Source organism: Poecile atricapillus, chromosome 1, assembly GCF_030490865.1.
Source record: "Poecile atricapillus isolate bPoeAtr1 chromosome 1, bPoeAtr1.hap1, whole genome shotgun sequence".
Lineage (NCBI taxonomy): Eukaryota > Metazoa > Chordata > Aves > Passeriformes > Paridae > Poecile > Poecile atricapillus.
The window spans coordinates 110,642,995-110,713,536 of record NC_081249.1 but is presented as its reverse complement, the minus strand read 5'-3'; the positions used below and the strand labels follow the sequence as shown (position 1 = coordinate 110,713,536).

The window sequence follows — 70,542 nt, the reverse complement described above, 5'->3', positions numbered from 1 at the left end:
ACTGTGCACCTGGGACAGGACAATCCTTGTTGTGTGTATAGCCTGGGGAATGAGAGGCTGGAGAGCAGTGCCACAGAAAGGGCCCTGGGGGTCCTGGTTGATGATAAATTTGATCTCAGTCAGCAGTGCCCTGGAGCCAGGAGGGGCATCCCTGTCCTGGGGGGCACCAGGCCGAGCATCGCCAGCCGAACAAGGGAGGGGATTGTCCTGCTCTGCTCTGGGCTGGGGGGGGGCTCACCTCCAGTCCTGGGGGCAGCTTTGGGTGCCACAATACAAAAAAGACATGGAACCATTGGAGAGTGTCCAAAGGAGGCCACGAGGATGGTGAGGGGAGTGGAGGGGAAGCCTTAAGAGGAGTAGCTGAGGTCACTTGGTCTGTTCAGCCTGGTGAAGAGGAGATTGAGGGGAGAGCTCATTGCTGTCTTCAACACTCTCATGAAGGGAAGCAGAGGGGCAGGCACTGATCTCTTCACTCCGTGACCAGTGACAGGACCCAAGGCAATGGGATGAAGATGAGTCAGGGGAGGTTCAGGTTGAATATCAGGAAAATGTTTTTCACCCAGAGGGTGGCTGGGCACTGAACAGGCTCCCCAGGGCACCAGCCTGACAGAGTTCAAGAAGTGTTTGGACAATGCTCTCAGGCACATGGTGTGATTCCTGGAGTGTCCTGCCTAGGGCCAGGAGTTGGATTTGAGGAGCCGGATGGGTCCCTTCCAACCCAGCATTTCTATGACTCTTTGATTCTGTGATTCTATGAAGCTCTGATTCCGGCACTGTCCCCACTCACGACACCCAGCCTCTGCCCTCTGACTCTGGCTCCTATCTGCCCCCTCTTCACTTGGTTTCTTTGGACCAACACACACAGGTACACCCCATTCCCCTGCCTCATCCCAGTCCCTGGTGTGTTTTGCTGGTGTGAGCTTGCCCTGCAGCACTGTAGCTTCTTGGGAGCTCCTGTGTGAGAGGTGGGGCTGGGGATCACTGGGACCAGCCAGAGAGGACACGAGGGACCCTCCTACAGCACAAAACATTCACTCACAGGTGAATTTGTGGCACTCAGCCCCGGCTCTGAGAGTGACTGGCTTAGAATTTGAGCATGACTGCTGCAGAAGTAGTCTCTGCTCACCAGGTGTAATCCACCTCAACCCAAGCAAAAAACTGCTGCTGTGCAGGACGAGCAGCTGGCGTGCTGCAAGAACCTGGGCACCACACCTGAGCCCTCTGGGATGCCCCTGCACAGCAGGGGAAGGCTGTGTCCCTGGAGCCGGGAGCTGGAGCACTGTCAGCTCCAGCCCTGGCTCCACCGGCAGCGGGAGGGGTGGGAGGGTGTGTGTGCAGCTGCAGCATTGGGCAAGACATGCTAATGGGAAACAGAAACAATTCAAACTGCCTGCTGGTGGGAGAAACACTAACAACATTATGGCTTGGAGCTTGTAACAGTCCTGCTAGTGAAACAACTGCTGGTGAAATTACGGGTTTTTTCCCTTTTTTTCATTAGGACGCAGAAGTTTTCCAGCTCGTTATAGCAGGGCCAGCAATATTCTTCAGTGTCAACAGAGGCCTGGGTGAGCCAACATTTTTTCTGCTAAGGAAGAAGAGCAGTAAGTTGTATCCCATTCCAATGTGCTAGTGACTGGGAGCACTTCATGTCTCCTCAGGCCATGGGCAGGGGTGTCCCTGGCAGGGCACCAGCGGCTCTCAGGGATGTGCTGCCCCTTTCCCTGCAGATGCCTGCAAGGCAAGCACATTTCAAATGTCACCCTTTAGAGAGGGAAGCTGTGAGGAGTCCTTTTTTTTCCTCTGGGAGGTGGCAGAGCACATTCTGGATAATCATTTCATGCTGCTTGGGAGTGGTGCATAGTTTGGTTTCTCTTTGGTTGTGTTAATTGTGTGGTAAGGTGCCTAGAGCCTTCTATTGGCATCTTTATTTATTTAAATACAAATGAAGAAGGCATTAAATCAATTGTTCTTTTTTCTTCTCTCTCTCTTGCCTTATCATTGTTTCTATCACGAACTCTTAGCTGTACTGGGCTTTTGCTTTTTCAGCTGATTCAATGAGATCACTAAGTGAGAGTCCCGGGCTGAATTTCCTGCAGACTCAGGGAGGCTGCCCTGAGGAAACACACCTTACATCGCTGGCTTTCCCCTACTGCTATTTCACAAACATTACAGGGCACTTCCTAACTTTACTTGCTGGCCAAGGCTCCGGTCTGTGACCCCTTACATGCTCTAACCATCCTGCAATGCAAAAGTAAAGAAAAAAGCTGCTCAGTATGGCAACAACTGAGACTAGAATGCATTTCTCTTACTCCTTCAGCTACTCTGCCTTTCATCTGGATGGGGCAAATTACATGACTAGATCTACCCCTTCACTGCTTTAACCTCTAGCTCCTATAGCTAGGAGCAGAACCCAGTGTTTCTGGATTTGATAATTCTCCTGCTATTTAGCAAGTAGTTTGTAACCAAATGGTAAACTATGAGTTGAGGCCCTCTCTTCTCGCCAAACTCCATAAAATTTAATTACTCCTGGAGTTCAAGTGGTGGCATGTTTTGTGAGAGATCTGGAGGCCTAGTATGCAGCTTTCAGATAGACATTGTAATTGAGCTTCTGATTTTTTCCCCTCCATTTTTGTTCCCAACAATTTACTAAATTCACACATTGAAACTTTGCTGGAAAACTATTGTGTATGTTAGCAATCTGCTCATCACGGTCTGCCAGAGATCAAAACACGTGTATGCCGATTTGAGGGCATTTGTTATGAGTATGGAGTGGTGAAATCAGAGTGTGAGGTCCTGAGGTGTCTGCCTCTCTCGTTACATGGCAGGAGCAGGATGAAGGCAGCCTTGGCCCTTCCCAGAGATCCAATTCAGTCTGCACCACGCAGAGGTCAGAGCAAGGGACTCTCTTCATTAGGGACTGAGCTCCCTCTGCTTGGAGTCTTGTTTGCTTTTAAACTTTGACTCTTCTTTGTCTCTGGCCAAATCTACTGCAGAGGGATGCTGGCCTCATTGCTTGCCCTAAATTCTGTTGTACTTACCTCATTAGTCTCCTAATGACAAGCTGACAAATGCCTTTGCTTGATTTACTGGCAGTGTTACAGGTGTGTGGAACACTTGTCAGTACCTTGCTACTACATGCCTGATTTTTCAAATGGCTGGGTGTGCTAGCTTCCTTTACAAGCTGTCTCTGCACACTTACCTGGTATAATTCCCCTGCCATGGGTTTATCACCTTCCTGCACCCAAAGCTTCCAGAGCTATGACCTAAGATTTCATAGAATGGTTTTGTTTGGAAGAGACTTTCAAGATCATCCATTTCCAAACCCACCTGCCACGGGCAGGGACACCTTCCACTACACCAGATTGCTCAGAGCCCCATCCAACCTAGCCTTGAGCACTTCCAGGGATGACATATCCACAGCTGCTTCGGACAATTTGTTTCAGTGCCTCACTCCACACATCCAAGAAAATAAATCAGACCCTACCTGCAGGTTTGGATGTAACTGGCCTTCTGGTAAGAAGTGAACAGTGAAAGTGCAGCAGCTCTCTAGCTGTTTGTGGGTATTTAAGGGTGTGCTGGATCAAGGAGGGTCCAGCACCCACCCTGGGACAGGCAGCGGGGTAGAGGTGCCCCTGCTCAAGCCCTTCCCAGGAGCTCCCAGCTGCGGCAGCCCAGGGGTGCAGGTTTGCACCCCACCTTTTAACCCTCATTTCTCGTTCGTTTTAAAGCAGGCAGGGACATTTTCACCGATCAAACGCCAGGAAACAGAGCTGGCCACCACCTGCACGGGCACATTACTGAGATCAAACCGAGGCTTTGGAGCGAGGGAGAGCGGCAGGTGAGAGGGCTCCTGGCCTGGCACAGCGATGGACTGGCAACTGCTGGGGAAGGGAAGAGCACCAACATTCCGCACACACATTTCTCCACCAGTTGGGCAGAGCTCTCCTGCTCTTCTCCTGGCTGTGTTGCTAGGAGAGGAGCGCTCTGCCCTCCTCATGGCTATGAATAGCTCTCGCTTGTTTATCCAGCCCAGCTCCGCCTGCTGGTTACAACCACAGCCGGCACCACCTCACGGCATGACACCACCGGGAAACAATGCGCTGCCAGGGAACAGCCCCCTCCGGCTCGGGCCGCTCCGGGATACCTCTGCTGCAGCGCCCCGCAGCCGCCCTCCTCCTACCGCGCTCCTCCTGCATCCTCTGCCTCCAGCAGAACGGGACAAACCCCGCCCGACCGGGCACTGTCACCCCCAGAGAGCAACAGGACCTGGAAATCAGGGCATCGCCTCGGAAATCTGGCTTGAAAACTCTCTCTCACACACACATGATCACTTCAGGGTCCTTTTCTGCTATTCCAGTGTCTGAGCCTTTCACGAGCTGCAGAAGTTACTCTTCTTTTTTAAGTGAAGGCTGATCTTCTTGCATAAGCCCATGAACCGAAGACCAGGGACTTCAAGAAAAGTAACAGATGGCTTGAAAATTCACAATAATGGGATTCCTGATATTTTCTTGAGAATATTTTGTCTGAGGTCTGACTAGGAATGAAACATCTCTAGCAGTCTTATAGGTGGTCTGTATTGAGAAGGGGAAATGGGGTTGGGCAAAAGACTGGAGCACTGCAAATTGTGACCACTTCAGGACATTTACTCCGAGGGAGAGAGGGACAGGCAGCAAACAGGAGCAGTCTACACATTATGAGACTGAATGTGTGTGCACAGGCCACCACAGAAAGCCATGCAAGCTCAGGGCAGCAGAGCCAACACAAAACTGTAGTTTTGGAACAGCCTGGGCAATCAATGAGAAGAAAAGTGCTGGGCAAGGCAGAGCAGCATAGATCAGAAGAGATAAGGATGGTTGCTGCACAGGTAGAGGTGAACCACCTCTTCCTTTTCAGCACTGTGAGCTTCCACATGTACCTATTTCCTTGGACATCTCGTCTTTCTCCACCTGGAAATTTGGTTGGGATGAAATCTCAGTACTGCATATGCTTATTCAGAATTTCCACATGCCCATCAGGCCTTTCAGATAGTTGGACTGCTGAACATCCAGAAATTCAGGATAGGCTGACTGCACACTGGGGAGTGTGAACTGTATAGCATTCACACACTATGTCTAATGAATCCAAAAATTGTCAGACCTGCTGTGCAGAGGATCTGCATATGTACAGTTTGCCCAGCGTGCTCTGAAGGTGTCTGTTCTACCCTGTACTCACAGAACATCTACACCGTGCAGGTGTTTGTATTCCTACTTGGAAAACAGGACAAACACAAGGGATTTTTTACACATTCTTGATGTATTTGTAGAAGAGGGAACAGCTTCAGTGCAGCAGGCAAGGAAAGTTAGGTATATTCCCTGTGTCTGGGGGTCAGACTCTCCTATCCCATGCTGTTTGTTTTACAGCAGTCACCTATACAGAGCCGAGGTTGGGGTCCTGTTATTTTTAAGACATTGTACATGCACACAGTGAAAAGGGGTTGTTTTTCCTTCTGCTCCCCAATTCTTCCACCATGATCTAAACTTACAGAAATACAAGAAAGGGACATCACAAGTCTTACTTGAGAGATGAGCCAAATAAAGGGAAGCTCCTAGTCTCCTAAAGCAGGACCCAGGTGAAGTTTAGACACCTGAATGCAAAATGTGATCCTGCAAATCCTTGATTAGCTCGTTCCATGTGCTGGGGATGCCCAGACCCCTCACACCTACCAGGTTTGAGAATGAGGCCCCATGGCTCTGCTCTGCACCTACCTGGGAAAGGCTCCCACCTGACAAGGCTAGGCACAACAGCAGCAGTAGGAGAGGCCAGACATGAAATTCCTCTTGCCTAGGGGAGCATAACTCCAGGATGGGCTCTCTGTGAGCCCCCAGAAAGGATGACCCTTCTTTTTAATGTGCAGTGTCCAAACAGGTTAAAGCCCCCACGGAGGATATATGGAAGATGCAGCCTGCAGTTCCTTCTCTCCCACAGACCTTTTCAGTCTGCATATTCCATGGATGTGCTCCAGCTCCCAAGGTGCTGGCTGTTTTGGAGAGGGCATTATGATTTTCCTAAAAGCCTTGTAGCTTCCCTGGGTGCACACACACACCCAGGAGAGGAAGCATCTGCAGGAATCAACAACCGGGCTGCTTGAGCTTTCAGCAGAGAGAAGGGGGAAACCCATGCTCCAGTCTGCCCTTGGGTGGCCACTTCTAACTTTTTACCTCATGTCTCTTTGACAAAAAAATTCATAAGCAGGAGCTGGGCAAAGGGACCCGCGTTTTCCTTCGTACGTGGAGTGCCACGAGATCAATGAGATTAAACATGTGCTTACATGCTGTCCTGAATTGCGGCCATGAGGAGAGCAATGGGAAAGTAAACAGAAGGGAAACGTTATGGAAATGAAGGAAGAGGGAAAATCCACCCTGCCAAGAGCAGCAGCTCTCAGCAGTAAAGAGAAGATATGGTCTCACCCAGAGCTGGTTAGGCGTTAGGAAATCCAGGGACTGGAATGGAAGACCAAGCCATCTTCATCAAAGTTGAAAAGCGACTGGAAAGAGTGAGATTTGGAGCAGTGGAGAAAGGCTATCTACTGGGTGCAGCCATTCCTAGAGAAGGTAAGCTTAGCTTGTTTCACCCCATTAGCAGATACTTGAAACGATCAGGCTTCAACCTGTGACAAGACAGGGAGGCTTTTCTCTCTTTAAAGACCCCAAAACCTGGAGATGGATGTCGGGCTCTGCAGGACCCTGTGCACCAGCGGGCACAGCTGCTGCCCTGCATCCCGGTGTGGAGACTGAGACATGAAGCTGGACATGATGACTACCCTGTCCAAAATCTGGCTTTGCTTCCAACAGGCTGAGTGTGGCAGTCATCCTCTCTGGAGGACCTGCGGTGCCAGCTCCCAGCCTGTTTGGGAGGTTCACTGACACCGTGGCCAAAGCTTTGGTGTGAGTGCGCCCCACCAAGTCTCAAGTGCCTGACTGCAAGTGGTTGATTTGGCTTTCCTGCAGGTCAGACTCCAGACTCTGCATTCTTCCACCTTTTTATATTCTTCACAGAGCCTCCGAACCCTTCACCCAGATCTCTTGGAGCTATCCTGCTCTTCCAGCTGGGAAATTCGTAGGTGTGTCTGATTTTCCAGCCTTCTCTCCTGGCTTTGCTCTTCCCCTTCTCCTCAGTCAACCTTGGTTGTAGTCTTCCTTCACCACTTGACCTCTATCTCTCTTTCCTGGGAAGAACCTCATTTGCCTCTGTCCTAGTATCCAAGCTACAAATTAGACCTGGTTAAAATTTCTTTCAGCAAAACTGTGACTTGAATAAAACTTTCTTGAGTTTTGGGGGAATGGTAGGAGCTCTTGTTTTTGGGAAGTGGCTTTTCTGTTGAGCACTGGAGTTGAAAAATGTGCATTCTCCCTTCTGTTACAGGTTTGGAAGATGACCTAGAGTAGGTCACATCATCTACCCAAATGTTTTACCACTTGTTAAATTTAGATAAAAATAGTTGTCTGGGTTAGTAAATATTCTTTGAGATCATTGGACAACAAAAGCTGTCCAACTGGTGATTATTAAGATTATTATAATTACTTTTATTAAATGAAACCAGCTGATTCTTGTGCAACACTCTTCTGGGCTCCACAGACCTTTACTGTTGAGACTCGGAGGAAAAAAAAAAAAAAATCTTTTGTTATCCCTGGGCAGGGATGTGTTTTTTGAGATTTGAGTTCTGTGGTTTTGTTACGAAACTTATGACAGTCGGTCATGTGGTTTGCTTTCTGGGCCGGCTGAACCCTGCTGAACCCGTACGAGAGGCAGCAGAGTTTAATGATTCACAGGGGCTATGTTTTGGTTTGGCTGTGGCTGAACGGAGGCCGTGCAAACCTGCATGGCCAGGGAACCCTCTCGGCTGAAGTCACTGAAAAAACTTGGCTCAAATCTCCGTAAGCCTGGACCCAACATGGCCCCGCCGTTGGGCCAGGCCCTTTTTGGATGTCTTGGGTTCTAAGAGCTGGCCATGCCTTGTGGCACCTCAGTTTTCACTGGAAAACTGGGCTCTCCCTCTTTTCACAGTAATGGGTGGCTGCAAAAATTTTTGGGAGTCCAGGAGGGCTTGGTTTTTTGTGATTTTTTTTTTTTCCCCCCTCGCCTTTCTCCCCTTGCCTCCCACCACCTCGGTGTTGCGGGACGCAATTGACCCCGAGGCTCTCTCTTGGCGCTGGGTCTCCGCCGTTCGGCGTGCCCGGTTGTTTGCACGACCTTGGCAGGGAGGAAGCGGGGCGAATTCCCTGTGGGCTCCTCGGGGAGCCGGAGCACCGGGAGCCATGGCTGGTGGCGGCGCTGGCGAGGGTGGGACGCGGCGGACCCGTGCTCTTTACTCGGTGTGTTTAGCGCTGCCTTTCCTGCCGGAGGGAGCCCGGGATGCCCCGATCCCTCCCGGCCAGGGGGAAAGCCATGCCATGTTGGCGGGGAGGCGGCGGGCGCCCTTCTCCCTGCCCCGCGCCTGTCACCGGAGTTGGAGTTCGCATGGAGGAGGCCGGCGGAGGAGGAGGGAGGCGGGAGGCGGGAGGAGGAGGAGGAGGAGGAGGGAGGGGGCCGCCTTGTTTGTGGCTTGTCAGCAGCCGCTGGAGACAAGCCTCCATGTGTGAAAGCCGCTTGGCATGAATGCCTGGGCCGTACCAAGCGCCGCGGCGCCCGCGGGGGGAGGCGGCCCCGCCGCCCCGCCGCCCCGCGCAGACAAAAGGCCCGGCACGGCTTCCCCGTGAGTTGCCCCGATGCTGCCGTAGCGCCCGCCCGGCACCGCAGCGCCCGCTCCCCGCCGCCCCCGCCATGCCGCCCCGCGCCCTGGCCGCCTGAGACAGGTAAGCGCCGGCCGCGGGCTCCGAGCCGGCGCCGCCGCCCCCGGGGCCGCTCCCCGCCCGCCGCCGCCGCCGCTCCCCCGGCCGCGTGTGCCGCAGGCAGCCCCGGGCCGCTGCCCGCCGCCCCCGGCTCGGCGGAGGAAAGTTTTGCGGTGGCCGTGGCCGCGGCGCCGTGCCTCAGTTTCCTCCCCGTCTCGGTTCGTCCCCGCCGGCGGGGCGAGGGGAGGGACCGCGCCGGCCGGGGGGGGATCCCGGGACCGGGCGCGGAAGGGACAAAAAGCGCCTTCCACCTGTTGGCTTCTGTCCCGGCGGCTTTTGTGGGGGTGGCGGGCCGGGGGGAGAGCCCGGGGCGGCCGCCGGCCCCGCTGCCCCGCGCCGGGGAGAAGCCCCGCGGGGGAGGGTGGAAAGCCGGGGTCTTTTGTCAGCCGTCCATCCCGCTGCCTCCGGAGGCAGGCGGATCGCCGCGGGGATGGGAGATGTTTTTTTCCCCCTCCTGGATGTCGGGAGATTAGATGAGATGTATTTACAGTTGCCGTTTATCAGCAAGTAAATATCGAGCTCGGCGTGAGAGCAGCAATGTGAAGGCTGCTTGCTTGCTCTCTTGCCGGAGGTTTTGTAGCTGTTATCCTACTGTTGGTGAGGTGATAATGTGCAAGAGCCAAAAAAAAAAAAAAAAAAAAAAAAAAAAAAAAAAAAAAAAGCGAAGGGGAGAGAATCCCTGCTCCTCACACCCGGGCTTATCGCAGTATCGGTACTGGCTTTGGTTAAATTTGGAGGGCTATTTTTTTTTCCTTGTGGCATAACACACGGAAAGCCTCCTGAAATGCTAGGTGCATCCTCACAAGGTCTTTTAAGTTTGTCGTGTGTCATTATTCAGGTTTCATTGATTCTAGTTGTTTTGTTAAAAAATAACCTACAAGATCCTGAGCTGCACGAATGTTCGTCATCCTAATGTCCTGGCACAACCTATGCGAGGCAGGAGCTGGAAGAGGGGGAGAGAGTGAGGATATGTGCTTTCCCAGTCGAGGCTGGGAGGAGAGCATCATGTGTTGAAGAATATGAGCAGGAATGGGAGATGGGGGAGGGAGTCTAAATTGTCCTGAGACCCTATTCAATCCAGCAAGGAAGATGGAGGATCTTGCTGCTGCAAAAAAATGTACGGCAGAAATCTCAGCCAGCTTCTCTCTGACTTGTTACCTCCCTTCAATAAATAAATAAATAAGCAGAAAAAGAATCAAAGCAAAACCCTGTGATTTGCTGTAACGTTTTCCATGATACCTTTATCCCACATGCCTTACAGTCAGTCCAGTGATGGAGGTATGTGAGAAGCAGGGAGAGAGACTCTGAGGTTTATCGTCACAGGAGGGGGAGAAGTATCAGATCATGTTTGAAAGGAGACTTGTCAGGCAATGAGGAAGGGAGGAAAAATGCCTGTTCTAGGCAGCTGGACCTGGGGAGAAGAAGGAGGTGCCTCCAGCACCTATGGTTCTGAAGCTGGGTGGAAAATCTGTGGAGAGGGGATGTAGACAGATGGGGGAGCGGGGAGGAAGCATGTCTGAGGAAGACCTTGGACCGTCTCCTTGGAGGGCTTTTAAAGAGGGGAAATTTTGAACTGAATCAGGGCATGAGCAAGGTTAAAGCACAGCTAAGCTAAGTGTGAGGTAGCAGGACTTTCCAGTATGGAATGTTGAGGTTGAGACAGAGGTTGAGTTTTCTGACTTGGCAGAGTTTGGGGCATCTGATGAAGGGAAGAGATTTTTGTAGCTGGAGTGGTTGTGACTTGGGCAAGAATTGCATTTGAGAGAATGAGGAGAGAGCATGTGCCTTGCCTTTTCCATAGGTGGCTTCCCTGGTAGAGGGGCCTTCTGTTAAAATATCTTTGTAAATTTCTGTTAATTTTGCTGGAATGTGACAATAGCAAGGCAAAAGTCATCTGTCCCTTGTGAAAAGAAGTGTGGGGAAGAAATAAACTTTTATTGCTTTATCGATGTTTCCATGCACCCAGCACATCCACATGCATGGAAACAACAAGTTTGTGCAAACACACCTGCCTGTGTCGCACATCCTTCCTCTTGAGGGGCAATGTGCATGCGTTGTGAGCATGGTTCCTGCACAGACATGGCCCAACTCTTGTGTTTTCCTCAGTTTACAGGATAGCTTATTCCCTCAGCCTGGTAGCAGTAGTATATGACAGCCGACTTTGCGATAGCACCAACTGCATGTGAGGTGGCTGAGACTTAAAACCAGTGTGTGACATGCTTTAGCTTTTCCATTCATGGCAGCATTCCCATGATGGAGCGGGGATGTACTGCAGGCATCTCGCATGCACAAATAAAATGTTACTCACGTGCAGAGGACAGGTCTCAGGTCAGATGCACCCCAAGTCACACTCTTTGGGAAGAAGCTGAAGCAGCACCAGCTTGTTGCAGGGAGAGCTCACAGGCTGCTCCCACACACGCAGATCACACGTGTGCACGCTCCACCTTTCCTCTCCAGGATCACCTGTTTGAATTCCAGCTGGTCTAGCAGCAGAGGGAAGTTTTGCACCCTCCTGGATGGCGATTTGATGGCCTTTCCGTTCCAGCTTGGCGCTGGACGGACTTGAGCCACAAAAGCTTAACAACAGGGAACACTAATGAGCCCCTGCTTGGCATGCTGAGAAGAAAGGCTAAGGGCTGAGTGGGCATAAAAACAGTGGCATGGAGCCCCTTGGCCAGAGTCTGAGCCTCGGCATGAAGGCTGGGGAGGGAGCAGAGTCTCTGGCCTCGGGAACAAGACGGCAGCGCTGCAGCAAAGGCAGGAGAGGAGACCATGTTGGGGGGAGGAGAGCAGGCTGCTGTTTCCACATCATCTGAAAACTCAACCTGCTGTCAGGACAGAAGGAAGGCTTGTGCATATTTTATGTCACTTTTCTCCTTCTAGGACAAGCTGCTGATCTGATCAGCTATGCACTTTAAAATCCTTGACGCGCCAATCAGCAAGTATGACTCGAGGCCAATAACCAGCCTTGGCCTCCTGCCTTCGCTCCTTTGTGGACATCCCATGCCGCCCTTCCCCGGAGAACGTGTGCACAATTAAACCCTGCACGGCGTTCCTCAACTACGGCATGGGATGTGACGAGCTGCATGGAGACGGGGACAGAAAATGGCAACGTGTCAGGGCTGGGGGGGGTGGAGGCGGGGAGGGGAGTTGGCCATTTCTTATGCTGTTTGCTGATGTCTAGAAGGAGACTAAATGGGCAGATCGGTTTTCCTTTGAACTGGTGGTGTGCCATTCCAGTCAGCTGCTCTTGCTTCAGAGGTAGCTCACGAGTTGGTGGGGCTGGCAATAAACCAAATGTATTTCACTCCTTGAGCCTGAATTTTGTTGGGGGCTGTCAGACAAGAGATTTCTCCCCAGCAGTTAGTTATTCAGTGCTGCATCTGCATGGCAGAGCCACTTGAGCCACTGCCATTGCTCCTGCACCACTGGTGCTCCCTGCCCCATGCCAAAGGGCTCAGGCAGCCCAGGCACCGTAGTTTTGACGACAGTCTCTCACACCCAGACATGTAACTCCTGTGTCCCGTAAGCCAACTCACTGCCCTAAAGATCATTTTGGGACACGTGGGGAAGCGAGTATTTTTTCTGTGTGATGCAGCGTTGTGACCCTAACAGAGTTAGCATCAGCCCTGCTTTATCCTTCACTTATCCCATGTGAGAAATGGCCATTGGATGTGGAGGTCTCATGGAACTTGAGATCCTGGCACTGATCTGATGGGCAGCCTTGGGCAAATTGCCTTAAAGCTGGCGTGGAGCTTCCTGCTGCAATCTGTGGGCTGGGGTAGTGCTTGCCCAGCACCCCAAAGTGGTGTGTGTGCCTGTGCAGCCACCACGGCGGGCTCGCGCACCAACCCATGGACAAAGCGTGTGGTTTTGCACCGAGCGTGACTCATGCGACGATAAATTCTACTCGAAGTATGCACACACTCGGCGCTCTGTTGGACAGTGAATTCTGTTTTGTCCTTCCAGCAGAAAACAGTGCAACTTGCCAGTGACATGGACTGGACATGTATTCCCATAACAACAATATTATAAACATATGGTAAACCTGGTGTAACAACTGCTGCCCGTGTCTCCACGCAAACAAGGAGCCGGTTAACAAAATCTTGAGGCTGTCTGAGGCTGTATCTCCCCAGACTGTGATCTCACCAGCTTTCCCAAGCTAACCTCAACCTGGTCACTGCTTGGATTGTAAACTTGGGATGGGTGGGGGGGTGAGAGCAGTTAGCAGGAATGGCTATTGGTGATTCAGTCCACTTCCCTGTGACTCAGAACTGAACCATCCCTCGGTAGGATATTTGGGGATAGTACTCTTCAGATGTTGAACATCGGTCTAGTTCTTAGAAGTTCTGCAGTACCCAGGCTTGCTTGCTTGCAGCTGGGTTTTTCTCAGCATCTTTTGTGAAAACAAAACCCTAAAAACTACTTCTGGCTATTAAAGACGCCATGGTAATTTTTGCCAAAAGAAGAAGGGGGAGTGGTCTTAGCCCTGGGCACTTTGCCAGATTCGAGCTCAGGAAATTGCAGTCTATCTAGGTAAAACTCCCTATAGTTTAAATGAAAAAAAGTATTCATCTCTTACTGTCTTAAAGGGTAAGCACTGTGTTCTCTGGAGCCTTAAACAGACAGTACATTCTGGCTGGAGAGGTGGTTACAGTTGCTTGCTGGGAGAAGAATTTTTTATGCAAAAACTGGGGCCTTTTTTGCATTTTTGGGATGCTTCTAATTGCAAAATGCTGTATACATTTTGAGTTATTGCAAAGCTTGAATGAATATGTGGCTCAACATACAAATGCAAGGAAATATGCTGGTGTGGTGTTTGCACAGGGAGCAGACACAGCCAGCAAATACACACACATCTTTTCTGTGGCAGAAAAATAAGGACCAGTTTTTCAGTCTTGCGCGTGTGCATCTGGGGGCTGGATTTTGTATGTTTAGCAGCAATTGCTTTTGTAAGCTGCTGCTAAGGCACGTAACTGGCTGTGTGCAATTGCAGTAATGGAATGTGAAAATGCAACTACACACAGACCTGTAATCTTGCATGCAAAATACTGCTGGTCTAGTTCTCCAGGTACCAAAAAATGGTCTGAGATTGTACTTGCCTTTCCATTTAACTGTGTTCACCTACATTTTTCAGGTGACAGCTGTGTGTATGGAGTGCTGAATGATTATCCTTTCTATTTTTGCTCCAAGAAGAATGAAATTAAATCTTTACTAGTGATCATGGCAGTGCACATGTCGTGATAAGTCCAGGATGGAGGTGGCTGGGGGGTTGCAATGAAGATTCCACAACGCTTTGAAATCCTGGGGAAATGCATGGGCGAAGGAGAGCAGAGTGAGCTCCTGTTCCCCCTATAGATGAGGAGTATTCAGCTGCTGAGTTTGGCAGTGCTGTCAGGATCTGACCTTACCTTCTACTAAATCCAGTACTTTCAGGGCCCCCAAAACAGAATGTGCTTTTGGGCACAAGTGGATGCAAGGCTGAATATCCATGCTGGGAAGGGTGTCCTTGGATATTCCAGCCCAGGACCCCCAAAGTTTGAAGCAGGTCTCCTCCTCCTCACTCAGTGTTGTGTCTCAGCCCTGCCCCAGCGAGATGCAGGCAGCTGGTGGGGGGGTCACAGGAGAACAGCTCACTTTCTCTGCACTTCACTCTCCAGCTTCTCTGGTGACAGTGATAACAAAGGACTGCTCAGCATTCGGTGATATGGATCTCTCTCAGCATGCTAAACTTGAGTCCTGCAGGCTTCTCACTCCCCTCGAGGCTTGGGTGTCACTGCAGCCTCCCAGCCTGGGGTGGCCTGGGACAGTACCCCTGGGGACTGACAGCTGAACTTTGTCCACGAGTTCTGGAAGCATGGATTTCTTCTTACCCAAACCCGTGATTTTATTTTCAGGTTATTTCTTGCCATCCTGGGTCCTTGACTGCAATCACTTCCATTTTGCATGCTGCTCTTTGTAATTGAATCTATCGATGTATATTTAATCCACTTGGCACCGTGGTTGGTAACTAGGCACTGCTTCCCAGCCTTCTGTCGCTTGTTTTCACAATTACCGTCTGAAGTTGGGGTGGGTGCCTGTCGCTCAGCTCTTTGCCCAATTGCTAGACTGCCTGGGAAGACCTGTGCTTGACAGTCAGGTCCACAGCTGGTACAGCTCCTGTCCTTCCATCTGGACCTCAGCCAGGTGTGTAGGACTTGGGTCATGGAAGCTAAGCCTGTTGGGTTTAATTCTCTTCTCTGCCACTGATTTGCTTTGTGTGATCACGGGCAAGTCCTTTAACCTCAGATGGCCTCAGCTGGGTTATCTACTTCAGAAAGGTGTTGTAATGCTTAATTATTGCCAGCTCTTCAGAAACCCCTGGTGGGAAAAAATGCATTTTATTCAGAAATATCGCTGACCTTCCTGGCCTTTCTAAGCCACCTTGGTGGTGCTAGGAGATACTATTTTTCCAACCTCAATAATGTTTCTTCAATTTTTCATCTGTACATTCACCCACTCTCTCAGCTGCATGTAAAAATGCCAAGCTGTCTGAAGTCATGGAAATATTTTTATAAACTTGACAGCCACGGCAAACATTCCTTCTTGGCAATAAACAAACAAGGTACACAACCTGCCATTAACATCAATTTATAGCAGAGAGACCTTCGTCACTCATTGATGAGGGAATCGTAGACAATTCTTGTGCTAGCAAGCCATAAAGTAGTGTTGTCTGAGATTAGGAAAATGCTGGATCCTTTGGGTTCCTGTGTGCAGGGAGTAACTGGGAGGCTCTGTTTGCCCAAGTGCGTGCGGGAGTTCAAGCAGGCACCGGGTATTTGGTTTATTCAAGGCTCTTACAAACTATGTTTGGCTTGGGTGTACGTGTGCTTGGGGGCTTGGTGTTCGTTTGTAGGCACAAAAAGCCTGTTTTCCATAGTGGCAGCTGAAACACAAAGGTGGTACAAATTGAACTGGATAAATTTTAGACACCTAAAAAAAAAAGCTGCAAGCAGAACACATCAGTCGGCTTTGCAGGAGCAGAGCCCCCGTCACACAGCCTCCTGTGGACCCTCCTTCCATTTTCCTTGCAGCTGGCTGTGGGCTGGGAGGGTTGGCAAGTACCTGGACTCACACTGCAACACCTCCCTGGGGACAGTTCCCCACGTAAGCACACTGACAGTGCTCGTTTTGGTGTGTTCTAGATCAATTTACTCTGAATATGTCTAAACACAGATCTCCAGAGATGTTGGTGATGCTAGCAAAAAAAAAAAAAAGCAGGTACCCCTCTTTTTCTTACTTTACTTTGGGTTGTGTCTTACTTTTCTAGCAGGTCCTCTTCCTACCATCTTTGAGTAGTGGATTCTCTGTGGTGTGCTCAGGAGAAGAAAGTCTAGACTGTTCTTCACCTATGTCTTTGATGGAAGACTCAAAGTAGGGAGCCAAGCTTCTTTCTTACCACCTCACTCATTCAGTGCCTCTGTGCCGTAGTTCCTCCCCTCTTCAAATGAGGATGACAAGTCTTCACTCTGCTTCCACAAAACCTTTGAAAACTAAGGAGAAAAACATGCAGGGCATTTGTCTTCCCTCTCCAGGAAATCATAAATCCCTCCCCTCACCCCTCACCCCTCTCCCTTCTCCTTTCTACCTTTTTCCCTCTCTCCTCTCTCCCCTTTTCCTCTCATTTTAAGAGTTGTTATTATTATATTCTGTCCCTTTAGGTCTCCTCTACTTCCACTGCTCTTGCAATCTGTCTCTCTCTGCTGTTTCCATATCCCCTTCTATTTGCAGCTCTCTTCCTTCTGTTCATGTCATTTTCTTCTCTCACCCTGTATCTTCTACCCTCCCCCACTATTCATGCGCCGCACACTCCTATCGCTTCCCTCTGGTTTATCCTCCAAATTCCTCTCTTATGTGTGTCTCCACCGCGGACCCCTTTTTGTTGTTGCCGGCTGCGTGTCCCTGCGGCCTGGCTGCCTGGGAGCTGCCGGTGGGGCTGGCTGGCCAGGCCTGGGGGAGCAGGACAGGGCTGGGATCAGCTGGCCAAGCCCCTGCTGCAGCTGTGGCCAGCCAGGCGGGGTGGGGGTTGCCCTCTGAGGGAGCAAGGTGAGACTCCCTCCATGTGTGTGCCGCCGGCTCTGGATGGAGCTGCCTCGGGTCTTGTTCTGAGCTGCAGCACGGCTGTCACTTTAATGTCTGAGGACTTTGTTGCTGCCTGGAAGCTTGATGAAGTCTGTAGTCTCAAATGTTGTCTCCTGATGTCACCTTACCTCCTTGGACGTGACCTTGTGACTTACTCTGGTCTTGACCCGTTGTCCTGTTCCCATTCCCCTGACCTTCCCCTGGCTCTAGACGCTCTGTCCTGAAACACATGGATTGTGTTGTGCCTGGCTGCCTGTTGACATCTCTGGTTGCTGAGAGGATGGCTGTCCCACGTGTCACTTCCAGCTGAGTTCAGGGCCCTGTGCTCTGCCAGGGAAAGCCATGATGCAGGAGGGAGAGGATGAGCACCAAAGGTCTGGGAAGCCCTGTGCATCTTCATGGAGAGCTGCACTGAGCCCACAAACCAGTACCCAGCAGGTCAAGACAACAGTGCTGTGTTCCTGGGAGACCTGTGCTCAGTGTCATGCTGTTGCAACAGGACAGGAACAGCAGGGTCACTGTGGTAGGGAGATCCCCTCTCCCATCTGCCTGAGAGAGCCACTTGATCCCAGGAGGAGGCTGTCCCACTATCTGATGTGGGATAGAGTTTCCTCCAAGTCAGCCAGGGTGGTTGCGGTGTATTTAACCACCTCTCTTCAGGGACAGGGTTTTGGCTGCAAGGATCCAGAGGCAGCAATTGAACTGGTGGGTTTTTATATCCCCTCATGGACTCTGTTTTCTTCCCACATAGGGGACATGTGGCACAGAGAAGTCCCTTTCTCAGGACAGGGAGAGGTGGCTGCATCTAGGCTGATGGGAGACATGGCCAAATCAGGGTTCATGAGCTGTTCCTGACAGCAAGGCACAAAGGGTCAGGCAGATGGCCACGTGCTGAAGTTCATCCATTGTCCTACAAGGACAGGCCATGGTGACTTCTTGGCCTCCAGTGGAGTTTAGCTCTACTCCTGGGTAGCACATTTCCCCCTGCCAGGTATCACTCAGTCCCAGGCTCATTAAAGTCATGAGCCTCAGTTCTCCTGACCAGACTTTTCCTGATTTCTCCCTTCTGTCTCTGCAGCACTCCAACCTTTCCTTAGTGTGCTGGAGGATCTCCCTCATGCTCCATGCAAGGTGTTGTGCGCTTTTTCCCGTTTTTCCCACAGCCTTTTTTCTCCCTCTCCATACCTGCTTCACCTGTTTTACCTGCTTTTTCCCTCCTGGTCTGCCTCTGGGCTAGGTCTCTCTCCAGACTCTGTCTAAAACCCTCTGCCTCATTTGCCTTTCCATCTGGTTTCCTTGTCTCCCTGGTCATGCCCTGAGCTGTCAGAAGCCAGGGGAGGAGGACCACTGCAAGAGCAGGGCAAAGACTGGAGGGTGTGCAGGAGAGCAGAGCAAGGCAGATCCCTAAACCAGAGTCCATCATTTGCTGGTGTCTTTGGCCTCTCCCAGGTATGTGCTCTTAGATGCACGGCAGAAGTCCCTTTTTCCCAGAAGTGTGATTTTCCCATTGCTTCTACTTCACTATTGGCAAGCTCCTGAAAGGTTAATGAAGTCATTCACTGCAAAAGGAAAAAGCACATCTTCCCATGTTTTGCATAAATTAATCTTGGAGATTATGGAGCAGCCGGTGCACAGGGCACAGGATATGCAGCTATGTCCTTGAATCTTGTCACCCAAAATGCAGCTCTGGGAGTATCACATAGGTGATACTGTGCACTCCAGTTCTTGATATCAGCTGAGGCTAAAATGTAGGTAAAAAGCTGTGGCCTTCTCAGTCATCTTTATTCATGTTTCATTGTGTTTAACAGGGACTGGAGAGGAGGTACCCAGGAATGCCCACAAGCCCTTCCTCCCATTGCGGTGGATCCTTGTTTCCCACAGATCCTCTTTAGAAAATGCCCTGTATCAGGTTTCATTCCCCCTGGATTTTTTTTTTTTTTCCTGCTTGAGAAGTATGCAGAAAATCATTCAATTGGTTTTGAACCACATGAGTGGGAGGTGGATCCAACCTCAGAAGATAAGTGTTCTGACCTTTAATGCACTCAGATAACTGAAAATAATAACAAATAAATACATCTTGTTTCTAAGGCTCAGACTTAGGGATATGTCCCTGCCTTATTCAACAGGAGCCTGAGCTCCTGGAAGGGCTGAGGTTATGAACCTGGTAGATGCCTGCAGTAAGCAGCAGCCCCTTTGCTCTCATTTTGTTAAAGGAGTTGGAACCAGTCCAGATATTCAGGATGTGAGGGGACAGGGTCAACATCCCCACACTCCTGCCATCTTGCTGCTGGGACCCTGCATGTTTTCCCATGGCTAATGTGCTGGGAGAATGAGAATTTGTTTATTTCTTGCCTCTGTGTGTTTCTTTGCACATTTTGCCTCTTTATTTTTAAATATAGGGTTGACCATTTAGGGCCACGCAGGTCTGGCCACCTACTCTGCACGTATGCAGACCCTGCATGGGATTTACTCAGAAAAAAAAAGTGCTAAAACCTCCAAATCAGTGAGTGTTTGAAAAAAAAGGGAACCTGTCTAGAAGGAGGACATGCTGAACTGTGGCTTGCAGCGAGCTCCCCAGGTCTGGGTCTTAGGTCACTGACTCAGACTTCCATCATCTCTGCAGATGCCCCTGGGGAGGTCCATCTGAGACAGCCTCTCTCTGCAGGCCGCTGGTGACAGTAAATATTTGTACACTGCATGCTGAAGTGCTGATATGGGGCTGGAGTCCCATTGTGCAGTGTGCTGTCCAGGCCCTGGAAAGAGACAGTCCCTGTCCTGAAGGACTTCCTGCAATCCCAAATTAGAGCATTCATGGTGCTTTCTGTAGTGGCTGTGGCTTGATGTTCCTTTGGCAGGATATTGCTTCCCTCCTCTGTGACATGAGGAGATTGTTTGCTTGGTTTCTGCCATCCAAGCCACCAGCAGCTGTAGAGATGCCTGTATGCAGACCGTGGGGAGGATGTTGGGAGGTTTCTGGCACTCTGTCAGTGTAAAACACCTTATTTATTAGAGTCTAATGCCCGTTTGGGATGTACTTCTGATCTAAAGCTCCTGAATTCCTCCCTTTTAAAGCTAAAGAAGCCATTCAGAGGCCCCCTGGGCCCAATGTGTGCTTCTGCTGAAGACTGCCCTGATCATATATCTACCACTGTCTTGCCCAGACTTTGGGTTCAGTGATTTTGTTTTCATTAGAAGATCTCCTCCAACTCACCTCTTCCTGCAGGGAGGGGTTCCAGCAGATACCCAACTAAATTTGATATTCAGTGGGCTGAGCACGTTTCCATACCCTACTGCAGTGCATGGAAACGTGCATTTTCAACATGCAACCTGAGACGTGCCTGGATGTTTGCATTTGTGTTGTGTGGACGCTTGCATTCATGTCTGCCAGTGTATTTGGGCTGGAGGAGGTAGCAGCGAAGCCTCTGGCAGCTGGGAAGAAAGGAATGAAAGGCTTGCTAGAGGAGGGAGGAGAGAGTTTGGTAGCTGAGATGAGGATTGGGTAACAACTGGAGGGGGAGATCAGATTTAGGATCCACGTTGCTCACTTAAGAAAATAGGAGAAGAAGCAGTACATTGTTTATTGGGGATTGTGTTATTCCTGTGCATTATTTATTAGTCTTCTGCTAATGGTACTGCATAAAGAAGTGGCACTTCTACAGAAATTTCACAGACAGCTGGAGGATCAGTTCCAGGAGGTATTGTAACCAGGTCAGGTTGGTGTAGGGAATCCTGCTGGGCTCAGTTTTGACAGGCTTTGGAAAAGAGAAGATTGTTCAGGAGGCATTTGGAGGGGAGAAGGGGGGGGGTGTCTGTGACTCACCAGGGAACAATGATCGCTGTGAGGATAAAGGGGCAGGCTGGAAGAAGACCTGGAGACAATGGTGAATTCCTGGGTTCAGCGGCTTCAGGATTCCAGCCTGAAGTACAAGAAAGCGTGAGAAAATGAAGTGTTTAGGAGGAAGCTTTAGGAGTAATAAAGGCGGCTGGTGAGAGAAAGCCAGAAGTGAGGAGGAAGCAATGCTGCACCTTGAAGTGGGTCCTGTAAGGCTTGATTTTGAGGCAGGAGTTGGAAGAATAGATGTTCAGTGACTGTGACAGAACCCTTCCTGAGTTACCTGTAGTGTCTGTTAGCACAGACCTGCTGGTTTGCAGCCTCTGCAGACACGATAGGCAAAGCAGAGGTGTTGAGGTACCCAGGTTTGTGAAGTTTGTAGTGCAGACAGATAGTGCAGGGTGCCCTCAGCCGGTTCTTGGATATTGGACCTTCCTTTCATTTGCAAGATGTCAGGTCACTTGGAGAGGTGGGACTGGTGTTTGGATAGGTGGCATTCTTCTTTCGTTAAGCCATGAATCTGAAATCAGCCATTAATGGAGGAGGAAATCATGCCACTGGTGCAAACTGTCTTTGGGTGAGAAGCTAACTCACAGTCCCCAGAAATACCTAGACAAAATGTAAAGGCTTTATTTTTAGGGTTTGTTTTACCCCACCACTTTCAACCATTGGGTGGGGAACACCCTCTTTACTGCTTGTGACTTGTCTCCATGAGCCAAGAGCAGGTCTAAATGGAAGTTGCCTTGGTGACACTTCAACCTGAAAATCTCAGTGCTGAGCTGGTGCAGAATTTTGGGGCTGGGGGGAGGAGGAGAAACTGCAACATTAACACAGCTTCATGGGTTGTCCTTTATTTTTCTGACTGCAGTATGTGACTGTTGGCATGTTTTAGAGTTGTTTTGGATTTTTTTTTCACAGTTGTTGTCTTAACACTGAACTGCACCCTACAGCAAACCTCCTTATTGTGCACAGCTATCCTGGGGGTGTGGGGAGTGCTAAGTGCCCTGAGAACTGTAACAATAACTGTGTGAGAGTGGCCTGGAGGTTTGGAATTAACCAGGCCATGATGGGACATGACTCTGTTAATCCACTGTGTCGATCAGAATAGAAGGTGACTTGGGCCAACCAACTGAAATGCCTTCAGAGAGTGTTTCTCCACCATGGGAGAACGTGTGATCATCTGAGATCTGGGACTTGAGTTCTAGAAGGGATTATCCATTGGGAAAGGACAGTCCATTTTGAAAGTGGAGTGCTGATGAGTCCAGGAATGATAAAATCACCCTTGGACTTTTTTTGTGTGCGTGTGTGAACTCCTAGAAGTCATCTATGTTGGTATAAATGAGATCATTTGGCCTAATTAGTTCCAAGCTTAATTAGCAGTAATTATCCCAACATGGGAGTAATACTCGAGTAGGAAGTACTGAGTCCTCGATTAGATAGATCTCTAATTGGTGTTACAATATTGTAATTAAAGCATGCTTGTACGCCTCTGCCTCTGCAAGTGATTTGTTTTATGTCTGATTAAGCAGGGAGTCCGGCAGCCTCAAGGAGGCCAGGACATCACCACTGATTGAAACAGTGTATTATTCTTTGTTATAGGGAAGAAATGATGAATCACATGTACTAGGAAACACTGTGGGCCAAATTAGTCCTTTGAGTAATTGCTACTGGAGTTAGGGAAATTACAACAGGGGTAAATTTGGCCTCAAGTGTATCAGCTCTATCTGTGTATCACACAGTTAAACAAATACTCATTTGAATGTGCAGTCTGGCAATTACACCATCAGACAAATGCAAGTGAGTTAATCTGCATTTGCGATCGCTGGATTGCAGGGGTGAGTTTGGCTGCTGGGTGATGGTTATTAGGTGGCACATTCATCCCGGATTTTGTGGGAGGTGGTGCCGTACATCCCAGGATGCAGCTGGCATAGTTTCAGATGGCCACTGCTGGCTGCAGTGTCCTCTCCTTGTCGAGGTGAGACCTGGGAGGTACCACTAGGGCCATCAGGAGCAACTGGAGGAGATGGACAGATAAAAAGAGTCCTCTTTCAGCAGTGTTACCTTCAGTCTGGCTGGTCTGATCCTCCCTAGCAGAAGACCCTTCAGAATATCAGGTAAACATGTTTTTGAAGAAGTTTAAAATTAAGAGAGTGAAATGGGAACTTTCTGAAATTAGTCAGCATCAAAACACGAAAGCTTCCTATGTCTTTTTAAGAAACCACCTCCTTAGGAGTTGGCAAGTGTGCTGCTTTATTACTTATCTGTTCGCTACATGAGTGGGTGACTGTACTTCCTGATTTGGTTCTCCAACATAGAGAGATCATCAGCATAGGTCTGTAGAGGACAGTAACTCCTCGCCTACAGAAAGTAACAAATAGGAATGCATGTATCCTCTGGCTGTCACAAAGGATTTCTAAGCATATTCGAGTCATATCCGAAGTAACATGTCATCTTATTTCCATTTTACAGCTGCAGAAACTGAGGCACAGATCAGTCATTTCTCTTGCTGCAGCTCATGCACCTGGTGTATATGGCAGCACCAGGAAAACAGGGCAGGTCTCATCACCTTCTGCTTCACCCACAAAAACATCTTTCTTTTCCAGGAGGGAGAGTCCTCCCAGAAAGAAGGAGATGACACGAGCAAATAAAGTACACAGAATTCTGTTAAAGCAATATTAGGGATAAGACTTTAAGCACCCCATACACGGGAATTCAAAGCAAGGGTTTCCATAGCAGCGTTGCTTGGCCATATTGTATATACACTGTTTTGCATTGTGCTGGTGATGTCAAAGGCATATTCTAATATCTGTGTGTGCAATATGTCTGAATCAGAGTTGCTATGAAACTTAAGGGTGAATTACACCATGGAGGCATATTCTTGTGTGGTGTTGGGAGGAAATAACAGAACTAGGTTTTGCTAGGATTTTTCTCCAGAGAAAATTCTTCTTAGAAAATTGCTGATTTGCCAGAATTGTTGCTATTTTCAGGAAAAGTTGACTCCAATTTTGTGTTTCATCGTGTAAAAAAAAAAAATGGAGAAAAATTTTAAAGCTGTCAAAATGAAACATTTCAAGAAGGTAAAATGAAACCTTGTATTTAGTTCATTTAATCATATTTTCTAGGTAGAAATTTTGAAAACTACTTTTGCGGTGGTTTTTTTTTCGTTTTTTGTTTTTTTTTTTTCCTCCCCCATTTGATCAGATGTAGAACAGTTATTTGAAATTTCTGAAAATCTTGAAGGAATAAAAAACTTGTTCTTTCACAGCACATAGTCCTGAGCTGTCCTGGGAGTGGCAGGTGACCAGGGAGTGACTGCATCCCCCAGCACCGTGTGTGGCTGCCCGGTTGTGTGTTGCAATGGGAGCTGTGGGAGAGGTTTCCCACTGAATACCTCTCTGACTACCTGCTAAAGGCACGTAGCAAAAAATGCCCGCTCAGAAAACTGCTCCAGTCTTTCACCAGGCTCAACTGTCTCCAAAAACCCCAGTATCACCTGGATATCATAAGGTTAAGCCTTCGGAGTGTTTTGGGTGGGAGCCACTATTTGTCACATCGTTAGAGCTCCGTTCAGCAGATGATTGGATCTCTGGGGGGATCGGCTCCCTGCCCCACACTGGGGATAATGGGGCCTGTCCTAGCACTGACAAAGGGCACAGCTCTTCCCTGTGCTCCTCACCCATGCTCTGAAGCTCTCCTGGGGAGCAGTAGGGATGTTGCACCCTGGGCTGGGAAGGAGTGATTGCACTCGTGGAAAAGCCCTGTGAGTTATTTTGGCATCACTCTTCCTGCTGGCAGCAATGTTTCCTCACTGCCAGCATTCCCAAATGTTGGTGTAGCCTGTATGCCAACGTCTCCTTTCTCCCTGCCCCCTCATGTTGCAATTGCTAATTTCTGTGCCTGTGCCTGAAGAGCTGTAGTTTAGACTTGCTTTCCCGTGCATTGAAGCCATTCTTGTTTAGGGAAGAAACTGCAAAAGGGGTGTGGGAGAGAGGGGGAAAAAAGAGATCTGGGATTTTTTCCCTATGTGGCAGTGACGAATGCTGGGTATTAGAGAGACAAGCTGACAAACATCTGAATGAGTGGAAGAGACTTCTAACCCAAAGGGAGGAGTTGTGGTTTAGGTTAAAGCCACAAAGGAAGTGAAGGAGGTTACCACTTTCCTGTCTGTGGGCAGGAGGTTCTCCTTGTGCTCGTTTGAAGGCTTAGCTCTAGCTCATTCTTCCCTAGGAACATGTTCATCTGTGTTCTTCTTGAAAGGCATTCGAGCTGGCGTCTGATCTTGGGAGTGACAAACATCCCCTTTATACTCAGAAATCAGCAGGAGCTGGGAGTTAAAGATCTGGGAATCACAGTCTAATTTATGGAGCCAGATACTCTAAAGCCTCTTGTTAAGCCATGTGTCTTTGGTGCTAGATCATGTAGTGTTTTTCGCTGTGTTTCTTCCTCTTGCCGATTCCACTTGGATTTTTTGTTGTAAATATCTGTATGTACCTCTGGTGCTTGTTGGCTTCCCACAGGCCTCACTTCTCTCATGTTCCTGGATGATTGGCAAATTGTGTTGCCATCCTGCCTGGATCCAGCAGTCTAGCATGCTGATACAGGACAGATTCTGAATGTCATTGGATTCCAGCATGGCCTGTGATCAGGATTTTCCTTGATTTTCTGTGCTTGCTTTTCTTTTAACAGTGCAGAGGCTTTAGCTGTATGCTAAAGTTTGTTGTCTCAGCTCTGCAGCTTCACTCTTCATCTAAGAGAAGAGAGTGAGTGGTTAACCCTGGTGTGCTGCAGAAGGCATGCCAGGAGGGAGATGAAAGAATACAGAATTGCTCTTACAAGAGCGTGAGCCTTCTCCTGAGTCAGAGGAGCACGGGCATGTGAGCCGGCTATCTTAATCCAAGCTATCAACTGGTGACTGCACAGTTAGAACCACTGTCAGTGACAGTGACTTTAGTATGTGCTGCCACTGCCTTCTGATTACTGTGCACTGCTGTACATGAAAAGAGCATCTGAAGGGTGCTCCCCGAAGAGCTGTTTTGTGGTCTCTAACCTTCCATTAACAGCTCACCTTAGACCCTAACCCTGGCCTTGGGATGCAGCAGAGTTATTTCATTTACCAGGTGTGAAAATCATATTTTGCCATGTGAGGATGATTGCTCTCTCAGGTGTATTACAGCAACTGGGGTTTCTCTTTTTTTGTTTGTTTGGGTTTTTTAATGCTTTGTTAAAACTACAAGATATCATTAAAGATTTATTCGTGGCAAATGTGTCCTTTTTTGCAGAGTGTTTCCTTTTAGAGACCTTCACGGTATTGATTTCAAGTAGATTTTCCTCCTCTGTTTTAAAACGCTTCCTTTGCCTATGGATTTTCAGCATTACTCACTGGAGCTGTGTGCAGTCCATTCCCCCAGACTATGCTATCAAGCCAGAGTCCCTTACTGCTGCTCTTCAGGGACTACTTCTGAAGCTGGAAAGACCATTCATTTGCTGTGTTCACTCAGTCCTGAGCACCTCTCTGGCATTACATCCTTATTACTGCAGGATGTGCATTGTCATCTAACTGAGCCATGGGTGTGCTTTCACCGTGTGCCAGTGGATCCTACACCTGATCTGGCAAGAGATTTGAGCTGGCCCTTCCTTGGACTGAGTGGTGTTTGTTGGATGTATTAGATGCAAATGGAAAACAAGCTGTACGATGGGGAGATGAAGAAACCAGAGTGGTAAAGAAGTTGATTTTGTAAGGTTGTATGGTTTTGGTGTCAGCATTTTGTTTCTCAAACTCATCCTTGTGGCCACTAGAGTGGAGAACAGGTATTTCTTTTTGGAGAGGGCAGAGGACTCAGCAGGGAGGCTGAGAGTGCTGTCACAGCACAGATCCTAGAGGAGCAAGGTACCACTGCCCTTTCAAGGAGTGGGCTGGCGTCCACCAGCTATTTCTGTGCTCCAGAAGGAGGCCCTGGGTTCCATGCTCTGCTTCTGGCTGAAACATCTCAGTGACAGCCAGCTCATGGTCTGAGTTCAGCCATCTTTTGGTGGGTTGTACCTGTAAGATGTTGAAGACTTGGATTCAGACCTTAAAGTATCTGGCTTATGGAATTTGTCTTTGTTTACTGTAGTGTTATAGCCTTAGGGCCACAGAAAATGCAGCTTTATTGAAATCATAGGAGTTGCACTTGCTTATGGCAGCAGGGAGCTGGGGACATGTTTTTTTGGAATGTGTTGCCAGGAACATAAACCCTTTTCTTTGGGAGATGCTTTGTAAGGATGACTCAAGTAAATGCCTGGGAAACATTGTCCTAATAAAAACAAGGCATTGGAATGATCAGGTCTCAGAACAACTCTTATTTCATCCTCACATCTGTGACTTTCAGAAGCCACCATCCTAAGGCTCAGCCCTTCTTCCTCATTATCATCTTAGTTTTGAACACTACCAAGAGCAGGAGCACCCAGGGGACACTTCAGTCTCTGCACATGGAGGAAATACGGACTTGGAAGAGGAAGCCAGCATGCTTGCATAGGACGTGACACAACTTCAGCCTGCATGGGAACCAGGCAGGCTAAAGTTGTGTCACTGGACAGAGCAGCAGCAATCTGTTATTGGATTCTAAAGTGGAAGGTGCCCATGCTTCAGCATTTAAATATTTACAGGAGATTCTTGCTACACTCTTGGATGCTGGATGCTCATATAAAAGCAATTACCAAAAATACAAGTGATTTCTAACGACACTGCACACAGTATTACCTGCATTTCTTGCATGCTGGTTGGACTGCTGGCATTAATTTTGTCTCTATTTGACAGAGAGGGCAGGCAAAAGGTGCAGGTTGTGTGTAGGAACAGCCCATGTTGTAAGCAAGTCAAGGCACAGAGTGTGTCCCATCAGAGTTCCATTACCAAGACTGGTCTCTTGTGTAGCCCCTGCTCACTTGTTAAACGGATGCTCTGAAATAAAAGGATACAGATGGAAAGAAGCACGCTGTCCTAGGTGTCTCTCAGGACCTGTGAGGCAGGTACTGTCAGCAGATGTATTCCCGCTGGGGAATAGCCCGGTATGATTTAAAATAAGCTGGCAGATTTTGTGCTCAGATGGACTAGGAACATTCACACAGTCTGTTATTGCAGTTCAGCTGTGAGAGGCCAGCACCATTAGCAGAGAGGGACTAGCAAAATGTTTGGGCAGAAGTATGTCCAGTCATGACATCTGTCGGTAAAGTAGTCCACCATTTGCACCATAAAAGTGCATAAGTAAAAATGGAAAAAAAGAGTGAAGTGTTTGTATAGCTAAGCCAAAACTCTTGAGTGTCCTCTAATAATGAAGAGTCCTGGTTTTGTTGGTGTTGTCCTCTATCATCTAAGACCTTGCAGATCTGAAAGCTGGTGATTGCTGCAGAAGAAAGTCAGCACCATACTGATGATAAGCCAATGTCTAATCTAGAGAGCAAGGGAAGAAATCTGCTTGTTTTCTTGGAGGCATCTCTCTGTTTTATATAATTTTGGTACAACACCTGTAAATCAGTGGCTGGTACTTTTGAAATGTATTTCTTTCATCAAAAGCTGTTTGAAACAACAGGTTGCACCTATCCATTCAGTCTAAGCTCCCTTGACATTTTTAAATGACAGATAATGAAAACTGTCTTCATTATAGCTCAAGCAATTTCATCAGACTGTCACCAGCAAACAATGGCAAACTAAAGACTGAACAGCCCTCAACTCTACTCTTCTAGGTACCTGTACTAGACTACCTGGTGTCTTTTCAGCTTCTAGGAAATATAAGAGGTGATATGTCTGGTGGGAAGGGTTCTGCGTTGCGAGGCATTAGAGGTCGACAGGAACATATTAAAATCTGTCTGGGAGCCAGTGGTCAGATGGCATTAAAATGGAGCACAAATGTGAGAATGATCGTGGGTGAGAGACATAGCTTATCTAACTGAGCGCCGAATTCTGCACTGCCTTCAGTTTATGAATGGATTTGAAGCGTGGTGCCAAACAGACCATATTGCAGTTGTCTAATCCTTAGGTGACAGAGGCAGGCATGATTGTAGGCAGAACTGCATCCAAGAGGACTCATCAGAACAGCCCAGTCAGCCTGGCATTATTGCTACCTGATCTGTGGGAATCGGTCCAGGCCCTGGATCTGAACTGCCGCAGGGAAACCTGGTTGAAGGAGCAGCTGTTGAGGTATGGTACTGGCTTATCTTCCCCTGCCTGTCTCTCCCCAGCCAACATTGCTGCAGGCTTGCCTGGGCTGAGCATCAGTCACCCAGGTCTTCCCCCTCCTTGCCCAACCCCCCCCCCCCATTCCCCAAATTTATAGACTTAACCAAGCTACCCCCCACAGTTAGATTAGAGAGAGAGTGAGAGCAGGAGGGGCATTTCACAGTAAATCATCATTTCTACAAGATGGCCACAGTACGGAGAGGCTAGCACCAGGGAGTGAATTATAGGGGTACAGAGAAGAGAGAGGCTGTGGTAGAAAGAGGGTTGTTACTGGAGGACATAGGGAGGAAAATGACGGAGATAGAAGGTGTAGATAAATAGTTAGAAATTGCTGCAGTGGTGTGATTTGGAATGAAAATCAGTCACTACTTCAGTCACCGGTGGTGATCAGTTTAGGGAGCTGAGTGGTAAATTACAGGCAGGTTAGGACTCCAAGAACCTGTGACCCTGTGAAATGCTGGAGAGAGAAAAGTTGCAGTAACAGTGAGTAAGACTCAGATCTCATCTAACTGAGCATGAGTATCTCAAGGTGAAATAGCAGAAGGAGAGGAGGCGGGAATATTGATTTCTGCCTCGCAAAACAGACAACAACGCCCACTTTTTCATAGCAAGAATTTAACCATTCGCTTTAATGGGCCAGTCTGTGGTACAGTGGGGGCTTGGTTTCTTTGTGCACAGTCTAGAGGGAAATTCATGCTGAAGTTGTTTATATTTTTTTATAGCCTTGAAGGAGAGACATGAGCAAAATTTTACCCTCAAACAACTCTGTGCTGACTGTAAGGGCAGTGTGAGTGGCATCTGTCCATGTTGCTGGCCAGTTGTGCAGCAGGCGGGTACCCTAAGCAGCTGGATGCTGGAGGAGCAGTGCTGGAAGGCACAAAAAGCTCGTTATGCCAGGGGAGTTGTTGTATGTGTTGGTGACAGATGACTTCTTCTGTCTGTCTGAGGGCAGTTTTAGCCTCCTATTTATCCTGTGAGAAGGATGCTTCTCATGAGAGGTGCTTTTTTCATTTTGTCATGGCTTTCTCAGAAATGTTGCTTTGGGAATGAAATTTTGTCTGCTCGGTTTGACACCAAGAAGGTGCACATACGTGCCCCAGTGCTGTGGGCAGGCAACACAGAGAACGTGGCTGTGTAAGGGGGCTTGGTGGCTTGTACCAGGCTCAGCTGGTACAGGTGGCTGAAAGGAAGCAGATGAGTTTGGCAATTTTGTGAGCTGCTGCCATGTCTGTTCTTGTTGATGTCAAAGATGGCCATACACATACAAAGGAATTGTAAAGTTATGGCTGAAAATCTTAAAAGGCTCAAGGGTCAGGCAATTCCACAGACAAATTCTCCTGGCAGCACCACAGCACTCTGTGTGTGTTAGCAGTTCCCTGTAAAGGAATGTAAATGGGGACAGTGTGATGGAAGCAGTATTCCTGGGCAGTCATTGGTTCTGAAGTCTCCCCTGTGCCAAAATTCCCTACCTTTGTTTGGTATGAATTCATATTTTTCTTGTGTTGCATGAGCATATGCTTCCCCAGATTCTGTTTACCTGATTTCCCTTCTGAATCAGTATCTGTTCTCTCCTTCTTTTTCTTCTTGCTGTTTTTTTTTTTTTTTAACACAGGAGATAGAGCTGAGCATTTATCTCTATGGCTGCATGATATTTGCCTCATACCTGCTTACTGACTTGAGAAAAGACTTTCTAAATAGGACAAGAGTGTCCTGCAACTGGGATGTTTTAATACACAGGATTTGTTCAAACCAGAGTTTTTGATATGAGATACTGTCTTCAAGTGGGGCAGATCAACTATAAGTCTCTCTAGATAAACAGAGGAATATTTTAACCACAGGCACAGTCCCTTGTTCCAGCCCAAACCTGATTAAGGCTCAGATTGTTTGGGTGTTCATGTGAACAGGAAAACACAACATCAACTGTTTCTCTCTTTTCAGTGCCGACAGGAAAGCAAGAGCAGGGCCTTTCTTGCCCAGGTGAATTTGCCATCATCTGCACGCTGTTGCCTTGGGGTGATGTGCAGCCAGTGCTGGTCAGATCCATCAGCCAGTCTCGTTCCCAGCACAGCTCCATGCCCTGTGCAGCCAGCCAGGCAGTAGTCATTGCTGTAGGTGACTTACAGGTCGTTCATCACCAGCAGTGGGGACAGAGTGGAGTTTGCACATGTGTTTGTTTTGGGGGGATGTGGGTGACTGTATGTGGGTATTGACATTGGCATGAATAGAGAGGCATTTCTCTCCTCTGGGAGGCTGTGAAGTCTCACCCACGATGGGATGCAAAGGGACTGTTCGCCCAAAGTATGTTAAAAATGCTCTCTGGTGGTTTGCAGGACGGAAGCTCAGCAGAACTGAGGAGACTCGGGTTAATGTCTAATACTAAAAGAAACTGGACAAGAAAGAAAGCCACAACAATCTCTCCCCCTCCCCCAGGCCTGATTTCCTAATCTTTTAGGAATGATTTACAATAAATAAAAGACTTTCTGAAAGAAGGTTTTTTTTTTCCCAAGTTAACAATGGATGTTAAACTACCCCTCCCTGTGGTCCTTTCCCATTTCTTTCACACTGTCCAGCTTTAGACTTCATCTTGCAGCAAGATTCATGAAGGCAACTCCCCTGTGCCCATGCAGAGAGATCACGGCGGTATGCAAACCATAATCACCTGGATTCCTTACAGAAATGGGTTGTTTCCTTTCGAGAAGGCTCATTAGAGCATGCAGCAGTGTAAACCTCAAAGCTTGTAAGAAAATGGTTTCATAGAGACTGATCTCTCTTGTCCCACAGCTCCTCTGATCATTTACACGGGAGCACAAAAGAGGGCAAAAAACCTCCAAACCTAAAGCAAACAAACAAAGCATAACATCCTCCTAATGGTGTATGTTCTTAATTTCCAGCAGTGATGGTGTTTTACACCCACTTTGTGCAGGTGTACACGAATGCGGGTCGGGAAGCAATGTAGAGAGCAAAGCTCTTAAGGAGTTAGTAGAGCTTCCCTGCTGGAAGGTTATAATCGCACTGAAAGGGAAATCTTGCCTCGGCAGACAGCAAATGTGTGATGCAATTTCAGCACAGAGTTGCTGGAGATAGAATAGCCCATAAACTAAAAAAAAATTAAAAATAATAATAATAATTATAAAAAGTAATAATAAAGAAGAAATTGTAGGAAACACTTTGCATGGCCCAAATGGGCCAAGTCAAAGCTAATAGCAAGAGATTCCATGACTGCAGAAGCAGCCATGTACTAGCTACAGGGTGCATGGTGTGGACATCCTTTGCCTGCAAGGACAAGTGCCTGTCCCTGATCCTGGGTGTAGGGACTGTTGGCAGATTCTCCTTATTGCTGACAGCTTTCCTTGAGGCAAGTTTTTTTTAAAACATTATTGATTGAAAAGACTCAATGTACTGTTGTGTTTGAGGTGAAAGTGTTTCATGTGGAATGACTGTGTGTGTGGTTGGAGAAGGCTCCACTTCAGACAATGGTCAGGAGCAGGGTGTGACTTCAGAAAAGGGTAATGTCTCCAGCCTTCGCACGCTAAGGATCTGTGTCTCCATTTTGCCTTCTCTCAGTCCCATCTTCAAAAGTTCCTGTTTCTCAGATGTTTCCACCTCCTCCAGTTGTGCCAGTTCAGCTGCTTGTGGGGATGAAATCTACATCAGAGCTGGTCTGGTGTTAAGGTTTTGTTCTTGTTTGTAGGACTTTTAAAAATAAAAGTTGGATCGTTTAAACAGCTCACCTATGTGTGTGGCTACATAAACAGTTTGACTGGCACAAGTGAGTGGCAATAACTGAGAGAGCATGCCAGGATCCTCTAAAACTGGGTCTGCTGCAGATGGAACAGTGAAACAGAGCCACAGCCCTACACGCTCTCAATGTTATTTGCATGAGTAGCTCCATTGTGCTTCAGTGGGACTCTACTTACACATGTAAAATTAAGTGTTTGCAGGGCCAGGCCCTTGAAGAGAATAAAAGCTGCGATTGGGGTGTGCCATGCTCTGAACCATGTACAGAAAGTGTCATGCAAATGTATTTTGCTAGCTGGGCTATCTCGTCTGATCTGTCTGCTCCGCAGAACCAGGGCTCCTGTGGCAGCTTTCCTTAGGCTTGGTTTGCTCTAATAGAAGAGGGCCCTGCTTTTGAATAGACGGGCTGATCTCCTGCCCTCGCTGCAGACAGGGAGTTGTGAGGAAAGCGTATGCAGTGTGGTGAGAGCTGTAATGCTTCCAAGATGTTCTTGGATTTGCCGGAGTGCTCTAAAGCGCCGGGACAGCTGGTTTCTCTGGGGCACCTTTTATGAGCTTGGCAAAGGGAGGGCAAGGCCCCAATACAGGGGGCTGTTCTGGAGGCTGGTGGGGATGGTCCCACCATCTGGGGCTCTGCTACCTGAAATCCCGACTTACAACCTGTCTTCGAAGTTAGGATCATTTTGGAGCCTGTCGTTGTCAGTTCTCATGGTTAAACCCTTCAGGGACAGCCTTGGGAATTCACTGCTGTGGCAGATTCCCAAAGATGGTGGGTTGAAGTAGCAACTTAACTCTTGAGAGTGAAGCAAAGCACCTTGATCGCTGTTCTCCCGAGCCCCAAAGAGAGGAAGGAAGAGACTTAAAGCCGTTGGAGGGGAGAGGCTTGGTGTGGTTATTTGAGACCGCTGCCTGCAGAGTTGCACAGTCATTTATAACTGTTTGAAATGTGGGGGGATGGGGTCGGGGGGATGGGAGGGGAGTCGGAGGAACCACAGCATCTGCAAACTAGTAGCATTTTTTGCTTGTTTTCCCCGGTCTAAGTCCTAAAGGGACAAGGCAGCTAAATACTAGGTTGAGGAGGAAGGAGAACAAAAAAGGCAGTTTGCTAACTCCTCGTATTTTACCTCTGCTGTTCCATGTGTTGGGATTGAGGCACAGGGCAGGATTTTCAAAGGGTACCTTTGGAAAACAGAAGTTGGTGCCTAGCCTCCTTAGGCTCCTTAGAAAAATCCCAGCCTCTACTGCCCAGGGCAAACAACTTTCTTTTAAGCAAACCATGATGGGTTCCTGGCGTCGGTGAGAGTGGGAATGGATTTTCTGTCGGAAGCACTGTGAGGTACATTGTCTTCCTCACACCAAGCTGGGCTGCCTGGCCAGCGTGGTGGGATGCGTGAAGGACAGGAGGAATTGCAGGTGTTGCATTAAAAGAGACCCGTATCAACATAAAAACAGGCAAGGTTTAAACATCAGGTAAAGGAGCGTGTGGAACTGATGGCAGCAAAGGTGGCGGCTCAGTTTCACCGACACTTCAGCTGTAGAAGGCGCTGGCCGCGATCGCTGGAAAGATGCAGGTGGGGCTGGCGTCAGTGGGTGGAAAGACTTGTCAGAGACCAAAGATTTCCACCTTCGGGTCGTGGATCCTGGGAACTTGTAGCCCCAGGGACTTGTTTAGAAGAGATGTCAGCGGGCTGAAAGTCTGTCCAGCGGGAAATGCCTCGGGTCTCTGGTCCGCAAACCAGAAGGGAGTGAAACCCCACTGTTAAGAAGTACTATGGGCTAAGAGGTGATATTTAGCTACTGTTGCACTGCTCAGGAAGCTGTTAAGAGTTCTTTTAAAGTGATTGCAAGTGGGCAAGGACAAGGGGAGAAGAGAGGGACAAAAAGAGAAAACGGGATTGAGGGCTGAGCAAAGAGAGGAGGTGGTTTTATCTGCCAAGACCAACGCCCAGCGTGAATGTTGCGCTAAAAGGGTCTTCCTCCAAAGACTTGAGTTACTTATAAGTGGGAATTGGACAAAGAATGGGTCGTTTGAGGATAAAGGGGGAGGGAGGACACTACATTTCTGTTCACTGATGTTGTGTTGGCTAAACAGGTTATTCAGGCAGCGCGGATAAGCAAAACTGATCCGCTGACTTTCTCTGTTCGGCTGCATCTGTGTGCCACCGGTGGCTTGGAAACCTCTTCCTTACAGCCACGAGATCGCCCATTTTAAGAACATTTTGTGGAGGTGAAGGAGAAGGATTAGTGGATGTTGAAAGCCGTCTTTTCACAGAGTAAGTCTCAGACTGAAAAGGGCGGGGGATTGCTACAGATCTTCAAAACTCTTCATTGCCAGTTTGAAACCAAACTACATTGATGTCTAATCCCCCAAACACGGAGCATTTGTCCAGGATGGGGCCCTTGAGCATTTTTTAGGAGTTGATAGGTTGTGTCTGTTTGCCATTACTGCCTGGTCCCTCCCTGTTCAGTTCCAAGCTGCTGCTTATCCCGGCGCTTTCTCTCATCAGAAGAAAGCCCTCAGGTCGCTCGGCGGGTGGGCAGTCGGGGTGCTCAGCCCCCGGGAAGGAGAGACGCTCTTCTCCTCCACAAATTCCCCCTCGCTTTCATCCCGCCTTCCTCAGAAACGTGTGGAAGGGACATGTGCCAGCGGCCCGGGCCACCCCACGATGGTCCAGCGGCTCCCCCGGGCCGTGCCATCGGGCTTGCGGCGATTCCCCGTGACCACCTCGGGTCACCAGGGAGCGTAGAATCCCCCTGGCGGGGCGGACAGCGAGGCTGACGCGGGGGTACCACGGCCCCGGCAGCGGGGTGGGCCTGGGCAGGCCGGTGCCGAGGAGGGCGGGCAGGGCATCGGCTTGGGGCCGGGCGACGCCATCCCGTATCCCGCATCCCACATCCCGCATTCCCCTCAGGGGCCCCGCGCGCCGTTTCCGTTAAGGGGGTGCCGCCGTTGGGGGGGGGGGGGTGGGGGCCGCAGGGTGGGGGCGGGCCCCCCGCGCGCGTGCCGCCTCAGGGGGAGCGCGAGGGCCCCTCCCCGGCCCCACCGGGGGCGCCTCCCCTGCGGTACCTGGCGGGCACCGGGAGCACGGGGGAGCGCCCTTCCGGCCTCCCGGGGAACCGGGGGAGTGAGGGCGACTCTCGGCGCCCGACTCCACGGAGGGGAGTTTGGGGCGGGGGGGGGGAGCGGGGGGAGGCGGCCCCTTTAAAAGAAAAGACCCGGGAGCGCGGTCTCTTTAAAAGGGGAGGAGGGGGCGTGGCCGCCGCGGGACGGGGGACGGGCTATGTTAATGAAGGGGCGGGGCCGCGCGGCCGAAGGGAGCCTGTCTCTTTAAGAGCCCGGCTGGTACCACTGTGCGGCGAGGGGGGAAGGGCCGCAGTCCCCTCCCTCTGGCTGAGGAGAGGCGGGGCGGGGGGGCCGGGCGAGACCACTGCGCGGCGCGGGGAGCGAGAGGCGGTCCCGCCGCCGGCCGAGTGAGTAGGGGACGGTACCATTGCCGGGGCGGGGCGCGCGCGACGGGCGGTACCATTCCTCTCTCCGCGGGTTGCGGGACGCGGCGGGAGGGGGGGCGCGGGGGGGGGGGGGGACAGAGCCGGTGTGGGGAAGAGGCGGGGGGGGGGGAGCGGGCGGGGGGAGCGGGCGCGAGGGGCTGCGCTGGGCGGTACCATGTGCGCGGGGAGCGGGGGGGGAGGCGCCGGCGGACAATGGAGCCTGTGTGTGTGTGCGGGAGGGGGACGGAGCCGCCGCGCCGCCCCCGCCGGCCCCGGGCTGAGCGCGGTGAGTGCGGGGCGGGCACCGGGCACCGGCATCCGCACCGCCCGCCCCAAGTTCGGGAGTTGGGGGGGTCCCGGGGGTGCCCCAAAGGAGGTGGCGAGGGGAGCTCAGGGGTTGCAGGGGGTGCTTGGAGGGCTGTGATCCATGGAGGGATGTGTGGGGAGCAGGGGATGCTGTGGGAACTGTGCTTCATGGAGGGACGCGTGGGGAGCAGGGGATGTGCTCCGAGGAGGGATGTGTGGGGAGCAGCGGATGCTGCGGGAGCTGTGCTCCGTGGAATGTGTTGGGAGCAGGGGATGATGCGGGAGCTGTGCTCCATGGAATGTGTTGGGAACAGGGGATGATGCTCTGGGAACTCTGCTTCAAGGAGGGATATGTGGGGCATGGCAGATGTGCTCCGAGGAGGGACGTGTGGGGAGCAGTGAATACTGCGGGAGCTGTGCTCCATGGAATGTGCGGGGAGCAGGGGATGCCTGGGGGATGTGCTCCATGGAGGGAGGTGTGGGGCATAGGGGATATTCTGGAAACTGTGCTCCATGGAATGTGCTGGGAGCAGGGGATGCTCTAGGAACTGTGCTCCATGGAAGGAGGTGTGGGGCATAGGGATACTCTGGGAGCTCCCTGGGGTGTGTGGGGTGCTTTGGGGAGCCCTGGAGGTTGTGCTGTATGGAGCAGCACATGGAATGCTGTGCTCGCGTTGTGGTGCAGGGGATGCCCGGGGGGCTGTGCTACATGGAGGAATGTATGGGATGCCATAGGGGATGTGCTGGGAGGAGGGATGGGTGGGCTGTCCTGGGTCTCAGTGTGGTGCTTGGGATGCTCCAAGAGCTGTGCTCGGTGGAGGGATGTGTGGGATGCTCGGTGGTGCGGGGGATGCGCTGAGGCTCTCTGCTGTGTGGGGTGCTCTGGGTTGTGCTGGGGGCACTGGGGCTGTGGGGTGCAGCATTGGGGTGATGTGTGCTGCCCCGAGGTGTGTGGAAGTGCCTTCGGGCCCTGCTGTGGAAGAGGACAGTGTTGGGTGGGCTAGAAATGTGGTTGTGAGATTCCAATCTCAGTGAGGGGCTGGGACACAGGATGGGAGGGGCTGGTGTATTGGGAGTGAAGACTGTCCTAGGAGAAAGAAGCTGGTGTAAAAGTGGGGCGGGAGCTGCCTGTGTGAACTCTGTGGTTGAGCTGAAGTCAGGGGCTGGGGCATAGAGATCGACGGTAGGGATGTAGGGAGTGAGGTACGAGGTGAAATATGCAGTGAGAAGGTGGGAGATGGTGTGTGGGATATTAGATCACCTGGGATGTGCTGTGAGGAAGGGATGGGGGGCTGTGGTGCAGGAAGTACTGAACTATGGACATCTGCAGGAAAAAATGTGGAGAGCTGGATGAAGAAATGAGTATGAGGTTTGCTGGGGAGAGTGGTACATGAAAGGAAGCATGTGAGGAGTTGGGACTTGAGTCATTGTAAGAAAGAGATATGGGAGTGGGAATGGGGAAGCACCAGGAGCCAGAATATGGGGTAGGAAGTGCTTTCAGCGTGAGGGAGGTGGTGCACATGGTCGTGAGGGGAATTGTAGAGCTCCAGAGCTGGGAAACAGTGTAGATAGATCAGGGGAGCAGGAATCCAGGGATGCTAAGCCTGTAGTATCAAACTTGTAGGTGGGATACTAAGTGTGGGAGTGGATCTTGTATATGGGGATTGTGGGGAAGAGCAGTATCTGTCAAGGCAGGGGAAATGTGTTTATTTGGAAGGATTCCTACTAGGTAGAGGAGAGGCTCTGTGTGTGTATGCATGAGGGGGAGTCTGTGCTCTGGCTGGCTGCAAAGGGGGATGAGAGGCTAAATCTGAAGTTTCATGAGATTAAGGGTCGGATGAAGAGAAAAAAAAATGAACAGCGGAGACCTCAAAAGCTTAGGGAAATGGTAGGACAGGTGGGTGCAGACAGGCAGCAAGGCTCCACTTCTAGGATGAGAGAGAGCCCTGTGTTGTCCAGCTCCCTGTCCCCAAGTTCTCTGTGCAGGTGATGGGTCTAAAAAGGCCTCTGAAGATGGAGTGTTTGGGATGTGGAAGGTGGTTTTTACTCAGGGAGGGTAGACAAAGCATGAGGAGACAGATGGGAAGAATCTGATGTGACAGTCAGTTGTGGGTTGCTATTTGGGTGTAAAATATTAGGGCGGGATGATTACATGATTACTGGTTCAATAGTAAACTACATAAGAAATCAAAAAATTGTCATGCAGCAAAGCAAGAATTAAGTAAGTCAGATGGGAGCTGGTTGTGGAGTGATTCAAAGCCCACCAAGGTGAAAGGGAAGATTTTATTCTTCAGATACCAAACCTAACATGGACTCTGAAGCTGGTCTGGAAATAACCATGAACCTCACTTTTGGGAGAGGGAACATCAAACCTTGTAGTCCTTACCTGGTAAAGTAACACCTTCTCCTTGGTTTGGGCAGTAAAGAAAGGGTTGTGCCAAGTCAAGTTTGTCTTCCTAAGCCTCCCTATTGGTGACTGTCCTATTTTCTATGACTCCCTATTTTCTGTCAAAACACAGTTGGAGGAAGCGGGGGAGACAGCTCTCTCTGTTTTTAGGGGTTCCAGTTACATTTTTATTTTCCTTGAAAGTATTTTGTCCTTGATTTCTCTGTGAAAAGCCCACACAGACATAGGATGCTCTGAAGCATACTTAAATGTATCAAGCTTTAAAAGCATGAGGAAAAAAAAGTGGTGTAGGTTTTTTTTTTTTTTCCTTCTGTTTTGTTGGATTATTTGATCAGTGATTGCTGGAGATATTACAATAGCAACCGTTGGAAAGCTAGGCAAGGCATTATATGAAATCAAATGAAAGAATTAACATACTTAAACAGCTTTATTCCCACTTCATTTTGTTTACCTCTCTCCTGCTTCCTATGAGGTCTGTAATGGCCAATTTCTGGCTGAAGTGTGGTGTTACAGGTGTGGAACAGGGGAAGTTGATCAGGGGCACACACACACAGTCGTTTTGTGTCCATCCCAGGCTGAGGAGCTGTGCTTGCAGGAGTGCACACGCCTGCACCCCATGGCACAGGGATCTGCTTTCTTGCCTGAACTACAGGGGTTGTTTTCCTGAGGTTTTATAGCCATTTTGGACAAGTTGGCATGATGGCTCTGTTACGCGGTGTGGATTTTTTTTCTTTTAACAGTGATCTCCAAAGAGATTATTTTTAATGAATGTGTCCTTTTTTTCTTACTCAGTGCATAAAAATGGCTCGAGGGCTCATATTCTTTCCCTGTCTCCCTTGCTGGCCTCTCCTCAAACAACAAAAGAAAGGCATCTTTCTTTTCTTGACTTGGAGTTAGCAACGATGTTAGTTTTGGAATTTTGGAATTTTCTCAGTGGGGCGAGTGCGTTTTTGTTTTGTTTTGGTTTTTTTTTTTTTAATCTTTTTTTTTGGGGTCGGGATTTTATTGTGGAGAGGGGTCTCGGGATCTTGGGTCTCGCTGCACTTGTGTGAACTCTTAACACCTTAATTGAAGGGGTGGAGATGCTGAATCACTAACAAAGACCTCCTTTATCCAAAATGTTAATCAATCATTGACGTTAAATAAGTGTGAACAAAACCAAGCAAAAAAAAAACCCACCCTAAACAAGTTTTTGTGTAAGTCCCCCTCCCATTCAGCTGCTCATCTTTGGTCAGGTTAACGTGATAAATTCTTTTGGGGGTGTATTTTGTGCCTGTGCACTTGGTTTTTGCAGAGTTTGGTAAAAGCTCTGTTTATGATTTCCTAGTGTAGTTTTCCCAATAGGTTATTTAGCTTCTAGATATCTAAAGATGTTCTGGGAGAAATTGTGATTTGCTGTGGTGTGGGGGAGTAGCTGGACTATGATGGTACTGTTGTGAGCATCTTTTTGTATGCTAGGGTTTTTATTTTCTTGTTTGTTTTGGGGAGGTATTTTTCTCTGCTCTCTTGTGATCAGTTAATTTGTTTATTGGTCAACACAATCTTCTAAGCTAGGCAGGACCTGAATTTTAATGTGAAAGAAAATAAATAGGTTTCTGCTCATACAGCCAGAAACTTCGTAGATCTCTTCTGTATATTATGAATACAAAGGGTGTGGACTCTTTCTTCCCTGTGCTTTCCCCCTCCTTCCTCCCCATCTTGGCATTTCATCTTTACAGTTCATGTGCTTGGATTGTTTTCAGTTAGGGTTAGTCCACAGCCAAACTGCATTTGTCACCAAATATCCAAATATAGAAACCAAGGCGACTGTAAGCCACAAGGCTAAAATATTCATATACTACAGCTTTTCTGAGCAGTTTATATGTTTGATGTGGATAAGAATGGAGTACCTTTGATCCGTATTTCCCAGCTATTCAAAGGCTTGCTACTCCGCAGTACATTGACTTCCCATACCTATTTCTACATGTTTCTTCCTAGATGTTGTTTTTTCCTTTGAGTTCTTGACATGGTGTGTCAATTCTCTTGCCTTACAAACTGTGCCTATGGCTTAGGAATTTTGCTGGTCTTTTACAAATTCAATAGGAAAAAAACCCAAACCCCAAACAACAACAGCTTTATTCTGTGAAGCAATTACACTAAAGTGAGTATTGAAACTAATTCCTATCTTAAATGTGAGCTGTGCTACCTTGCAGGGCTTCATCTCTTCTGCTTTGTAGAAGTTTGTCAGAGTTTCTTCATAGCAATTCAGGCAGCCTTCATGAAATCCTTCTGACTCGTTTGTGTGGCCTTGGACTTCACAGAAATCTCTGTGCCTCCCTAAGGTCTGTGGTCTGTTTACATAGATATGAAGTCCTTTAACCCAGCAAGTTTTGCTGTGGGCTTGGATTTCCTGCTTACAAGCTCTGCTGGAGTCCCTCTAGTCTTCCTGCTGGCAAAATAAAGGTGTTAACTCAGTTTTTCAGAGCAATTGTGAATGGAAGAAGATTTCATTGCTGAAATTTTTTTTCAAGCACTGCTCTGCCTATTGAATTTAAAAGAGCTTTCCCCTATGTACCCTTACTTGTCTGTTAAGGTTTGTTTTTTTGACTGCTTTAAAGGTTTAATTGTTTTGGAGCTTGACCTCCTTTGTGCTATACAAGTCCAGAAGAACAGGAACTTTATTCATAATTAGGAAGTCCAGATAATCTTGAAGAACTAGAACAAAAAAAAAATCTATCTGTTGGGAAATTTCTGAAGGATTGTCTTTAAGACCATGCAGGTTCACAAATGCTGGTTAGCAACAATAGGTGACATTTAATGTGCTGAATGCAAGTGAACTGTTCCAGTGTTAACTTTTGATTTATATTTTCCAAGAAGCAGGGGTGTGCTTTGTGATAGCATTCTTACCTGTGGGCTGAGCTGCCCTCTGTTCCTAATCCTGTGGGCACTTCCTTCAGTGCTAGAGTTGGGTTTTGAGGAGTCCTTGGTGCTCTTCTGTTTTGACTCTGCAGCACCCCGCTGTGTGTGCTGGTGCTGCTGTTTTGGAGCAGCTGGATGCTGGAACGGATCAGGGAGCTGATTTGGATTAGAAGTAGCCTGGCAAAGAAATGATGATACTTAGCCTGCATCAGTTTGCCAAACTGGTTCGCTGTTTGGCCATGGGCACATCAGACAGTGTGGTGCAGGGGTGGGAGTAAATATTGGTACCAGCAGTTCTCTAAGCTGGCATTCCTGCCAAAAGGAATACTCATCTAACTATACCCCTAAGAGTCTGCTAAACGTGCTAAATGTTTTTTACACCTGTTTGTTACAGCTTCCCTTGCTTGAGAACAGTTCCTCCAGCTTACCTTGCTCTTTTTGCCAAAAATCATCTCTGAACATATATGCAAGGTATCAAAAGAGTAGCTCTCTTTAAGAAGATTTAAGTAGGGCCAACAGAAGAGTGTGGTGGCTTTGCTATGGAAGAGTTTCTGCTGCCTCAAGACTTTCTGATGGTACACAACATGTACTGTAAAGTGACGATAGACTATTTAGTATGGTTGCAATTAAGCAGTGAAACTCATGCTGTGAGTATCTTGCTGAGGAGCAAGAATTCAACAAGAGTTAAAAAGCATCAGATGTCTTTAAGAATATGAAGAATATTCAATTATCGTAATCAGTGACAGTAGAAATTTTGGAAGAGGTATTAAGCCTGTGGTCTAAACATTTTTTATTCTGCTCTAGCAGTTGTTCTTCTATATTGGGAAAGGGAGGAATGGAATAGCCTGTTGTGCCTGGGTTTGCTGCAGGGTTCTCACAGTCCTGTCTGGAAACTTGATTGAGAACCAGTGTATGAGATGTGCCCAGATAGGCTTCTGGGTTGGATCCTGGTGAACCACCCTGAAATCTGGTCCAAGTTACTAAACTGTGGCTATTGTGAAGTGAACTGCTGCTTCACAACTTTTAACATTTTCTTTATTCCTACTTCTGTGGGTTGTTCTTACCTATTTTTTTTTTTTTTTTGCAGAGTTGAATCTGAGCACTCTGGTTTTGATCTACTTTGACAACACTAATTGAATTCATTTTAAATACTGTTATGAAATTGAAGTTAACTGTATCTGAAGAATGAATGTTATCTCTTTAGAGAGATCCCTTTTTTTCAGACAGACTTTAAAGCAGAAGTGGGATTTTCATTGTTTGGCCTCCAAGAAAATGCTTATGGAATAGGGGAGGGAGATGAACAGTGGAACTGTAGGGTGGTTGGCCTGTTTGTTTTTTAAAGCTTAGGCAGAATCAATGAAATCCTTTTGAAGGAAGGAAAAAGGAAAGTGCCTTTTACCACTGACATGATTTCTTTCAACAAAGAAAGATGGAGCAATGTCCTCAGAGATTTCACTGAAAATTGGGTGCTGTAGTCTTGAAAACAATGCTGGTTTTAAGTGCTCCTTAGTGGTACAGTCGATGGCATAAAGAGTGGATGACATACACAATAATTTAGCTGCATATGGAATCGAGGGAGAGCTTGCTGTTTTCTCTATTGAGTTCAGAGCAGTTGTTGTTCAGGCACAGATAGCCACACAGCTGCCTGTTCAACTCTTCAATTACTCTGAGCTGGGTGTCTTGTTTTCATGGCTGTTTGGCCTCTTAAGAAAGCAGTGCCACTGTGTTTTTCCTCCTTGGCTTTCTGATGGGGCTCTGTCTGCATAGTAGCAGAGCAAGAGAGCTTTAAATCACTGACTCACCTTGTCACTGGATGATCTCCGTGTGCCTGTGGTTGTCCTCCCTGCCTTCTGAACAAAGGGTGCAGGTATCTGTTTTACCTTATCAGCGGGGTGGCTGGGGCCCATGGGCTCTTTTAATACCAGGGTTGCTTGGATTTAGTGGCAAACTTGGGAACAGAGCTTGGCTCTTAACGTGCCTGTGATTTATCTACTCGACCGTGTTACTTACGCTCTACAAATTGCTTTAAGTCTGTGAGTCTGCCTGTGTATGTTGTGTCAAGCTATCTTTGCCACCTTTGCAGTTGTACACACTTGTGAAGACCTGAACAAAAATTCTGGTTTAGTGGTTCACTGATAGAAACACTAGGTAAGATCAAGCAATGCAAACCATTTTTCAGGTTGGTCAGAGCTCTGGTTTCTGCATTTTGCTAAACTGACTTCTTCAGGTGTCTTGATATCACTGTTCCACTGCCTGTGAAATGGCAATGTTTTATCTATGTACCAATCTGGATTTGTTTGAGGATTGATTAGAAATGTACATGCAGTGTAATATAAAACCAGGCTGTAGCCTGTTGAGGTGAGCAGCCACAGCCTCAACAGGGACAGCTGGTGTAGAATGGACAGTTGAGGCAGTACTATGTACGGAGAAACTCTTTTCAAGGACTTCTGCTGGTGGAATGCAAGTTTTCTACCATATTTTATATGTATGTATGAGGAAAAAAACTAAAAAACTTCAGGTCAAAATTATTTGACAGCTTGTTAGCAAGAAAACACTTTCTTCTGCCTCTTGAAAATAATAATTTTATATATATACATATGCATATATAAAAAAAAAAAAAATTTAACCTTCTTGTGGTTGGGGGATAGAAGGTTGAAACTGTCAGGCAAATAGCCACCATCCAGCAGAAATGCTTCTGAATGCTTTAGTGAAAGCCAGCTTTGATTTGACAGTTATGAGGCTTTGAAAATAGCGCTGTGTTTATACAGCACAGTAAATACTTTGAAGTGCGTTAGGCTGTGCTGTACATGCGTGGCTAACTAGAGGAATATTAAATGCCTACATCTTGTGTTGAGTGAGGGAGGATCCTGCAGCAATTGGAATTGCATGCTCCTCGTACTTTTATAAGATTGTGTCAAAGCAGTAGATTTGATAATAGACCTGATTATACAATTGCTTAATTTCTTGTCAAAATAACATTTTTACATGCAGCGTTCTGAGATCTTTGAGGTGACCTCATGTTATTTATCAAATGTCAGTTTTTCATCCCAGCAGCTTTGATATAATCATGTAGCATCGTGGAGTACTGTGTACATGCAGTTTTTGCTTGCCGGAGTTCTTTGAAGTGCCTTACTCCTTAGAAGAGTCATTGCTGTCTGGAAGATCCTACATTTAACCACTGGGAAGCCAGTATGGAATCACTGCACTGTGTCACTGAGGGTCGTGCTGCCTCTCCCATGCCTAGTGTGGGTCTAAAAGCAGAGAAATGAGAGGTTCAGCACACCAGGGACAAGCACACCCTGACACACATTTTACCCAGCAGTAAGCTGCAGGGGATGTAGTAACTCTTCAGCTGTGCTCCCGTGGGAATGCCGGGCTTGTGGCATTGAGCTCCCCAGGTGCCTGAGAACAGCAGGAGGCCTCGTGGAAAGAAGCAGAGCAGAGGGATGGCTGGCGGTGACAGTCCTGAATGAAAACTGGTGTGGCAGGTGCTGCTGGAAGGTAGTGATGCTCAGGGGAGCCTTGGAAAATGCTCATTTGGGAAGAGAGGGACCAGAGAGCTGTAAAGGTGAAGGTTAACATGAAGGAAGGTGTATGGCTCGCCCCCAGCAATTCCGACTGGTGTCGTGTGTCATGTCCCCTTGCAGCAGACTGGGGAATTACTGCTTGCTGTAGCAGTGGGTTTTTCTCAGAGGAGCTCTGTCCTGTACTGACCCATCCCAGTCCCACTTAGCTTATGAAAACTGACAAGATTGCAGCCCAAGGAGTTACGCCTGAGGATTGCTTCTTATCTTTCATTCTGGAAGCCTATTGAAGGGGATACCAAAAGGGAAGAAAAAGCACTTGGGTTTTTCTCTGTGCTGAACTGATTGGTGACTTGTTTCTCCCAAGTCTTTTGTTAAAGCAGTGTGGTGTTAATACTTGTAGAAGAACAAACTCCTGTCTCCCATGTCCTGTCTCCTCATGCAGTATTTCAGCATATTTTCCCCAAGCCCCTTTCAGATTAGTTTCTAGAGAATGAGCTGCTGGCAAGCTCGATGCAGGTATCTTTTACCTGTGGTTGTTCATGCTGATGTCCCTATTTAAATTTTTGAAAAAATAAACCCAGAAAAGTAAGGGGAAAGAGATTGCCTGTGGCTTCTCCTAACTCCTGAAAAGTAAATGAAGTTTTGACAGAAGCCAAAGCTATGAAAGCAGACCATGGAAAACTCTCATTACCCACTGGACTCCTGCATGCAATGCTGACTGATGCTAAGGCTATTAACTGCTAACCTGATATGGAAAGCTGCAGAAGCCTGTCATATATTAGGAAAACACTGTTAAAATGTTTCTTGAAAAATCCCCTTATTGCTCGAGATTTTGATCTTTATCGGTGTTAAGAATAGCTGGAACTCCTCAGCAGCCCAGCTGGTGCTCAGGTAAGCGACGCTCCACGTAGGGAGCTCCAAGCTGCACTTGCAAAGTACACAGAGTGCTCCCAGCACAGCTAACAGAGGTGGAACTGAAGTGAGGTTGGCAGCTGTGCTGGAGTGTGCCAGGGCTGAGCTGAGGTCAGCACGATGTCGTGACAGGGTGCGCGATGGCGTCCCCCGACGCCCCGGCTGACCCGCACCTGCCAGTGCCACTGCTGCTGGTGAAGCTGAAATGGCAGGAACACCGAGGGGAAGTGTTCATCATGTTCCTGTACAGAAGCAGATAGTTGCAGCTTAGGCTTTGAGGGTTTTTTTTAAGGAATTTTTCTTTTGGCTTTTTCCCCAGACTGATTGTTGGAACTGTGTCAGAATCTGCCAAGAGCTTGTTCCAGTCCCAAGTGAACCAAGTAGTTCAAGTGTTTTTTACATAATGGCAGATAGGAAATTGAAAAGCTCTCAGTGTTTGTCTGTGTACACCTTGAGTTTGATCACCAGCGTCCATAAGTGTCTGTCTCCTCCACTACTTTAGGGAAGGAGTTGTACAGAGTCAGAAGTTGTCTAGGACAGCCATGCATCCCCACTGATTAATAATGCACGGAAGTGTTGTTAAATACATTGAAAATAACATTTAATGGACATATAGTTGTCTGTTTGACAATAAGTGTTAGTGTTATTCACAACTCTGAAAAGTTATGCTTGTAAGAGTAGCAGGAAACATGTCTGTTGCAAAAGACTATTTTAGAATGATTTTTTAAAAATACCTAAAAAGACTGATGACTTATGCAGCCTTTATATCATGGCTACTGTTGATTATCCATGTAGTTGTCAGAACGAAGAGAATAGTTGTTAGATTTTCTCAGAAAATGGGAGAGGACACTTAATTCTCTGAGCCTTTGGGTTTGTATTGTGCTTTGTCAGTGATTGTCTTCACTGTCCATTTTAAGGATGTAGAGCAAAAGGTTGAATTTTCTGTGGCTTTTGTTGTCTTGAATGGACTTCAGGAAGGATCTGTTCTTTGGGAAAGGTCCATGTGTGTGGTGATAGGGACTGGGGGGAGGTATGGGAGGAAGAGTGTCTGTACAGACAGACTCTTAATTTGAGAGATGTGGATAGGCAGGCACAGGTAGGCTCAGCAGAGCTGCATTGTGTGACCACACTGTACTGCATTTGCATGGGCCTGATTAAATATTCTTACAGTTTCTGGGAGGCTTATCCTGTGGTCCTAAATTCTTACATTAAATGGAGCAACTCAAGGGAACTTCTCTCCATGTAATGGCATAGAATCTTGCATGCCTTTCCCCTGTCTGTGTCTGTTGGTCTTCAAGGAGCTAATTTTAGGCAAGTCTGTCTTGCTCAGCCCCTTTCTCTGTGCTTCAGGGCTGGGGGTAGTAATGGGCAATAACCTACTCATTTGGAGTTTAACAGAGAGATGCTTACACACCACATGTGCAGGAGAAGGTATTTTCCCTGTGGAGGTTGCAATGCTGCCTGGTGGAGATTCTGTAGCCTCCACATTCATGTCACCTTATTTTGCTACAAGTTCCCGATTCTTCTGTTTACTGAGAGTAATTTCTGGTATAAAACTGGGAGCAGAGAGATAATGCTGTGTTGACTTTGGAATAGCAGTGATTTCTCTGATGTGGTAAGATGGAATTCTCTGGGAGACTGTGAAAACTTTGTGTGTAAGTTTTTATTGTTATGGCATAAACATAGGAAAGTCCATACTGTTTCAGGGTAAGTTAGGACCATGTAGAAACTGATGACTGGCTGTGAGTTGCTATCTAATCACCTTAGATGAACAACTTATCTCTACCTATCTTTAGGTATCCAAGTTACCTATCTGAAGGTACCTGAGGTATTTTCTGTCCTTGTTTAAGAAAAAGGGCAGTGGGACCTGGCAGAAGATGGGCACAAATGTATTTCAATAAGCATAAGCCTGTCCATGCCTTTGCCATCAGTCAGTGCTGCCTCCTTTGTGCCAGTGCCTAGAGCACATGAACACCTAGCGGGATGAAACAGGAAAATTGTCTCCTGAATATTATTCATATCTTATCTGGAGATCGTTTTCAGCTGTACCACAAGTGCTGGAAGGGATAGAGTTGGATAGGCTTAGGCTGGTTGAAGTTGCTTTCCTGGGTCCAGAACAGAGCTAGTGAGCAGAAGGTAAGGTTGCATTTTTGACAGACCTATTTGAATGGTGATGGGGTCAATCCCAGTAGTGTGACAGGCATATGCTTTATCTGTTCATGGGAAAGGATGAGGAGGACAGCTTTTGCTAGGAGGCAGAGGCAGATCTAAAGGTGTATTTACTAGCCCTTGGTAGAGAGCCCTATCTAGAAATTTGGACTGCTTCATGGGATCGAAGTGTCTTGTGTCCCTGTATCCTCAAGTGTCATAGGGAGATATATGGGATGTAGAATATTTGTGTCATTTTATCTATTTGCTTTTACATGATCGTAAGGACGTCTGACAGCTCAATAAAAGCTTTGAATAACGTGCCCTGTGTCCTCCTTGTTTCCCAGTTGCTCTCCTTATCAATGAGGTGTGTAACCAAATACTTTATTAAACAGCAGCGTATTGAAAAGTAACGTGCAGCTTAGCTGCAAGTGTGTAAAATAAGCAGATGCTCAACAAAACTGGTAAGCGCAGCACGTGATGAAAACCAATATTTTCCAGTTTTCCAACCAGTTCTTGGGTGTAGTGGAGTCACCTTTTGCCAGTGCAGCTATTCTCCCTCTCATGTGGTTGAATGAGGGTCGGAGAAATTGGAGGTGCCCTTCCCAGTAAAAATGTGCTGAAGGAGCGCGTTGGCTGATTCACCGCCTTGCCCCACCTCTCAGGTCACACAGGGAATCCACTGGTGGATGCACTTACAGAAGTTTGCTTCCTGGTGGCTGTCAGGATCAGCGGTTGCTCAAATACCTCCTGCTGCTGCTATTCTTGGTTGCCCTAAAGCTTCTGTTCCTCCCTGAGCAATCTCTTATTCCACTCTCTTTCCTTCCTTACCCTCTTTACTGTCACAGATACAATTCAGGGTGCAGGCTCAGCTTGCATTCAAAGTTATCATTTGTTTTCTGCAGCAGCAGGTCTCCAGCCTTTTTTCTTTCTCCATGCTGATTTTGAGCTCTTGCCACCCTCAGTCCAGCACAGACTGACAGTCTCAGAAAGGCCATGGGGAAAATAGCAGTGTGCTCTTTCTTGTATGCAGAGAAAGGTTTCTTGCCTTTAATGCTTCATGTCACAGTCAGGCCGCAAGTCTGATACTTTTATCTACTTGGTATGCCTTTATTTCATCTCTCCACATTCTCCTTCTCAAAGAGGGAGAAAAGACTGAAGTGAATCAGTGATAACTGCAGCTGTTCCTGCTGGAATAGCCATAATGCTGTACACCTCCATGTACTTGACCATTTGTCATGATCGAGCTTTTCAGCTTAAAGCCATAAAATAAGAATTTGCTGGTTTGAATTTTTTTTTAAACCTTCTATTTACAGTACAGTAATATGGTAGCTAGTTTGTAGAAGTACAGGGGGTCAAAATAGTTAACTGAAAAGTAAACTAAGATGTGCCTTTGCATCTTGTTAGTTACTCTGTGGTAGCTGCTTTGTGTGTGTGCTCTCAGACTTTTGCTCTTAAATTCACTGTGGAGCAAACTGCCTTGTGCTGAAAGGGCTAAGACCGTGCAGGTGAGCAGCAGTGATGGTACCCTAGGGAATGGAATTACAGTGCAGTAACTGGGTATCCTAAAGGATGGATGATGCCCCTCTTGCAGTCCTGAGCTATGGTCTGCAAGGCTGTCCTTCCCTGCAAAGCTGGGATTGAATGTTTCAAGGAGTAGAGCTCTGAGCAATGTTTGTGATAGGTTCTCTCCATCCTTATGTGTGCTGGTGTTCACACACCTTCCTCTTGAAGGGAAAAAGTGATTTCTGTCCCTGCTTTGGTAGAGGTGTGTCAGTATTGGCACTGGCATGGCTTAGCCTGTATTGTTTCATTGGGTGGGGTGGGGGAAAGGGGAGAGGAGATAGAACTGGGTAATTGGATTCAGGGATGATTGTGCTGCTGTGGTGAGTTTTACTGGATGAAGCAGCTTGTTGCGATAGGTGTTTGTTTCAGCTTCTGTCTGCAGGTGTGACTTGGCTAGATAAGGATGGTCTATCACGTTGATGATTTCATTGTTTGATTTGGCTGGTCTGGGTGGAGAATGTAGCTGCATTGTTTGGGACTAGCTTTGTAGTTTGGTTTTGTGAAGTGGATTACACGGCAGCACATTGCTACATTATTAAGGTGAAGCTGCAGTAGATAATAGTTGTAGGATGTTGGAGAGAAGAGAATATGCACAGGCTTTCACAATGCGTTTTTTTTGAGCTAACTAATTGAGCCTCCAGCTCCCACGTTTCTGCTGGGAGATCTGGTCAGCAGAATGCATTGGGATTGCACAGAAAAATTTTGGTAGTGGTTTCACTTTGCAATTGTACTTTAACTGCAAGGCTGTCCATGCTGTGTAAATAGCTGAGAGTGCTCTGAGATACCACGCTGGCCCTGACAGTGTGAGTGTTGTCTGGATTCATACTGTTCTTGCAGCCTCTACAGTTTTCACAGTGGGTGAGGGAGAAGCTGGCAGGTCACTGCTCTTTTTTTACTAACCTCAAATTTATCAGTAAACCATTCTTCAGAGCCTGCATTTCCTTATATTGCTGAACTTTCAGGCACTTAAATTTGCTTTGGATTCCCTTCTTCCTGTAGGGTATGCAATGATGTGAAGTTGGAGCTGCCAGAGCAGTAGATAGTGCTTCCTCCTTCTAAAACCTTCCTGGTTTTCCCCTAGATATGATTGCCTGGCTTTACCTGATACTTGATGTTTCTGTTTATACAATGTCTGGCTGTGGAGGAGGTTGCATGTATGAAGCACAAGGGTTTGGCAGGAGTTGCTGGGCACATTGTAAGGGGTTGGTGAGCCTTTGAAGAGAGGTGGGTGCAGAGAAGGGAAGGTGACATGTCCAAGTTTTGTGCCAGCTTCTCTAAGCACAGATGAGCTCATGGGAATCCAGCTGGCTAAACATGGGAATGCTACAGCAGGTCTGCCCTATTTCCCCTCTGTGGCCAGCGTGGATCTTCTGAGTCTTCCAGTCTGATGGTGGCTTCTTGTGTGATGATAAATCTGAGCAGAGGCTTCCCCTTGTTGGAGGTTCAGAGCATCTTTTGGTTTCTCTGCGTCTGTGGTTGGATGCATGGAAGGGGGTGCACAGCTTGGCTGTGAGTTTTTGTTGGTGAAACTTCTCCTCTTCTTTTTCCAGGTGACTGTTTTTTGTGAGACAAGTGATTTGCAACTCATGGCCTCCACGATGAGTACTGCAGTGTCGTGACACCAGGGGTCTTGGTAAGCTTCTTGTTGGAAAAACAAGGATCTATAATATCTCCATGAATGCAGATCTATCTCTTTTGTCTCTGCAGTTAATGTTTGAATTAATTTAAAGCCATCCAAATTGTAGGCTGCAAGCAAGTGGGGTGGGGCTACATTTTCACCTGTTCTCACCTCCTCTTCTGAGCTTGTAATGGTAGTGATGTGGTTACATGATGAACCAGGTCAGGGGGCAAATCCAGCTGAATAGAAATTTCTGTTGTTTCCCTTGGATTAGTTCCCATTCAGATCTTTCCCTGATGTGGTCAGGAGAGGTGGTGAGAATGAGTAGCCTGTCGAACCATCCCTTTTCTCTGCAACCTTTACCTGCCATACCCTAAAGCCGTCCTGAAAATACAGCCTTGGATGTAGCTTTCCAAAATGTCTTTTAAAGTGTTTTGACCATTCACTGTCACTGACCCTGCCTCTAATTTCAAAGCAATGATATAGGCTTTGCTATGGCAGTCAGATTCCAGCTGCAAAAATACATTTCTCTAGAGTTTTTCCATTATTGAACCCTAGATTCCCAGGCATATATATGTTAGAAGCGCATAGAGAAAAATCATGAGACATTCCATTTCACATTATAAAAGATGGTACGTTCCCTGTGTGCAGAAATAAGAAGCTGAGGAAGTTGACTTGCTGTTGTTCCTCCCATGAATATAGTGATGTATCCTTTATAGCTCTCTCTGGTAAGAATAAATTTAAACTGAGATTGGAAAACACAGTTCCCTTGCACAGCGCATCAGTTCCAATATATGGAAGATGCGTGTATATACAATAATAAAAAAGTAAGGTTAAAAAATTGGAGGGTTCTCCTCCCACCCCTAAGTGAAGTACTTGAGAGTTTGGTGATGTCAGGAATACCATGTAGTCAGTGATTGTGATTCTTCATGTTTTCTCATTGCACTGTGCAAGACTGGGACTCTTGACAATTCTCATCTTGTAATAAAAGGTAACGTAACGTATAAATGTCCAAATGGAAAAGCAGAGGATTAAACAACCAGAATACTTAAGTTCATTATGCAGGCATCTATGTCCTGCTGTAAGCATCAAGCCCTGCTCACTTTTATGCTGTTACTCCTTTTCTCTATCTCTTTTATTTTATTTTTTTTTAAGCCTGGAATTCACTGTATTTGCAGTCACATCTTCACCTTAAGTGAGGGTGCTGCAGCTTCACAGAGTTCCACTGGCTTTTACAGATGTACCAATCTCTTGAAAAGCAGTTAGGGTGCTGTTGATAATGTTACAGTTTTGTTTAACAAAACAGACACGGGGGCCAAATTTGTATGAAAAGATGATACAGTTTAGCTGTGTGGGAAGAGGTGCTCCCTCCTCTTTAATGTATCTGCACAGAACCAGCTGTAATTGCAACATGATAGTAGGAACAATAGTGACAGGATAACTCCAACATTGTTCCCAAAATCAGTGGGATAACCAGCTAATAGCCCCAGAGAGGCATGTGGGTCCTCTGGAGTGTGGCTCAGAGTAGAGTTCATCTGATTGTGCCTGATATGAGGCCTTTAAAATGAGACATTTGCTGCAGAAACATTCCCCACATTAATAGGTTTGTGCAGCACAGTGGAGATGAGAATAGGGAGTAGGATGACTTCTCTGGCTCATGAAGGAGATGTGTGGTAGAGAGGAGAATTTTTGGAGGTGATGCAGAACTTCACACAACTGCTGCAGTGTGGATCACTATCATATTAAAGTAGAGCAGCACAAAGCCACTAAAATGTGTAACAGCACTACAACTGTACAAATTTAGGGAACTGGAAAACCATGGTGCTCAATACTATGAGTTGCTGATAACTATTTGGCCAGAGGTGGTCATAGAGTGCCTATGTCTTTTAATCCTCTGGTGTCATCAGCACATAAGCCAATTTGTTGTTTTGAAATGCAGTTTGAACAGTAGTTTCTTCATTAAATTCAAGACACTTCCATCCTAGTAAGATTTATTTTGCTTCATTTTGTATATATAGGAAGAAACTACTTCTTTGGTGCTGAGAAAGAATATCGGGAATATTTACATTTGAATAATATTTAACTAGCAATGCTTAATACATTAACAATAAATCTTGGTTAGATTCTAAATTAAGTGGATTTGCATCTGAGTAGGTGAGATGAACAGGAGAGATTTTGTTGAAACATAAACAAGACAGAAATTTGTTCCAAAATAATTTAGCCCAAAGCACGTAAACAGTAATGTTCAATAGTTTCCACCTCCAGAAACAGCTTTATGTGCCTTATTGCCTGCATCATGCATATTGTTTCTTAGAAAGAAGCTGAAAAAGCAGCTGCTTTTTTTAAAAAAAAAACACCCCTCAATAATCTGTAGAGTGTTGCTGAGCAAATTTAGATGGGTACTACTCCAGTGGTTTTTTGGCCTTTTTAATAGATATGATGACTAACCCCTCATGTTTTCAGAGTAATCACACAGAGCAGTAACTCGCAGGTGGTCAGGAAGGCATTTTGTTTTATTTTTCTCCCTTTGTGTAACCCTTAGCACACATCATTGAACACATGTCTAGGTATATTGGACCAAAGAGACCAAAGATTTAAGCAGTTTATGTTCTTAAGAAATATCAGATTATGGCCATTCCCAGGGGAATTTTGGATAGCTAATTCATGTTGGGGATTCTTACCTTTGGCTTCCTACTGACTTGCTGTGAAGTGTCTTTAAGTTGAGCATGGATGCAAAATCAAATTCAGAATTCAGATTCAGAATTCAGATACAAGGTGCTTCCCTGTTTTGTTGACTCCAGAATGATTTGATTTGGATAAGGGGAAGATGGCTTCACTGCCTGTAAAATGAATGGCCGGCCAGGTCTGCCTCTTGTCTAAAATAGACATCTGTCTGAAAGCTCTTCTGTGTCTTCTTGGGAATGGGGGAAGAATTGCCATGCATTGCTTCACACCAGACACATCTCCTTGGGAAGTTCCTCATTGGTTTTCTGTTCTCTGCTTGTGGGGTGGTTTGCAGTGTGCCCTGGAGATGCGAGACTTCCCCTGGGCAGCAGGAGGCACGCATCTAGAGAATGCTGGAGCTGCAGGAGGGAAGTGCCCAGTGCAAAAGCAGCGAGGAGCAAAGAGAAAAAAGGCAAGCAGGCAGCCAGCGCTGAGAGAAGCGGGTGGCAGAAAGTGCTTCGACGCTGCCTCTGGCGGCACGCTCCCCAGAGGAACTTGACGAGAGCCCATCTGCGTGTGTGTGAGACTGTGAGCTCAGGATTTCTGTCAATGCATTCCAGTAACCCCAAAGTGAGGAACTCCCCGTCAGGCAACACACAGAGGTAAGGAGAAGAGCCTGCAATCAGTTGCCGTGGGTTAGTGCACGTTGCCATCCCTGCTCTGCTGCTGGATTAGCCCAAGGACTGGGGCAATGTGGCTTTCTGGTCCATCTGTGCTCCCATCAGACCTGCTGAGTACCTGAGCAGTGGCTGCACAGCGCTGGTGGTCTCCGTGTTTGCAAGGCTCAGGATGAGCTGAAAGCTGTAAATCCGTGAGGCATGGATTCTCCATTCCTTGTGCTCTCCTCCCTTCCACCAGGTGCCTGGATAGGCTGTAGGAGAGTAAACCTGCTGTTTCTATCTTGTGGTTTTTTTTTCTCTTCTCCTCTTCTAATTATCTATTTCCCAAGGGGTAGTTGGGCAGCAGAAGGTCTCTCTGTCTGTACTTTCACACAAAATGCTTTCTCCATATTACTGGCTTGAACAGCCTGAAGAACTGATCAGCTGAGCACTAAGATCCTCTGCATCAGTCACCTGCCAGTGCAGCAGGTCAGCATTTCTTCTCCACTAATTTGGAAAGGGAAAAATATGAAAGCAAAGCAGTGTCCAGGGACTTATGATGGTTCTGATTGACAGCATTCTTGAGTTTGATTATTTACTCCTAGAGGTCACCTGGAGCTTAACAGTATTTCAGAGGGAATGCTTCTGAGTCAGATGTCTGTCCAAAGGAAGGAACAGCTTGTGTGAATCCCAAAGTGAGGATGCTAGCAAGCACTGCCTGTTGGAAGTGATAGTGGTGATGGGAAAACACAGTGCAGAAGATCTGATAGCAATGGAGTAAGTGAAGGGTGAGGAGGGAAGGGGTGCCTATTATCTGTAGAACCCAGAGGAGCAAAATATTTTTAGGATGCAATTTGCTGGATGGAGGAGGAATGAAAATCCTGAGTCTCCTTTGGCAAAATGAGGAGGATTCATCTGCCCCATTTTGCAGGAGTGTGCTTGGAGATGGTATCCTTCTCTTTCCTTATTCAGGGGCAGGTTGTAGCTGGTTTAATTGTTTTCACGGTCAGAGGTTTGTGTTTCTCTGGCAGCTCGCCCCAATGTATGACGAATGCTGCAGTAATGCTGGGTTTTCCTTGTGCTCCCTGTAGAACTGGATGGGGAGGTGGAAGGAGGGGGTGGGGGGGGGGTCTGCTCTGATCAGAGCTGCAGTGTAGTTGGGGTCCAGGAGAATGGTGAGGGGAGCTTTATTGTTTGTTTACTCTGAGCTGGTCTTGGTGTGAGGTGCTTCTCTGTGCACATAGAAACCGTTGTCTTTATTGACAGAAGCACCAGAGGTGGGTCCTCATGTGACAGCAGTTTCTGGGATCTGGCAGGTCTGTGGTTTGCCCTGGTGCCTTCTTGAGCAATGAGATCCCATCTTGGATAATAACCCTTTCAGGGCATGTTCAAAAAAGCACCTGCATGACTCTAAGCTTGCAGGCATTTTTTATTTGTCAGCAATTGTCTTAGCTTGTAAAGGTGACAGTGGTTGTTTCTGCTTCACTCTAATCTGTTCCTACAGGGCTGAATGAATCAATGGTGTGATTTGTCACTTTTTCCTTTTCTTTCTTTTTTTTTTTCCTCTCTCCTCAGTAGCCCCAAATCAAAGCAGGAGGTGATGGTCCGTCCCCCTACAGTGATGTCCCCGTCTGGCAACCCTCAGCTGGATTCCAAATTTTCCAACCAAGGCAAACAAGGGGGCTCCACCAGCCAATCCCAGCCCTCTCCCTGTGACCCCAAAAGTGGAGGTCACACCCCCAAAGTGCTCCCGGGCCCGGGTGGGAATATGGGGCTGAAGAATGGGGCTGGAAATGGTGCCAAGGGGAAGGGGAAGAGAGAGAGGAGCATTTCGGCAGACTCCTTTGAACAGAGGGAAGCTGGGACTCCTAATGATGACCCGGAAATCAAAGGTATGTTTTCTAGGGTTCATGTGCAAGGGCAGACAATCAGTCTGAATCCTCTGTGAGATGGAGAATTGCTATGGAAGTATTAGTGAAACATTTGTTTGTTTGGGTTCTGTAAGTTCCAGCCAATGAAGTCTAAAGGTCTCGAGAGCAGGCGAAGAGGAGAGGTTGTCATAGCTGGCCTTGGTAAATGTCTTGTTCACGCTCAGTTAGAGCCCAGACCCGGTGGGAAAGTTCCTTTGTAACTCTTAAACTCCCCCAGAGGATTTAAAAGTACAAATGCAACCTGTTGGTCTGTTTTTGGCCTTTGGCCTTTCAAGAATTGTTCTGTTGTAACTGGGGTTTTAAACAATATACAGGTCTGTTTTGTCAACACAGATACATAACCTGTAGCACCTTGACTGGTAACACAAACCAGAGAATTGGGATTTCTGTGTTCTCTTCCTGGCTCCAACATTGCCTCTGTGAGGCAATGCAAAACCAGACCGCATATTCAGCTGTCCATCTTTGTTGACCATTTGCTAGGTCACCTAGCTAAGGTGGCTGAGCACAAAAAAAAAGTATAGTTTTGCAGGAGTGTTTTCTTGAGGCAGACATAACCTACCTGAAGGTGTAGTTTTCCTGCTTTTCTATGTGGTCATTAGAGAACTCAAAGAGATGAGTTGTGAGAACTTCCACTTTCCTTGAAAAGGGACACAAGAGGATCTTTCTCCCAGGGTTGCTTGAAGGACACCAAGGCTTTAGAGGAAAGATGTGTGGTGTAATAGAAGAATTGCCTTTAGTGGTGCTTGAGGAAGAAGCAGGAAATTTCAGAGGAGAAAAAGCTTTGATCAGTTTCCAGAATTGATTTCCAAAGAGATCCCAAGATAGTGATTCCCTCCTTTTCCCCTTCGTCCCTTTCCAGACTGCAATTCTGCTGATCATGTGAAGTCCCAGGAGTCTCAGCACACACCACACTCCATGACTCCTTCAAATGCTTCAGCCCCAAGGTCTTCCACACCTTCCCATGGTCTGACTGCCACTTTGGAGCCAGCAAGCGGGCAGAAGACTCCATCCAAAGTGGTTTACGTCTTTTCTACTGAGATGGCCAACAAGTAAGTAGGTAGATGCTTGAATGTCTTCTGGGAGCAGGAATTATATTTGTGCTCATCTTTTAAGAGATTATCAAGGGCACTTTCTGCATCAAGTAGCAAAAAGTCATTACTTCTTTTGGGGAAGCGGAAGGGGTTGGAGTGGACAATGTCCCTACCTTTTCCGCTCTGGGAAGTAATTGTTTACTCCTCTGCGGTATGGAGATTTTTTATTTTTTTTTTGGCAAATGCTGGTTGATGTTGTTTTGCAATCCATGTAATGAATAGGAGCCAGGATAGCTTAAACTGAGATATGAACCCTGAATGCTGATGAGTTTGTCGATGTAAGCATTCTTCTTTTCCTACTCAACTAGAGTGAATATGTGTGGTTAAGTGTTTCTCCCTTTTGCCAGCTGAAAGATGGAAAGGAGGCCAGTTAAGAAAAATTGATTCTTAGCTTCAACTGGATATATGCATCTACCTGTCTGTCTTTGCAGGGCTGCAGAAGCTGTGCTGAAGGGACAGGTGGAAACAATCGTGTCCTTTCATATCCAGAACATCTCAAACAGCAAGGCGGAACGAAACACTGTACCCTTGGTAGGGAATACCTGCATGGGGGTGAGAAGGGGAAATCGTAAATGTGCCTGTGTGTGATGCAGAGAGATGGATGATTAGTTACACTCTGAAATTAGATTTAGGAAGACAGATAGTTGTTGTTCAGACTGTCTGAAATGTCTTCTTCCAAAGAAGAGTCTTGCAGTATTTGGGTAGTATATTTCCAACCCATTGGTCATGCAGAGGGGTCACAGATAAAAGGGGTCCCTGCAGTAATGCCTTGAGCAAAGCAGGATTCTGCATTGCCAAGAGGCTGCTATGTAATGGCTGCATGAAGGCTACCCTTCCCTGCAAATTTTGGGCTGGTGGGATTGAGACTGGGTGTTTGTTTGCACGGCTGCTTAGGTGACATGGCTGTAACAAGAGCAAGTGACTGAGTGTGGCTTTCTCTTGCAGAACCCCCAGATCACTGCACTTCGGACTGAACCCAAGCCCCTGCCACAGCCCCAGCCCTCTGCTGCCCAGGACCAGAACCCTCCCCAGAACGCCAAAATGCAGCCGACTCCAGCCGTGTCAGCACCAGTATCCAAACCCACTGGCCCTCCGTGTCCCATAGATCAGGACAGTCCCAGTGTGGAAAGCAAAGTGATGTCTGTGGGCAGCCCTGCCAACTCTACCCCATTGCAGACAGAAGGATTTGGGCAGAGTTCAACCCCCAATAATCGAGCAGTTAGCCCAGTTTCCCAAGGTAGCAATAGCTCTGCTGCAGACCCCAAAGGTCCTCCCCAGCAGGGGTCTGGTGGGGACCCATCCAGTTTGGGTGAGAATCCCGACGGACTGTCACAGGAGCAGCTGGAGCACCGAGAGCGCTCGTTGCAGACCCTGAGAGACATCCAGCGCATGCTCTTCCCTGATGAGAAGGAGTTTGCAGGAGGGCAAAGTGGGGGGCCACCCCCAAATGCTGGAGTGCTGGATGGTCCCCAAAAGAAACCCGAAGGGCCGATACAGGCTATGATGGCTCAATCCCAAAGTTTAGGCAAAGGGTCGGGGTCTCGGACAGATGGAGGGGCTCCGTTTGGCCCTCAAGGACACAGGGACATGCCTTTTTCCCCAGATGAAATGGGACCACCACCAATGAACTCCCAGTCAGGAGCCATAGGCCCAGACCACCTGGACCATATGACTCCTGAGCAGGTGGCCTGGCTTAAGCTGCAGCAGGAGTTTTATGAGGAGAAGAGAAGGAAGCAAGAGCAGGTGGTTGTACAGCAGTGTTCCCTGCAGGACATGATGGTCCACCAACACGGACCTCGTGGGGTGGTCCGGGGTCCTCCCCCTCCCTACCAGATGACCCCTGGTGAGGGCTGGGGACCTGGGGGTCCAGAGCCCTTCCCTGAAGGCATGAACATGGCACACTCTCTGCCCCCCAGGGGCATGGCCCCTCATCCCAACATGCCTGGGAGCCAGATGCGCCTGCCTGGTTTTGCAGGAATGATGAACCCTGACATGGAAGGCCCCAATGTCCCGAATCCCGCCTCGCGGCCTGGGCTTTCAGGAGTTAGTTGGCCAGATGATGTGCCAAAAATCCCAGATGGCCGAAACTTCCCTCCTGGTCAGGGTGTCTTCAGCGGCCCTGGCCGAGGGGAGCGATTCCCCAATCCGCAGGGCCTGCCTGAAGAGCTCTATCAGCAGCAGCTGGCTGAGAAACAGATGGGCCTCCCTCCTGGTCTGAACATGGAAGGCATCAGGCCCGGCATGGAGATCAACAGAATGATGCCCTCCCAGAGACACATGGAGCCTGGGAACAACCCCATCTTCCCTCGCATGCCGGTAGAAGGACCGATGAGCCCCTCTAGGGGGGACTTCCCAAAAGGAATACCCCCACAAATGGCTTCTAGCAGGGAGCTGGAGTTTGGGATGGGCCCTGGCAGCATGAAGGGGGACATGGGCATGAATGTCAGCATGGGCTCTAACCCACCCCTGGTCCCTCAGAAGCTGAGGGAGGCAGGAGTTGGGCCGGAAGAGATGATGAAGCTGCGCCCTGGTGTCTCGGAGATGCTCTCCTCTCAGCAGAAAATGGTGCCGCTGCCGTTTGGGGAGCACCCACAGCAGGAGTATGGCATGGGTCCCAGGCCTTTCCTTCCCATGTCTCAGGGCCCAGGAGTCGGTCTCCGGAATCTCAGAGAACAGATCGGGCCTGACCAAAGGACTAACAACCGGCTCAGCCACATGCCGCCACTACCTCTCAATCCCACCAGTAACCCGAATAGCCTCAACACTGCTCCCCCTGCGCAGCGCAGCCTCGGCCGCAAGCCCTTGGATATCTCTGCAGCTGGTCAGGTGCATTCGCCAGGAATCAACCCTCTGAAGTCCCCCACGATGCGCCAGGTCCAGTCTCCCATGATGGGGTCTCCCTCGGGGAACCTCAAGTCCCCTCAGACACCCTCCCAGCTGGCAGGAATGCTCGCGGGCCCCACTGCCGCAGCTGCTGCTGCCTCCATTAAATCCCCCCCTGTCTTGGGGTCTGCTGCTGCTTCTCCTGTCCACCTCAAGTCTCCGTCTCTCCCTGCACCTTCTCCTGGATGGACTTCATCTCCGAAGCCTCCTTTGCAGAGCCCTGGGATTCCCCCGAACCACAAGGCGTCTCTAACCATGTCTTCTCCAGCCATGCTGGGGAACGTGGAGTCGGGTGAGTGCCACCTCCACTAGCCAGATTTGGTGCTTTGGTTCGTGTCGGGTCATCCGAAATGTGCAGCAAAGGGAGGAAGGAGGGCTCCTGCAGCAGGACGAGAGCTGGATGGCCCTTTCCCTATTTGAGGGGGACTGTGTGGCCATGCAAGTGAAGGGTGAGGGCTTCTCCTCCTCCTCCTGTTATATTTGTGGGTTTGCACCCTGCTTCCCGTGTGTCGAGCTGAGAGCTGGTCATGGTCACTGAGGACATAAAAGCAAAAGGATGGGTTTGAGAGGTGTGAAAAGATGTGGAGGATCAATGAGAGAAGCCTCTCCTTGAAGGGGTCTTTCGCTGTTCTTTCATAGCTCAGTCATTGTAGCTCAATGGAGAAGATCCCGTTGATGTTATTAAAGCACTTTAGTGTGGAAGGTTCCTACAAAGACATGCTGAGCAGTTAACCAGCTGGGTATCTAGGCATGGGTCAGGAATGGTTGGTCTTCTCTAGGTTTACACTGAAGGCAGGAAGTTGTGATGCGGTTGTTCTGGTATGGGTGATTGAGAGACGGGGACATCTGAGTCGAGATCAGAAGCCTCTGCCACAGTTTCTGCTCAATCAGGCCTAAGATATTAAGCTCCTTTATCAGTTCTATTGTACTCTCTGTTTTATTCCCCATATCAGGCTTCAAGCATTTTGGAGTGATCTAACCACCACTGTGAATAACATTAGGTTGTGTGCTGAGCCGTGCTGTGCCTGGGACCTCGAGGTCCAGGTGCTGGCACATCTCTGCCCTCACCTTCTCAAAGCTCACGCACCCTTCAGTCCAGGCTTCCACAGCCGTGGGCGGCCTTCCCACCCGGGAGATTCTCCTGGCTGGGAAAGAGGAGCCCTTTGCCCACGTTGCCCTCTAGTGCTGCCGCGGGTAACAGCGGGGACCGGCGCTGGGACGTGCTTGTGGGGCCGGCGGCTCGGGAAGGGCACCTAAGTGCTTCAGTCTGTGCCTTACGTAGTGCTTATTGAGTGACATGCAGCTCTTCCAAAGCATGGATCTTTTCAGCATTGCAGTTTTTTATATTCCCTATTCTGCTTTCCTCTTTTGGTTGGGAGGGGCTGAGGAACGTGCAGTGAATTTTCAGTGAGAGTACACTTCAGTTTAGCATCTTTCCTTCACATTGGTCTGGATGGCATAAAATTCATCAGTGAGGAACAAAGGAGATTGGAAGTGCAGTTAAGTTACTTCTGATTTTGTGAGAGCAAAGGATGACATTAACCTAATAGGTGCAGAGAATGCTTCTTTTGCTGGAATAAGCAGCTAATATCTCTATATGAAACAAGAAATGCAACGTAAACAGGGAGTTTTACTTGTAGCTCCTGATGTAGCTTGTCAGAAATGTGCTCACATGTCTCAGCATAATATCTGCTACAGCTTTCCTTGTGCTGCCTGTGTCTTTTTTTGATTATAGATTTTGATTTTGATGGCTAGCTCTGGAACCTAAGTCTGTCTTCAGTGTATGGAAATTGAATAGTAAGATTTTCAGACTAAACTGGTAATTTTTCACATGGATTTGTGTAGGCTCAAAATAGTTCTACTTAGAAATGTTATGCAGTAGGATAACAGATGTTAATCAACTTGACCAATAGGCTTATTTTTCTGGTTACCTTTCATAGTCATTGACTACATTAGTCATGTAAATTCTCGCAATAATTTCTAGTTTTCTAGGGGAAAAGAGTTTGATTTAAGGAAAACAGTAAGGAGAAAAAATTAAATTATTTCTCGCTCTCTTTTTTTTGTTTTTTTTTCCTAAGGTGGTCCACCTCCTTCCACAGTCAGCCAGTCTGCTCCTGTGACTCTCCCTGGAAATCTTCCCTCTAGCAGTCCTTACACAATGCCTCCAGAGCCAACCCTCTCCCAGAATCCCCTCTCCATTATGATGTCCAGGATGTCCAAATTTGCCATGCCCAGCTCAACACCGCTCTATCACGATGCCATCAAAACTGTGGCCAGCTCGGATGACGACTCCCCTCCAGCACGCTCCCCAAACTTGCCACCTATGAACAGCGTACCAGGTAAGAAAATCAAAGGAACATTAGCACAAAGTATCAGGATAATTTTATGGAAGCCTTGTCAAATGAAAACAGTGAGGTGGGAAGAAACTTGAAGAATATGTAGCCATGGGTCATTTTTGAGAAAGCATTTGCAATTCTCTGAAATGTATAGCTGGAAATTCTCCTTGCAACTGTTTTTTTCTGTCCAGAAAGTGTGCATTCTTCAGAAGGTGTCTAACATGGAAAATGCTTGTGTATGGGGGAGATTTTCCCCTCAGGCAGACGGGAATTACTTGTGTGAATGAAGGCTGCTCATGGGATTACGGGTCAGACCTATAATGTGTTATCCAGAAGAAACTTTACCTCTCCTGTCTTAAGGCAGTGCCATAGAAACTTCACAGTTTTTAAGGGGGGTTGTTTGGATTTTTTTTGACACTGAATCATCAAAAATACAAAAGTAGGCTGTAGCACCTCCATCCTATTAATTAATAGTTGAAAAAGGGGATGAGTGGATGTTTCAAGAGTGGCAATTGGTAATGAATTCTTGATGAGTTTACCTGTAGCTTTGCAGTGTGTTTCACACAGTAATGATCAGAGTGGCTGAATATATCTGGGGGAAGCTGGCTAATTGAATAAGTTCATGATGGTAACTCATTAACCTCATTGATCACTGCCTCTTAGTCTTACAAGGGTTACCTGATTTATCACTGCTGAGTTTTGAAAGGTGTTCCGGCCACTTCCCAGTGGACAAGTGTCCATATGCTGATAATCTGTCACAGACATGTTTGTTACTGCCTGTGTCATCCAGACTGCCAGGGAGGTGATGAAAGTATGGTTTGGATTGAAATCCTGCTTATCGAGCAGGCCTTAGTCACTGCTTGATAGGGCAGTGACAAGCTTAGGGAGATGGCTGTTTGAGTGACATCAAATTTCTGGTTAAAATAACACTGTTCAGAGCCACTGCTGATGTTTTTCTTACTAGCATTGTTTTTTTGTGTGTGTGCAGACTTGGTAACCTTGCAGCTATCTCTGATAGCTTTATTGATTATTACTGGCTGTTGTCTAAATGTGATTCCTTGTTTCTTCCCTAGGAATGGGTATTAATTCTCAGAATCCTCGAATTTCAGGTCCAAACCCAGTGGGTCCAATGCCAACCCTTAGCCCAATGGGAATGACCCAGCCTCTTTCCCATAACAACCAGATGCCCTCTCCAAATGCTATGGGACCCAATATACCTCCTCACGGGGTCCCCGTGGGACCCGGCCTGATGTCACACAACCCAATGATGGGGCATGGTTCCCAGGAGTCTCCAATGGTACCTCAAGGACGCCTGGGCTTCCCGCAGGGGTTCCCTCCCGTACAGTCCCCTCCACAGCAGGTGCCATTTCCACACAACGGGCCCAGCGGTGGACAAGGCAACTTTCCAGCGGGAATGGGCTTCCACGGAGAAGGACCTCTGGGGCGTCCTACCAACCTGCCCCAAAGTTCGACAGATCCAGCACTTTGCAAGACTGGAGGCCCTGGCGGTCCAGACTCCTTCACTGTTCTTGGAAACAACATGCCTTCGGTTTTCACTGATCCAGAGCTGCAGGAGGTGATCCGTCCTGGAGCCACGGGAATACCCGAGTTTGACCTGTCCAGGATTATCCCATCGGAGAAGCCTAGCCAGACACTACAGTATTTCCCTCGTGGGGAGGTGCCGGGCCGCAAGCAGCCGCAGGGTCCCGGGCCCGGCTTCTCCCACATGCAGGGGATGATAGGAGAGCAGACCCCAAGGATGGGACTAACATTGCCCGGCATGGGGGGCCCCGGGCCCGTGGGAACTCCGGATATCCCTCTTGGCACGGCTCCGTCCATGCCCGGTCACAACCCGATGAGGCCGCCGGCCTTCCTGCAGCAGGGCATGATGGGGCCGCACCACCGCATGATGTCACCAGCACAGCCCGCCATGCCCGGCCAGCCCGCGCTCATGAGCAACCCCGTGGCTGCCGTGGGCATGATCCCGGGCAAGGACCGAGCCCCTGCCGGGCTGTACAGCCACCCGGGCCCTGTGGGGTCACCTGGGATGATGATGTCAATGCAGGGCATGATGGGACCCCAACAAAACATCATGATTCCCCCCCAGATGAGGCCCCGAGGTATGGCTGCTGATGTTGGCATGGGAGGATTTAGCCAAGGCCCTGGAAACCCAGGGAACATGATGTTTTAAGCTGCTACCATAAGACTGGATGTTCTGATCCTTGTCAAGATGAGATTCCAAGTCCTGAGGGCTTTTTTGGGAGCTTCAGGAGTACACAGTTTGGCCATGCAATAGGTGAAAAGAGACCAGAGGACACTTTGGGAAATCTCGAATGTATGGAATTACCTGAAAAAAAAAAAAATATTCATTTTAACAGGTTGTTTTTTTTTTAAGATTTATTTTTTAAAAATTATTTTTGTGGACTTGGGTATCCCGTGACGGCACCTGCTTTGAGAATCTGTAGCTGTATTTTGAGAATTGCCATTTGTCACAAGTTGCACCATTCTCTGTATGTTTACGTCCTTCGGACTGGCTTCTCCCAGGACTCTCGGTTATTTTTGGGGTTTTTTGTGTACTGTACTATATTGTAAAAGGGATTTTAGCAGAGACTTTAGTCTTTGGGGTGAGAGGAGAATGGGATTCTAGGCTGTTTACTTTAGGTGGAGAATCCATCTTCAGAACTTCGGACTATTTTCCTTCAACTCCAATGTATAGAAAAACCAAACTACGACCTCAGAGCAGAGTATTAATGAAAAGCACAAAAAAGGAACTTAAGTTCAGTGAGGGGAATCTTTTAAAAGAAATAAATAATAAGTTAAGGACATATTTTTCAAATTATGGCGTGCTGTCCAGCACCTTCTGTCTCTCCCTCCCACTCTTTATTAAATAGGCTTCTCTCTCTCTCCGTCCCCTTCTGTCTCCTCCTATGGCAGCTGCAATACATTGTGTTATTTTGGGGAGTAAATCTAGGAGAGCCTCTCCTCACGTGGGGACTCTTCCCACTTTTAGGAAGGGGCTGGACTTGGACACTGTTACATCCTACAGTAGTCTCTCTCACTGTTTCCTATTCTCCTTTTCTTAGAAACCCCAAGTGATTTTATTAATGTGGGAGTGGAACAGACACTAAAAGTTATCCAGGATTTTTTTTTGTGGTTATTTTTTTTTTTCCTCCCCAGCGTAAAACGTTCTGTGTAACCTCCATTAAATTTGGTACAAAACCACTCGCCAGGGCTGTGGTGTCAGAAAAATAAAATATATTGTTTCTTACAAAAATGAACTGTCTCCTTTATCCAGTCCAGTTGTTTCTGTGTACATCAAACAGCTGGACAGATGACTGTTTGTTCTTCCTTGTGATCACAGCCAGTCTAGAGGCCAGGTGGGGTAAACTATGACAGCTCCTAAAAGTGGTCAGTAGGCAGCTGTGTGCTCCTTTTGAGGCAATTCTGTTAACTTAATCCTGAACTGAGCTTGTTTTCCCTTGGAGTGAGGTCTTATTTCAGAGCACCCCAGGAGCGATACTTAAAGACTTCCTCAATTTGTTGAGGGTCAAGGAACAGATGAAACTTGTCTCCTCCTGGAGAATGTTTGCAGCACTGCAAGGTACGTGGGTCTGAGCTCTCCCTGAGCAGCAGTGTCAGGCTGCTGAGGCACTGGGATTGTGGCCCTCTCTGGGGACTCTGGATTGGGTCAGGTCTCTGTCAGCACTGAGAGCATGAGATGGTGGGGAGCAGATGAACTTTAATAACAAAGGTGAGAGAGAAATTGTCAGTGAGCAGATTTTTATCAAGACAGCCCTGCTGAGTAAATTGTTGCTTTGCCACAGTTCTCATCGATTGCTTCCTAATCCCCTGTCTTTTCAAACCTGCCTTTTGAGAGGATTTCAGCAAGGAGATTTTATGGTCTTGCCTATGAGGAGTGAAAGGCTGGATGACAAAACATGGACTGGGAGTTGAGCCCTACTCCTGGAGAATATCAACATGAGCCAGATACGGATCTGTAGGCCAGGGTGTGGGCTCTGTGGCTGCCGGTTCTCTGGTCCCCCAGCACTGTATATGGAGTGTGTAATCTGTTCTTCCTTGCACTTACTGCTGCTTAAAATGATTTCAATGAGTAGTTTCCTCAGAGGGCTGGCCATTAGTGTGAAAATCATGTGGAGAATGAGTATTTTTAACATGCTTGTGTGTGAGAATTTTTTAGATTTAACTGATCCTTAACAGGTGGAAAAAGAATTCCTCTTGGTGGCTGATTTACTAAACTTTTGTTGCTGGTGTTATAAAATGAGTGAAGCCATGCACAGTTGGAGACATGAAAGCCTCAGAGCCTTCTGTTGTCTGCTTCCAAATTCACCTTTGTGCTGTCATGCAAATTTACGATGATTTTGGGTGAGAATTACTCTTTTGACAAAGTGTAGGATGTCTGTTGTGGTGCTTCCCTCTGACAAGACAGGCAGCGTGCCTGAAGCACGGGCTTGTCAAGATTTTAGAAAGAGCTGACAATGACACAGTAAGTGTTATTTCTGTAGAGAGGAATTACCTCTTCTTTAAGTGGTTGCACAGCCCCGTTTTTGAGGACCTTGCATGGAAATTGTCACAATGCAACCTTTTTAAGTGTTGCCACTTCTGCCATCACTCCTGACTGTTTTTACCTTGTTGAACAAAGCAAAGTTCTTGATTGACATAGAAATGAGCCAGAGGTTTTGGGATTTTTTTAAACTGTCTTAGTGCCTCCTATGCCTGTTGAGATTTTGAATAGCAAAGGATTTGAGGTGGCTGTGTCTTATTCTAGGAAAATTAGCAAAGGGAATTCACTCTTCCAAAGCCTGAACAGCGAGAGGATACATTTTAAACATGCTGTGTAATTAAAGTTCCTTCTGTGTCTGTCTAACTTATAATGCTGGCATTTGGTATCTTAATGAGATTTTTCCTACAGAAAGTGCAGAAGATGTGGATTCTGACCTGAGTCCACATAGGTGCACTTAAACTCAGTGTTTGCACCAGCAGATGGACAAGAGTTGCTAAGAGCTGGCTTCAGTTGTGAAAATTACTCTGTAGATATGCGTAGATGAAGTGCTTTGTTTCGCTCTGATTCTACTTCTTCCCCTTTTGCTTTACAAATGGAAAAGCTTTCTAGCTGTCAGCCTTGCAGATTCACCTGAGGATCTGTAAGCCAGGCTCTGTTCCCTCCTGCTTATCAATAGTAACTGTGACTCAGCTTTGGTAGTCATGGTACAGTTGAAGATGGAAAGTGGGTTGCCATTTTTAGTTTTCTTCCCCTCCCCGCTTGCTTTTTTTTTTTTTTAAAGCTTTCAAATCATCCTCCTCCACCTTTGTTTGAAAGAATGAAATAGACTTTATTCATACATGCTTGGCTGCTCTTCCTCTCTAGTAACATGGGAGGAAACAGTCTGCTGTTCAAATTATCTCATCCCAGATGGTTGCGCAGCCGGAGTGTAGAGAGACTTAAAAGGTAAACCCAGCAGATGGTGAACTTCTGAAATGCTAAGTAATGTGCCTGCTAAATCAAAAGTTTAAAATATTTGAAATCTGTTTGTTTTAAATTAGTAGACTTGCACTCGGGTCATCTGTGAAGTACACCGGCAGTTTTAAGCACCATTCAAATAAACTCGAGATTTGTACCTGTATCATGGGGTAGCTAATCTGCCAAAGAAGATGACAGCAAGGAGTCAGCCTTAGGAGTTTAGTCCTGACATCCTTGGGGTGTCTAATGGGTCACATTTTGGAAGTCAGACCACTGTGTGAAGATCTGATCTGCATCTCTCTTTGTTGGGATTTGAATGCTGGAAGTGCTTCTGGTACAGTACATGTGTACTGACTCAGAGTAGATGTGGGTGTCCAAATCTTCCTGAGGGTAAGTTGGCATCCAGCATTTTTTGTTGCCCCAGAGTGTTGGGGCTATTATAAATATGGTATATGCAAGGCTTAATTTTTTATTGGTGCTTTGTGTGCTCTCTGCTATGCTGGTTTTCACTCAGGTGTCAGGACAGGCTACATTTTATTGGTGGTGTCCTTCTGCACTCATGATGGTGAATGTTTTCCTTGTGCAGCCTCAATAGGTTAAAAACTGGATGAAACCTGTTCCCTAATGTGACACTTCTCGAGGAAAAATGATCCATGTTTGATATAGGCTTGTATTTACTAAAATGTACTTCACTTTGTCAATTGGTAGTGATTCTTGACCTAAAAATAGTTAATAGGAAAAAAAGTGATGCTGTTTTGTTTGGGATACTGGGAAATTGTTGATTTCTAGGAATTTTTATTCCACATTCTCAGGAATGTCTCAGGTCTTCCATGTTGTGTTTGCAATACTGTAGCTCCCACATACCTGTGTCCTTCAGTGTCACTGTTGGACATGAAATGATTTACACAGACACAGCTCGAAGTGTGATGAAAGAAGAAAGTTTATTCTGTCCTTTCAGTATTTATAGATTTTCAACAATGACCAGGGATTGGATAGTCAGGTTACCACCTTCCCAACCACACTGGCTGTGAGAGACATCCATGAAAAGGCATATCTTTAATGGAATGCATAAACACCTATGTTTATAGTTACTTTCCTGGGAAAGTGGCTAGAAATTATGAAAACAATATCAAAAGGCCTGACTGTCAGGGCAACACTTTGGCATTAAAACTCTTCCAGTGTCCAACCAGTCCTCTTCTGAAATGATCATTTACACTAGCCGTGGTCAGAAATAACTCCTTCATCCTGTGGGCCACAACTACAGTGGAAGTGCTCAGTGGGATGGGTAAGGCAGGAATAGGGCAGAGGGGGCACTGCAGATACCCTGCAAGAGACAGTGAAGTAACCTGTTCCCAGTGGCGTCTTCCAAGGCACTGCCAAGACGCTGGCCTGCTTTTCTGAGGTCTTCTGCTGTTAGTGAAATTTGTTTTACCCTGCCTAGAGTGATAGGAGGATCTTAATTGTGTAAAATCAGTGCCCTTGAACAATCTTATCTGCTCTGGAGTAACTTGCACTGCTGAGTGCTCTGCCTCGTGGCTGTGTTGCAATTTTTAACCTGGCTACTGGTCAGTTTTGTTGGGGAAGCTCCTAGTTATTATTTAAGAGTAGGTATGTGAATTCCCCCTTTGTATGGCCAAAGTTCCTGATGCTTTTCTCCAAGCATTCCATACCTCACAAATAACTTATAATTGTAGACCTAATATATTCATCACTGTTCCCCAAATACTTGAAACTGTATAAGAGAGAGCTTGATTAGAGCAGAACACACTGTTCTCAAGCAGGGGTAGGCATTGATTTTTTTATATAGAGGCATTATGGTTTTAGGCTGTATAAAAGCTTGATGGAAAAAACAATGTTT

The 70,542-nt window shown here is 47.6% G+C and overlaps 1 protein-coding gene across 3 annotated transcripts; it reads left to right on the top strand.

Annotated features, from left to right (window-relative positions):
- The first annotated feature begins 54,774 nt into the window (after window positions 1–54,774).
- BCL9 (BCL9 transcription coactivator) lies at window positions 54,775–66,468 on the top strand. Of its 3 annotated transcripts, none has more exons than XM_058855087.1 (7): window positions 54,775–54,967; window positions 56,543–56,856; window positions 57,755–57,944; window positions 58,418–58,517; window positions 58,932–61,161; window positions 62,948–63,208; window positions 64,279–66,468. In XM_058855087.1, exons 1-7 carry the CDS (start codon window positions 54,915–54,917, stop codon window positions 65,394–65,396), a joined length of 4,266 nt encoding a protein of 1,421 aa, XP_058711070.1. In that variant the 5' UTR covers window positions 54,775–54,914; the 3' UTR covers window positions 65,397–66,468. The 3 variants fall into 3 exon arrangements, with proteins under 3 accessions (XP_058711070.1, XP_058711080.1, XP_058711060.1); XM_058855097.1 differs by having other exon boundaries at window positions 56,540–56,856; window positions 64,315–66,468; XM_058855077.1 differs by having other exon boundaries at window positions 56,540–56,856.
- Window positions 66,469–70,542: the final 4,074 nt, after the last annotated feature.

What these genes read in the sequence shown, in the direction of transcription:
- BCL9 (XM_058855077.1), top strand. Translation starts at nt 54,915, where the DNA reads ATGCATTCCAGTAACCCCAAAGTGAGGAACTCCCCGTCAGGCAACACA. An exon ending in CCGTCAGGCAACACACAGAG is followed by an intron (nt 54,968 to 56,539) that starts GTAAGGAGAAGA and finishes CTCTCTCCTCAG; the next exon opens with TAGCCCCAAATCAAAGCAGG. An exon ending in GCTGGGGAACGTGGAGTCGG is followed by an intron (nt 61,162 to 62,947) that starts GTGAGTGCCACC and finishes TTTTTTCCTAAG; the next exon opens with GTGGTCCACCTCCTTCCACA.